Source organism: Clinocottus analis, unplaced genomic scaffold (assembly GCF_023055335.1).
Source record: "Clinocottus analis isolate CAN_PGR_092001 unplaced genomic scaffold, fCliAna1.0.p SCAF_18, whole genome shotgun sequence".
NCBI lineage: Eukaryota > Metazoa > Chordata > Actinopteri > Perciformes > Cottidae > Clinocottus > Clinocottus analis.
The window spans coordinates 1,328,974-1,401,062 of record NW_027175909.1 but is presented as its reverse complement, the minus strand read 5'-3'; the positions used below and the strand labels follow the sequence as shown (position 1 = coordinate 1,401,062).

The 72,089-nt window shown below is 40.7% G+C and overlaps 5 protein-coding genes across 8 annotated transcripts in view; 4 read left to right on the top strand and 1 right to left on the bottom strand.

The window, feature by feature from the left end:
- Positions 1-1,045, bottom strand: part of steap2 (STEAP family member 2, metalloreductase) — a 10,215-nt gene extending 9,170 nt beyond the window's left edge. For both annotated transcript variants that reach the window (XM_068581833.1, XM_068581834.1), the window contains exon 1: positions 969-1,045. The gene's annotated coding sequence lies outside the window, so the exon portion shown is untranslated. The remainder of the gene's footprint in view (positions 1-968) is intronic.
- Positions 1,046-3,328: 2,283 nt separating this feature from the next.
- Positions 3,329-12,895, top strand: alg14 (ALG14 UDP-N-acetylglucosaminyltransferase subunit). Its single transcript, XM_068582167.1, has 4 exons — positions 3,329-3,497; positions 4,698-4,846; positions 6,694-6,816; positions 12,639-12,895. The coding sequence occupies exons 1-4, from the start codon at positions 3,353-3,355 to the stop codon at positions 12,867-12,869; spliced, it is 648 nt and encodes a 215-aa protein (XP_068438268.1). The 5' UTR covers positions 3,329-3,352; the 3' UTR covers positions 12,870-12,895.
- A 4,651-nt stretch (positions 12,896-17,546) lies between these two features.
- Positions 17,547-29,314, top strand: cnn3a (calponin 3, acidic a). Its single transcript, XM_068581731.1, has 7 exons — positions 17,547-17,755; positions 26,316-26,437; positions 26,518-26,584; positions 26,781-26,918; positions 27,025-27,141; positions 27,509-27,655; positions 28,287-29,314. Exons 1-7 carry the CDS (start codon positions 17,699-17,701, stop codon positions 28,626-28,628), a joined length of 990 nt encoding a protein of 329 aa, XP_068437832.1. The 5' UTR covers positions 17,547-17,698; the 3' UTR covers positions 28,629-29,314.
- Positions 29,315-56,755: 27,441 nt separating this feature from the next.
- f3a (coagulation factor IIIa) lies at positions 56,756-63,863 on the top strand. The gene is made up of 6 exons (XM_068581969.1): positions 56,756-56,916; positions 58,146-58,257; positions 58,776-58,969; positions 59,484-59,665; positions 59,755-59,923; positions 63,217-63,863. Exons 1-6 carry the CDS (start codon positions 56,850-56,852, stop codon positions 63,360-63,362), a joined length of 870 nt encoding a protein of 289 aa, XP_068438070.1. The 5' UTR covers positions 56,756-56,849; the 3' UTR covers positions 63,363-63,863.
- A 3,071-nt stretch (positions 63,864-66,934) lies between these two features.
- Positions 66,935-72,089, top strand: part of zcchc2 (zinc finger, CCHC domain containing 2) — a 16,829-nt gene continuing 11,674 nt past the window's right edge. For all 3 annotated transcript variants that reach the window (XR_011077771.1, XM_068581639.1, XM_068581638.1), the window contains exons 1-4: positions 66,935-67,957; positions 70,630-70,750; positions 71,290-71,360; positions 71,693-71,764. Coding sequence is in view for 2 of the 3 variants with exons in the window: in XM_068581639.1 (XP_068437740.1) it covers positions 67,154-67,957; positions 70,630-70,750; positions 71,290-71,360; positions 71,693-71,764 (1,068 nt within the window). In the remaining variant the exon portion in view is untranslated. The remainder of the gene's footprint in view (positions 67,958-70,629; positions 70,751-71,289; positions 71,361-71,692; positions 71,765-72,089) is intronic.

Genomic DNA, 72,089 nt, shown 5'->3' with positions numbered 1-72,089 from the left:
TCAATTAAGTTGAACCAACTCAAATTATTTTATTTAATCTGGCACAAGTCAATTTGGTTTAACTAACCAAAATAAATTAAGTTGATCCGACTCAAGACAATTATATTGGACCAACACAATTGCTCATTGCTTAAACAAATCCTTTCCAGGATTTTATTAAGTCAATTATAAATAATAAATATTCATTTTTAAAAAATGGTAAGGACCAGAGTGCTCAGAGTGGAATGAAGGTGCTCCATGGTCGGGGACTCTGAGGGAAGCTCCAAGGCCCTCTCTAGCATTGGACCAGACAGATGTGTGATTGTGAAGCAGCAGCTGGATCTCAGCAATAGCTTTGGCTCTGTTACTTCACAATGATCTTCTTTCTTTCTTGAAATAATTCATTTTGATCAAAAATAATTTAGCAGAGGGGGTTCTACAAAAGGGAGGTAAACAAGGTGTGGCCAGTTTTGTTAACTGATAAACAATAATAACATATGTTGACAATGAGAATTGGAAACAGCAACTCACAAAAAACATCTCACCACAAAGTCCACTCAGTAGACGTTCTGGGGCTTGAATATGTGAGTACTTTCAGAGGGTTGATGAGTGAGTGGCTTTAATCATGGTTAATAAATCAGTTACCACTGCTCATAGATCGGCTATATGACAGCAATAAGCACATGTTGGGTTGCCAGGTCGTGACGCTGAAAGCAGGCTAAAGCAGCTCGGTAGAAGCCGATCACTACAGTTGTGTCTTCCTCTGACCTTCTGGCTGCAGAGACGGCGTCTTGTGAAGGACACGGTCGTGCGTGCGTGCGAGCGTGCGTGCGTGCAGCCTGAGTGCACCTGTGGCGGTGCAGCACGGCCGCTGCTGCTGTCCCAACAGACAGCTAACGGATGACAACACGCACACACACACGCACATATACACACACGTCCACAGTGACAGCATGTACGGCGCGTGAGTGTGATGGTATGTTACAGACCTGGTACTGCTCCTGGACCAGCTGCTAGCTGCCTCCTCATCCATTCCTCACGCTCTTCTACCTCCTGTCTGTACACATGCTGCGTTCAGGTCCCGTGGGGGAGATCGGAGATAGCAGCTTCCGTTTTAAAAAATATCGCGTGTATAGTTTTTACAGAACCAGGAAACTTGTTTTGATTTAGGAGAACGAATATTACAAAAGCGAAACAACATACAGGGCTGCAGTGTATTGGAGCTGTAACATATAAGATACAATAGCGTAATATACATGTTACTAACCTACATTTGACTCATATCATAAGATGAAGATGAAGGAACCAAAACCCCCCGAAATGATACGTATAAAAAAGGAAAATGTAAATCATACAATGAGCTAAGTATAGGCTAAGAAATACAAAATAAGCATTTCTGCATGTTGACAATGGTTGTTATGTCATGATGCTGTTACAAAGTATTACAAATCTTTGTGAGGCATGAACAAAAAGATGAAGATCTTGAATCACATATTTCTAGCAATTCATGGAATCTATATCAAAAAGTGTGTTACCAGCAAATATGTAAACAGTTTGGACAATTCACACCGCTAACAAATAAAAGCAGAACAAGGTTAAGTCATTGTGTGCTATTTTTTAATTATTGTAATAATTCTCCACACTGCAACTGTATGACAGGTACAGCTGCTTTTAGTAAGATCTCACATGAGGAAACGTTGACCAAAGTCAGCAGCAGTGTTCATCCTTTGGGTCAGAGAGAGAGAGAGAGAGAGAGAGAGAGAGAGAGAGAGATGATGCACTTCATTTTTTTGAAACATTTCATTTCAGAGTAATTTTCCACATATAGTATGTCATATCTAAAATAAACAGAGTTGAAGATAAACATTGTCTGTTTGCTTCTGTTTACAATGAGAGACATGGTGGTTGATCAGAAACAATGGCCAAACCAATATTAATTTATGTTAAAGAATGCAACATAAAATTACAATAAAAAGGCAGTTGTTCTCACACCGGCCCTGGTGATGCACTCATTGACATGAGGTAATTTCTAACAAATCCCACATGAACCTGAACTCCCTTTGGTAATCCTCATCTGGTTTTGTGCGATGTAGAGAAGATCCGGGACCGGCTGAAGCTGCAGGTGATTGTGGGTACCATGACTCGGACTCAGCTTTATAACCCTCTTTACATTCTCCTCAGTGCCATGACCTGTTTTCTCTAATTCAGTACAGCAGACAGCAAACAGCATTCAGTGTTTGAATCCTTCTGAATGTATAGCATATAGGATACACAACAAAAACAGAAAACGTGTTTGACTTGCGTGGCCCTAAATAAGCTCAACATGACCATAAACATAGAATATGTATTTTTACCATACAAGTTTATTTTCTATCAAAATTGAGCTGTATTGTCGAGCAACAATTGCTGAACAAATGGGAGAATATATAGGGTATTATCTTATACACAGCCTGTGAACAATAGACCTTGAACAAGCCTCAAATGGTAAAGCCTGAGAACCTCTGGTATACATCTGAAAGAAGAGAAGAAGAAAAAGGGGCTTGTCATGATGGTTAATCCCAGTGGAGGGACTCCGATCCCTGAAGACTCCTGAAGTCCTGGACCAGTCAGTAGCCAGTGCACTGTTCTGTGCCATATGGGGTGGTAGCATGCATGTTTATAGTTAGGGCTGACTCAGGTTTGCATTGGTCCACAGAAATGATTCGTTTTATGGTATTATACAAATAAATTCTGTCATATTCATCAAATGTCTTGTAACTCTGTAATGTAGTTCATTTCCGACAAATTGCAATGTTGTGGCAATGCATAGTGTAAGATACAATGAGCAATACTATTATCATATTTATCATAGCAATACTATTATTATATTGTATCATATTTATTACAGCAATACATTGAGTATATTCTTGTGCAGTACTGTTATATCTTTTATATTTTGTGCCTTATTTTTTTTTTTTTTTTTTTGTGTAATTCTGTGTTACGAGGACCGAGCAAAATAAGCTTTTCATTGGATAGAACAATGCATAGGCCAGTAAAAACATGTTGAATCTTAAATTCTGTATATATGACATCTATTGTACTTTTGTCCATCCTGATAGAGGAATCTTCCTCTGTTGCTCCCACAAGGTTTCTTCTATTTTTCTCCTTGTAAAAGGGTTTTTCAGGGAAGGTTTTTTTCTGTACCTATTTCTGTCTTTGTGTCCGTGATGCAGCAACTATCAAATATTTTCGCTGGTGATCAAGCAGCGAAAGAAACAAACAAGATCGTCTACATTACAACAACTCTGTTTACCCCTTGAGGAAGTTCTGCCTGAAATCGCGCACTCGGGGTTTTACATAACCCCTTTGGTCCTCCAGAGCCACCGTAGCTGTCATGGCGTTCCTGGTAGGAGCTGTGTTGGCTCTTTTACTTTTATGTTTGTCATTCATTATCCGATTATATTATGTTGTGAAGACTGGCTCGAGCTATAAACCTGGAACCGGAGGTCCGGTCGCTGTTCTGGTCGTCGCAGGATCAGGTACCGATACGTTAATGACGGAAGCTTACCTGAAGCTTTTCCAAACAAAAGCTTCTCCAGCTTTTTATATTTTTACAGACAGTAATCTCAATCAATCCTAAAATTGAACAATAAGTGAGTTTAACAGCCGAGTATTTTACTGCAGTCAAGCCAGCCCGCACATTGTTTTTTTGGTACGCGCACATACTAGTCAATACAGTCGAGCGTGTACCTGGTTGAGCGTCCACTAGTCATTACGGTAAGAGCGTCCACTAGTCATTACGATAAGAGCTTGTACTAGTCAATACGGTAGAGCGTGTTCTACTTATTACGGTAAAAGCGTGGACTCTACATTACGGTAGAGTGTGTACTAGTTATTACGGTAAACTAGAACGTGTACTAGTCATTACGGAGGAGCGTGTACTAGTTATTACGTAAAAGCGTGGACTAGACATTATAGTAGAATGTGTACTAGTTATTACGGTAAACTAGAACGTGTACTAGTCATTACGGTAGAGTGTGTACTAGTTATTACGGTAGAGTGTGTACTAGTTATTAGGGTAAGAGTGTGTACTAGTCATTACGGTAGAATGTGTACTAGTTATTATGGTAAACCAGAGCGTGTACTCGTCATTACGGTAAGACCGTGTATTAGTCATTACGGTAAGATAGTCATTACAGAAATAACGTGTACTAGTTATTACAACAAGATTGTGTACTAGTTATTACGGTAAGAGCGTGTACTAGTCATTACATGAACATGATAATTAGTTAATACGTCTATATATGATAGATAAATGATGAACTTGAAAAACATAAATAACTGAAATCAACTGTATGAAACAGAATTTGTGTTGTATCAGTTTTCATCAGTTACCACAAGCATAGAAGATAGGTTCAAGTAAAAGTTGATTTTCACGTCTGACTCTGTAGACATAAACTTAGGGTTACTAACCAATTCCAAAGTTGAGCCTTTTTGGCATCCATTGTTAAGATTGTGCTGTAACTTAGTACAGTAGCTATCAGCAGAAGACACATGATGAGGGACTGGTTGTTAGACTCACTAAAGTCAAAGTACTAAGTGATACACATCTCCCCCTACATTTGCTCCAATATCTTCCATCTAGTCTCAGTGTAGAAAGCTCTTTGGATGGAGCTGCTGCTCATCCTTTTCCTGGGCAAGTGACAGTTAACTGACAGTGAGTCTGGTGTGTTTTGCAGGTGGTCACACCACAGAGATCCTGCGGCTGATGGAGTGCCTGTCTGCAGCCTACTCACCTCGACACTATGTTATCGCTGACACTGACGGGATGAGTGAGGAGAAAATCTGCACCTTCGAAAACTCTAAACACTCAGACTCCGAGTCACAGGTACACAGCTCTCCACATATGTACGTATAGCTTTGGATTAAGAGGGATCATGGTGATGCTGAATTGTCCGCACCATGCATGTTCAGCTTTGACATGTCCTTCCATCAAACAAGTGTTACTAGGCAGAAATGTACCCAAAAATCGCAGCCGGCCCTTTTTTTGAGAAGAATAAAGTGTTAGTTACAGTGAAACATTCATTAGAATAGTTTTCAGACGTGTCATTTTTGACATTAACGTTTAGGTCTAACATGATGCCGGACCCACCCCTCATGTTTTGAGTTGTTCGGTGATCGCCATACACCATTTGATCTCAGCACAGACTCACAGACAGGTGAGGTACAGAATCACAGGCCAGCTCTCATTATTGGGGGTATTTAAGTATCTCAAATGATTTGTTTCAGTAAAAGTACTTGTAGTGGCCATTTGTACATTAAATAAAATAAAGATAAATCAAAGGGCCACTGACGCACCATAGATTTGTGGTTTGAAAAAGAAAGCATTATCATACAGGATTCCATTTTTCTCATTATTTATTTTTCTCATGATTTATTTTGGGAAACAAAACAAGCAAACAAACAAAAGAACAAAGACCTCCTCATGCTGCCTTTCCTGCTCTGTTAAAAACCCATAGGCCTACCCAGGTGCATGCTGGTCCTGTACCTGCCTACTCCTACATATAACTCCAGGTGTCCACAGCATCAGCAATTAATAAACAACTGAACAACCAAAAGACTAATTATATCTAAACAACAACAAAGAATTAAACTAAACTAAAAGCAAACATCTAGAATAATTAAACAATACTACTTGTGAATTTAAATAACTAAACACTAACATCAAATAAATAGCTTCTACAGTACTAATACGACAATGTAAAACTGCTGTATTACAAGTGATAAAGTCTTCTATTCAAAAGTTCACTTCAATTAAATGTACAAAATTAAAATCAGAATTTTCAGTGGGAGGAGTTAGGCTCAGACCTGTGGGGGAAGTTCCACTTTGACATTATTGCCTCAATGCATAAGTACCATTTGACTGTTGCAGTAGATGCTCTTTCGATAGTGTTAGAAATAATAACAGATTTTAGTCCTATATGTATATTTATGGTTATAGATAGCTAAGTAATCAAAATAAAGTGAACTTTTGCAGAATTTTTTCGAATTCATATGTGAACATGTTTGAATATTGTTGTTATAGAACAGTTAATGTCCCAGCGCAGTTAAAACCTGACCTCAGGTCCACAACTATCACTGTATGTGCTGCAGTGCCAACATTCACCAGCAGGTGGCATGACTTTTCATCTGCGCTTCTCTGCTACTTATGACATCATCACAACACACCAAACTAATTCCTACTTTCCATCTCTTTGAATATCAGTGAGCAATTACTGTGATGAGAAGGAATATGAAGTACTGTACATTTAAAATAGATTTTACTGGATTAGCAGCTCTAAATTTGTTGTGTGCAATTTATTTTGTGCTGTTGATAATGACTCCGTTACTTAGATAAACCTTTGGCCCAGGAGTCACTTTCTAATGCTGCTGAAATTCAGACTGTGGATTATACCGAAAGACACTTTCACTTCTTATGTTTCAAATGTTTATCGTGAAACTTCTTCCATATGCATCATATTGAGCTGGTGCTGGTAAAATCTCCACTAAATGTAGATAGGAATATATTTCTTGCAATTTGGGTGAAGTGAACCTTTTATTGTTATAGTTTAGTTAAAAGTGTAGACCGTTTAAGACCTGTTCATGAGATATCTGAGTTTAAATCTAGTTTAAATCCAATGCAGCACAGCGGTGACATCTCTGAGCTCCTCTGAGCGATGTGCCCTTGTTCCCCAGTTCACCATCTGTCGGATCCCACGGAGCCGGGAGGTGCATCAGTCCTGGAATTCCTCTGTCCTCAGCACTCTGGACGCGCTGCGGTATTCTCTTCCGCTGGTCTTCAGACTCAGACCTGACATGGTGAGTGGACCCAGAGACCAGTCAGTAGCAATGCCTGTATATACACACACACACACACACACACACACACACACACACACACACACACACACACACACACACACACAGTACTTATACTTATAGATGTTAATACATGATGAATGAATACGTATATACTTTATTAATCCCCAAGGGTAAATTTGTTGTCGGAGTAGCAGCTTACAGACACAAAATAAAGTATTAAAAACAACATGAATGAAAGATAAATAGAAAAAATAAGTAGCTTGGATGAAAGATATGTACAGTGTGTAGAGAGTATTCATTTAGGAAATTGCATTTTAACTTAAACAATAGAGAAGTGCAAAAATGCAAAGTTTGTATGTGTAGTCACTACACATACATACTTTGCATTTGCACTTCATATACACTACATAGTAGTGTATATGAAGTCATATTGGTTGCATTATGGGTAATGCAAGACTCATTGTTTTAAGCTTGATGCAAGCTACTGACAGTCAGAATATCTCAGCCTCTATTGCACAGATTGTGACCATTATTTTGATTTGATGTCTCTTGTGAATCGTAGAAGTACACTTCTGAACTGCTTTAGTGAGAGGAGGATGTGGGCAAAACTCTAGATTCATACAGTTTAAACTTGACAATTCATTCAATCTTTGTTGTTAATTAATAACCTAATAAATAAAACAATTTGTATAGGGACAATACAACAATGGACTTTAGGTTAAGTAGATATCTGACCCACTTACCAGCATGGAAAAATTTGAATTACATATATCTGCAGTACATATTCAGTCTAGCTTTAAATTGTTAAAACAGCTTGCCAATATCTACTGAAGACCCTGCTGCAGTCAAACGAGAGGTTTTCTCAAGGGACTCTAGCGCTCAGTAACACTCCCACTTTTGTCCACAGGACACAAAATGAAAGTGTGTTATAGTAGCTTTAAATTAAGAAGTTTTAGTGAACCTTCCTGGAAGGAAAACAGGCAAACCATTCATAAAATCCATTTTACGGCTCATGGAAATGACCTCCGATCAATGCAGCTAAAACTGACCCACTTCCTGTCACCTTCCATCGTTCCAGAGATGAACTGATACACTCCATAGTAAAAGGTCAGACTGTATCACGGTATTTGTTTAAATGGAGCCTCGGAGACAATGAGTGTAAGTGAAACTTACATCAGCTGTTAGATACAATGAAGGCAGAAAATAACACATTTACAGGGACGTGTTTGTGTTGGGCAGCTGTGCATACTAGCCATCGATCAACAACTGGATCTCTGAAGAAGAGATGACACGCTGAACCAAGAGCACACATCAGAAGGATGTCGCTCCTCGTCCTATCTCCTTTGTCCAACATCCTATTTAATGATTGTTTGTGAGGTTTGAGTGTTTGGAGAGTCACTAAGCCGCCTCTCGTGGAAGTCACTCCCGACAGTTCACGTCATTCCCTCCAGGCTTATTTGACCGCTAGTAAATATTTGACTTAACGCCAGTACTTTTGTGGCAACTGAATGTGTAAGCTAACGCTTGGCCCTGTGAGGTTAGTGATCTATCCCCAAATAGAAGGAGAGGCACAATAATGTGTCTGCCTCTCCTCCTACGAGCTCCCTGTCCCCTGGACCTCCAGCTCTGTAGGGCCAGCTGTAATGCCATGTTCTCTAAAGAAACAGCTGAGATTCTGACGTGGGTCTGGTGTGGTAATGATCTAACAAACACAAAAGGTAGGAATAGCTAAGAATGCTAAGAATGTCATCATTTATCTTAAGATCATTCTTTCACCCTGGTTCCAATTACGTTCTGCTTCTTTTGTGCAATGCAAAAATGTATTGCTTTTCCACGAATACTCTAGTTATACCTATATCTTATGTCCCATTGTCGATAGACAAACTAGAGGGTCTATACCTTCTGGTTTCTGTGATCCTCGATGGTTAGATGGCCACGGTGACTTGTTTTCATTTGAGACTTCTTCTTCTTCTTCTTCTTCTTCTTCTTCTTCTTCTTCTTCCTTTTCTTCTTGTTCTACGTCTGAAGCGCAGCCTATACCGCCGAGTTCTAACCAAACTGAGCAGCAGAGTTTATTCGCTCCAGAACAAGTTGATCAAGATGTGCCTAAATCTTTGTATTTATTTATTTTGTAACATTTAAAAAGTTATCTTAAAATTCACTTCTCAATTGAATGGAAGTACGACATGTCACATCCGAGCACAGTTTGTGTAGAACCTAAACATTCTGGGAAACGGAAAATGACAGCAAGAACTCTGTGGTGGACTACATGCTTACTGTACTTTAGTCAATGATGAACATCTGTCAGTTTATCACATTTGATGAAGTGCAGATAAAGCAGTTTCTCTCTGGTCTATGTGAACTGTATGTCGAGCAGATGAGAATCGTGCGAGCAGATTCCAGACCTGTGAGCGTTTGTCCTGCAGAACCTTTTGGTTATTGGCGGCAGGTTTGAAACAAAGCCGGGGACTTTCAGACAGTCATGCCAGGAATGTTCCAGCCAGGCTTATAATTGCAGCACAGCTGAGGGCCAGTAAACCTTGAGCCGCCCTCACGATCATGGTACGGACTCTGATTCAACCAGGCAGAAGGGTCTGTAGATGAAAGCAATCATGAACCATAAACTGTAAACGTAAAGCAAGAAAGAGATGCATTTTTAGATGAAATATGATGTCTGACACATGACATGAGTAAATAAAAACGTAGGTAAAACTATTTTTAGGGTGTAGAACACCTTGTTTTTTTGCAGAAGGCTTACACTAACAAGATTATGTAAGTGTATGTAATTCCTGTCACTAGACATCCATGGAGATGGAAATTTTTGTTTTTTGCAATTGCAAATACAGAATTTTTGAATTGAGGGCCCTCTTTATCAAAATATTAAATACAAAAAACACTTAATTCAAAACTATATCAACTCTTCTGAAATGGCAGTTTTGCTTTCCAAACTTAAATACAAATGTCAAATCAATAGCTCTTTTCACACTGATGTCCAGCAGGCTGACCCAGACTTCCTTCTCACCCGCAACATTTTCCATCTCATTCTGGGGAATCCTGAGGCGTTCCCAGGCCACCTGAGAGATTGTAATCCCTCCTGCGAGTCCTGGGTCTTCCCCGGGGCATCCTACCAGTCGGGCATGCCCAGAAAACCTCCAGTGGGAGGCGTCCAGGAGGCATCCTGAAAAGATGCCTGAACCACCTCAGCTGACTCCTTTGACATAATGGAGTAGCAGCTCAACTACAAGACCCCTTATAATGTCTGAGCTCCTTACCCTATCTCTAAGGCTGAGCCCGGCCCCCCTACGAAGGAATCTCATCTCCCTACCCTGTCTCTAAGGCTGAACCCTACAGAGGAAACTCCTCTCCATACCCTATCTCTAAGGCTGAGCCCTACAGAGGAAACTCATCTCCATACCCTATCTCTAAGGCTGAGCCCTACAGAGGAAACTCATCTCCATACCCTGTCTCTAAGGCTGAGCCAAGACGGTCCAGTGCAGCGTCTGTTTTACTGCTGCAGCCGCACCGATCCGCCTGTCGATCTCCTGCGCCATTGTATCCTCACTCGTGAACAAGACCCCGAGATACTTGAACTCCTTCACTTGCACTCTTACCCGACCTGGAGGGAGAAATCCACCGGTTTCCGGCAAAGCATCATGACCTCAGATTTGGAGGTGCTAACTCTCATCCCAGCAGCTTCAAACTGGGCCAACAATTTCCAGCGCTTCAGCATCTCAGGGCAGATCTCAATCACCCCGGTGCCTTGCCACCAACGAGCTTTTTGACTACCTTTGTGGCCTCCGACAGAGATATGAGTGAGATCCCCCCCCCCCCCCCCCCACACCTAGAAAGTGAAAGTGTGTTTTAGAATTTCAAACTTAGTGAAAAACAGAATAACGTGCTAATGGTTCAGCATACTGGATGGAAAGATGAGTTAGTGATTTTAATAGCTGTGCCACAAGTACAAGTTTTTGTGTCTTTGCATTGCAAAGTCTGGAACTCCTCTAGCAGAGTACTATTCACTGCAGCCAGAGGGAGTTAAGTTCAGGAATCTGCTAATGTTTATGGCAGACTCTGCCTGCCTGCATGTGTTTTGTTTTATTTACTGCACAGCAAAAAAAAAAGGAAACTGACCACTTCATTTTTCCAGTGAAATGTGAAATTGTCATGATTGCATCTGCTGTCACATAAGCCATCCTTTTGTGGGTGTAAAGTGTGTCTATTGATGCTCTGCTGTGTGAAGGACAGCTCTCTGCACTTTCCGGAGCAGTGTGCAGAGGCTGTTAGTGCTGCCGTGGCCATTCTACGGAGTTGCATGATGACTTCTCCAGACTCCAGAGCAGCTCTGTCTGGTTTCCTGTATACCCAAACTCCCTCAACTCCCTACGCTTCCTTCAGCCCCGAGGCCGCTTACTCAGCCAGCCCCTCCCCCGCTGTCTCTGAGTCTTACTGAGCTGCCTTCACTGCTGCCACTGAATCACACACATTCTCTTTCCTCGAAATCCTGAGACTCTTTACTACAGTTCTTCAATCTGGGTGTTGAGGGATAGTACATTCCCCCTCCTGCCCTTGTCAATTACAAAGCTACATTTTTGTCTTAATTTATTGTCATTTTGTCTGTATTATTGGAGCACTAATGGCATTTGTCAGAATACACTTATCAACATCGAAGAAGGAAGCGTGTGGATTGGATTTACTCGTGCGGAGCGGACATTAAAATGATAACTGTTTACGGCCGACCATCCAGCCAGACCCACTGGACCAGACGTCACTGAGGCAAGAGTGGGAGGGGGGCGGGGGGGAGCGAGGCAGAAGCTAAGCTAACTGCTATTCCACCGCTTTATGTCTATCTTTACAAAGTCCATTGTGGATCAAGCTATACTTTATGAGTGGCCTGCAGGATAGGTAGAGAGAAGGGATACTCTGTTTGGTGCTCAAACACAGTTAACGTTGATGGGCAATGTTTCCCTGATGATGTTTCTGCTGTTTACATCCTTTATGATTCAAATTCAAAAAACAAACTTCATGAAGGCACTACTGTTTTACTGTTGTTTGGCACTTTTTTTTACTTGTGTAACAGATAGGCTGGAGCTGCATTTGGTCGTGCATCCTTGTGTTGCATAATGACAATAAAGGACCCTTGGACCCTTGAATCATGTCGTTCATCGCAGCCACACATCTACCTGCAGGATATTATAATGAACAATGTGGAGCCAGCCATGCTTACGCACGGATGAAAGAATAATGAATCAAAACCAAATTTGATGAACACATGAATACAGGACGTTTTATTACCTTACAGCAGTCTGATTGCTGCACAAAATGTAACAAACAAATCTGCCACGTGTCATTTGGGATTGACAGCGTGCAACTCAATGAGAGCAGTGGCGTGCGCTGCATATATGCATATACACTTATCTCCTGCGCACAAATGATCCAAAATGAACTCTAAAATAATTGAGGCCAAGAACTATATCTCGTTCTCACAAATACGTAAATTGCTGCCTCTAAACAGATATTTCTGTCTATGGACTATTCTTTGGAGAGGACAGATGGCAGTATACAGAATGTGGCTTTTCTACAGTGGCTCAGACAGCCAACACACAACTGACCAGATAAATGGAGAATGGACGTAGGCATTTACAAAGCACCTTCCTCTTCTGACCACTCCTCATATATCTAGATCGGTCTGCAATCTTTCACTGTACTGGACACACAGGGACTAAACTGATGATGATTTCCAATTAGTATTGTTCCTTTAACCAGTTCGTCACTTCCTGGAAATGTGCTCATCCCTCTCTTTTCTGTGTGTGTTGTTTCAGGTGCTCTGTAACGGCCCAGGGACCTGTGTTCCCCTCTGTGTGGCAGGACTCCTGCTTGGAATTCTGGGAATGAAGAAAGTCTTAATAGTTTATGTTGAAAGCATTTGCCGAGTGGAAACGCTGTCCCTTACGGGGAAGATCCTGTACCCCATATCAGACTATTTCTTTGTGCAGTGGTCCACTCTGAGAGACAAATACCCCAAATCCATTTTCCTTGGAAGAATAGTGTGAAAACATTAATTACATGCAAAAACAAATGTAGGATGAAATATTTTGTAATGATCATGAATAAATGCTGTTTTATTTTTGGGTTGTGCTAATACGTTGTTATCATTCAACACTGCAGGAACTTGAGTTTCACTGTGCGCTGACACGTCTTTCTGCGGCTGGTTGAACAAGAGTAAGAGGAAAAGTGTACATGTTTGTGACAGATGCAGATGAACCATAGAGCTGTCACCTAATATAACCGCTTGCCGTTCTGTCTTGTATGCCCTACACATCTATTTGCTAAGGAAGGAGTTTCACATTAACCAAGCCAACGTTCTTGGAGCACACAAACCAAAACGTGTGGCTACGCTATGGCTTCCAGAATCTTTACTGTTTGTCTTTTTGACTCTTACAGTCAAGAGCTGCACCCAGTTAAGGCTAAAGCTGGGGGTGTGGCCACTACCCTCTTGCTGGTCGGGATCATCGAGGTTATGTCACGGTAGGACATGCATTGATTGGGCTACACCCACTGTACCAATAGAGTAAAGGACAAACTAGGATAGATTTAGGACGAACCCTTGTTATTGTAGCTCTTGTTCCACATGTGGAGCCCTCGACTAAGGGGGTCCTGTTGCGACCACACGAGCTGAAGAGGGTTTAGGATAGTAGCAGTGGGGTTTACTGCCATAGATACTGGGGGTCTGCGGGTATTCGAGGATGCCCACATGGATTTCCCAGCTACGCTTATGCACATTTTCAGTGGGCCAACGAATGCTTGTGAATGGAGGAAAACATTAGCGATAGAGTCCAGTGGGACTCCACCTGTGCTTATAGTTGCGATGTAATGCGTAACCTTTGTTTTGGACGTACAATTTTTCTGCTCATCGGCGACCATATGCATCAACGTATTTATGAACAAAAGTTTCATCTTCAGTGGACCCCTGTGTTCTGTGCCCATCAGCCTTAGTTCAGCCTGCTTTCTGAAACAGGGCACAGGTGCTAGAGATGGCTTAATGAGGCGAAGTTTATGACAACAGTGCCACATGTTTGAGCACCCAGGACCTAACACAAGCAGAGGTTTTCAGTGACTGCATGAATGGAACCATGCATCTCTTCTTCCAGTGATGGGAGAAGACATTGTCAGTGTATTACCTCCACTTACTACAATGGCGTCCAGCAGGCTCCTAGTTCGAGAAACAGAAGAGTACTGGATGGAGAAGCAAAGCAACGGACTGCTGAGGTCGCCACGCTACATCAGATCCAAAGGTCACAGGAATGCAAACTAAATAAGAGATACAAGCGGCGGTAGACCAGTGACTCCGTGTTCTGGTGTGAGGTCAAAAGTCAAAGCTAGCTTTGAGGGGAGAGTTATAAGGGCTTCAGTCCTCAGTGGAAAAGGCTTTCTGACGGCCTGTTTCCAGCTGGCTGCTCTCTGCATGCGCTCACAGCAGTACATTGTTTGGCTCCTGTGTCATAAGCCATCTATTGTAAGTAATACACTGATGGATGAATACCTCATACCAACTCACTTCATACAATCTGAACTATCCCTTTCAGATATTGTCACACTTAGCAGAGCTGAAGTTAACTCAGCTAGAGCTAGCGCTCACATTATCAGCCCACGTCACTGCTTTTTGGGAGGCTTAGTGGGCAAGAACAGAAGAGTCGACCATCTGTATTTCAATATTTAATTACATCTCAGAGGCAAATAATCAGAAAAAAATTAAGTTTTGTCTAACATACTTACCTGACAGCTTTAGTGATAATTTACTTTACGGTTTCCCAATACCAATCAATAAATTATGCCATTATTTTGTATCTCAATAAGGCTTTATTGGTCCCCAGGGGGAAACCTCAAGCTACTCTACTTGAGGTTGCGATACAAGTAAGTAATTTATAAAATTACATTAAAATTACATCAATAATTATAATACAATACCATATTCTGAAATGAATATATGGGGCCAAAATGGTGCCAGTGTAGCCTTTTGGTCCATCTTGCCTGTTGTTAGATAATGTAATGTAAAGAATAAATGCATAATTTTTGTAATAAAATCATGGATAATAATGTACAGTATTCTCATTCTTGCTCTCCTTTTGAGGGCGTTTTTCCTGAATTGACGTGAGGTCGTGGGACAGGGATGTCGTATGTGTACACATTGTAAAGCCCTCTTAGGATAATTTGCCATTTGTGATTTGAGGCTATACAAAATAAACTCAATTAACTGATCAGTACACATGTAACATTGCCAGTGTTTAGCGAAGGGCTGGAAGGGGACTTTGGCATTGTAACCATGGTTGAAGATGCAAGACACATGACACACTGGCCCCAAAATAGCTTTATCTTTTACATTCGCAAGAATTAAAGCTGGAAAGTGGCTGAAAGTACATTTCCTGAGTTTAACAAAGCAGCTCCAGTCCATCAGATGTCTACACATGATGCATTCAGATAGGGCTGGACAAAAATAGCATATCCATATGGTAATATAAAGCTAGTTATGGTAATATGGCATACGTTTATTCTCCAGGCATTCAAGGCCACATTATAAATATTGGTATTTGATTTTTCCAATATTGCATTTCAAAATGGAAAGAAATCTTGGGACTCAACTTCGTCATTTCTTTTTTTTGTCCTCTCATAAAAAAACTCATTAAGGTAGTAACTTTATATTTCCCTGAGTAACACGCATCCAACACGATTTACATTCTGACTGACAGTAACCTTCAATTTGTGGGAGGGAGGAGACAGACCAGCAACAGGTCAGGTTCACAGTCTGTTAGCAAAACCCAGTTCTCCCCACCTCAGGGTGAACTCTCTAACTTTAGTTTCACTAAACTGCTTTCTGAAACAGAGTGTATGTGTTCTGTTCCCCATGTGTGATGTCATACTGCACTTCTGTCTTCTTCTCCAGTTGAGAAAATATTTCTCCAAATATACACTGAAATAACAACTGCCAACAGAAAATAAACAAATGAACACTTTGTATTTGATTTTAATATCCAGTTTTTCCTCAAAGAAACAGTGTACAATATTGAGAGATTTGAAGAGTGCAACAAACTAAAAACCACTAAATGTTGCTTTTAGAGCGGCGATAAAAACATCAAAGTCACTCTATAAAGTCAGTAATGTCTCACTGTAAACATATCTAAAATGTCTATATGTCAAAATAGTCAAGTATATAACGAATGAATGACACAGATGTCCTTCAGCGTCCGTCATTCCTCCTGTCAGGTACTGCTGATAACTATTCCATTGTTTGACTGAGCAGGTCCATGAAAGGGGTATTGTTTCATCCGTTGGTGATTTGGTGTCCGTAGCATTGTCACAGCTCCGTTTTTCTTTTTTTGGTCTGTGGTTCCTGTTCCTGGATGGAGTACCGAACAGAAAGAGTTCTGAAACACTACAGGATGGCTGAGAGGACTGCTCTGCACTTGTCTGTATTTGTCATGCTTTTAGGTTGTAGAAAGTCCTCTTCACAAATATATCTTATTTTTTTATGAAAGGGTTTGTAAAAATACTTGTGTTTAGTACATGCAGAACAAAACGCTGTACAACAGTTACACCATACTGACAAGTGAAAGGGAAGAAAGAGAAAAAGATCCTCTGAGCAACAAAAGAACAGAAGGAATCTCCAGTCATTGGTCAAAGGAACTGGAAGCTTAGCATCAAAAAGTGAAGACTTAAAAATGGATAAGTTCCGGTTTCTGTGTCAAGTGCAAAAAACGTGTCTGTAAAAAGATGTATTCATATTAACATCTATTCTTAAAACATCACAATAGAAATAGAATGTGAGTATCAGGTTAGCAGTATTGGAATTGGATCAATGAATATCAGATGGACAAAATATGGACAAACAAATCACAGTGTAAAACTATTCAATCCACCACTGAGTCGACTGCAGAGGGCCCAACGTATTCAGAGCTCAAATGCAACGTTGTGTTTCAAGAATGAGCTTGGGTCATTTCTGCAAATTTAAAAATGAAGGGTATTTTGGGGGAAATATAGTTGCAACACTCAACACAGTGCATCTAGTTATTGTGCATGGATGTATGTTACAATTCTCATGCCACTGATGTCCATATCTCATGAAGTCAACAGTATTCTCCCCTGACATGTAACACTGTGGGGACTGAGTTTTATTCAGCTAATTCTTATTTTTCTTTTGGGGCCAAAACTATTACACATGTAAATAATAAATATAATGTCTGAAGTATACTCTTGTCTCTAAAATAGTCATTATTAAAGGAAAGAAAAACATCAACATATGAGGTGTGCCCAAACTGACTTCTTTATATATAGATATAGATATATAGAGATAGAGATAGATATATAGAGATAGAGATATAGATATAGATAGATAGATAGAGATAGATAGATAGATAGATCTAGATCTGTAGATATAGATATAGATATAGACGCAATCACTGTTTTAACTCTTGGTGGAATAGTATGCTGCCGTAGCAGCTCTATTTATAACTGAAAGCCCATTGATGTCTTGACCGTCTCTGTTTCACTGAAACAGACTAACCTAAAGTATTCCTGAAACAGTTTCAGTAATACTTTAGTTTCTGCTCATTCGTGTTGATTCATCCTTGAAAGCACCAGAAGGGGGAGGAGCCCGATACACACCGGCTGCTGTGATTGGTAGTTGTGGCCAGGTCAATCATTTGTCAACGTGTTTCGCGTTGAGCCTCCGCTGCAGACTGTCCCGTCTCTGTTGCTCATCCAGTGAAGCCCAGCGGACTACTTTCCTCCTGCGCTGCTCTTCATAGGAATTTCCCTTCCGCGGCCTGCGCTACATTGGAGCTGATACCGAGGATATAAATCTGGGGGTTCGAGCAAAATCAAGAAAATGACCCATTTTAACAAGGGGCCATCCTACGGACTATCTGCTGAAGTGAGAAACAAAGTAAGTGTTCAAGTCCTGGTGTTCCCTCCGTGTCTCCAGACCCGCTCCGAGGGGAGCACCTCTCAGACCCGCTCCGAGGGGAGCACCTCTCAGACCCGCTCCGAGGGGAGCACCTCTCAGACCCGCTCTGCGGGAACAAAGGATCCGGACGGTCTCCCAAACAGTCCGTTAGCTCGCTGCTTCTCTCAGAGAAAAGCAACATGCCGACCACTAGGCGACTTTAATGTCCACTTGGCAGGAGAGGCTGCCCAAACCTTCCCCAATCTCTTTTCATGCTGTGTCACAAATCCAGAATGAGAGCGCTGAATAAGTTTAGCCCAGCTTCTTAACTTTGACGGATGTTTGACGGTAAAGCTAGGCCGAACCGCCCCCCTAGACTAACCCCCCCCTTCCCAGGCCGGACCTACCCCAAAACAACACCTAGTCCAACCTCTCCTTGGCCGCCCCCCACTCAATGATGGGAAAGAAGTTTCCACCCGTCCCTCTTTGTTTGTGGATCCCCTTTCAAATGTAGTCATGGAATTACAGCTCATGAGTGACCTGATTTCAGTGATCAGATGAACCGTGTGCATTGTCAAGAATCTTTGACATGATCAAAACACAAATAGTTTTGATGGTTTGTGTAGGCGGGATGGGCCCAGTAGGATGGGCCCAGTAGGATGGGCCCAGCAGGATGGGCCCGGCAGGATGGGCCCAGCTGGGGCTGTGCTCATACATATACATACATGTACAGCATCTGTTCACTCACTCTGTTTCATGTTAGGATAGAAAATACGCAGCAGTGTATCAGGAGGCTGCATTGCTAAACAAGTATCATTTGATTTGTTAACTAAAGAGCATTGTGCATTGACATTAGTGCATGTTCATCACATACATTTGGCTTCATTATACCGATCCAGCTCTGTCTAACGAAGTGTATATGAAGAGAACTAAAGAAAAGAACCGTGGTGCTGTTATGGCATGTTTTCCATCATTAACCTCAAATCACTCACTTCAAATCACTGATCATCGCTTCTGAGGCGTACGGTCATTTCTGTTATTTCAGATGTTTTTACTTTCACCTTAGCACCTAAAACAGAGCAAGTGTTTCCACTATGATATTTTTTCCTGTAGCAGTCCTGAAGTGTGTGAATATGATCTTACACTGCCGGAAGAAGTTGTAAATGCCAAATTATATTTAATAAAATGCTTCAATTGTAATCAAAATATATTCACATCAAATCCAATCATGTCAAATCAATGCTGAACAAAAAAGAGGTCAGTGTCAATAAATAAGAATAGGGCCCGCAGTGTTTGCCAGCTTGCAACCAATCCTTGGCCTTTGGTTGCCAATGGCCAGAGATACCAGGAATTGAGGGTAGACATATGAACTGATAACGCTTCAGGTTCAAGTTCTGTTCAGTAGAGTACACAGTAAAGTACACTCATTAACGGATCCTAGAACATATCTCATATCAGAGGTACGGATCAGATCGGCACAAAACAAAAAAGGGAACAAATCAAACTTTAAGAGATCCACAACCATGTGTTTTACTGCTGGTACTTTATGCAGATCATTAATGATACGATTCTATGATTCAAATGTTGTTTGTTTTATCTGTGTGAGAAAGCATATGTGCAGGATGTTGAGCTCCGCTCTGTTGGACTGGTCTGAGTGATTGACTGCTTTTTGTTGATCATAACGAAGTAGAGATAAGTGGCCAACTATTTCATCACATGGCGGTTCAGCGCCGTTCAATATATGAATCCCAACTTTAAAAAATACCAATGTATGAATCTGAATCGTCAAAAATGAACAGAAATTTTGACAGCAAATTGATGTAATGTTATAGCAAACGCATCACTCTTCTGTGGGAGTTGGCACAGTGTGGAATTCAATATTTTGGTATGATTAGTGGTGTTTAAGATATCAGATCCTTTTGATGATCTATTTCTCTGATGATGTAGTCGGCTGAATACCAGACTTTCCACAAAGGCAAAGTTAGTACCCCCTTAATGAAAAGAAGTGTTTTCCCGTCGTCTCTCCATCTTTGCTGAAGTATGTTGTAATAGGACGCAAGATGTGTGTGTATCTGGTCCACCTTTGAGGTCAGGCCTCCTTCACTTTAATCATCGGCTGCCTGCCCCTAATTTGCTTGGCTCTCCTCACGGTCCTGGAGAACTGTTTTGCATTGGGTAGTAATCGAATCATGAGGCCAATAAAGATTCACACCTATACCCTTAAGGAAAAGGTCACTAATAGTCAACAGATGTCAGCAGTTTTTTTCCTCTTCAACCTTTCACAGAAATTCTTCTGAATGTATCACACAGTGTTGCATTCTCGCTCTTCGCCTGAATATTTACTGATGCGGTGATGGGGCCCTGTTTCATGTAACTTCTGGTTGCAAATATTATATCAAAGAAATCAAGTAAAGATTATTATACTCTGTACATTATTTAAATAATAATTTTCCTCTAAGGCAATGACTGAAATGTTCATAAAACATTTCATCTGATGACCTGGACCTGCACTTTAAGTGATAACTCTGTCGACCCCCCTAAAGAGCGATTTTCTTGCAGGAGCCTCCTATTGAGGTGGAGCCAGTGAGCCCTAAAGGGTTCTAAAGGGCATTCTGTGTTGTAGAACATATTCCATCAAGATAATAATTTACAAGTATAGACGGCCTTAACAAACAACCTATTTCCAAGACATATCCCACACAGTTTTTTTCTAATTATTAAATTGTGCTTTTTCAAATACATTTGAAAATGGTACGCCCCGTCCTTTGCTAAAATGGGAGAATGGTTCTTCCCTGGGAGAGCTAGCGAGTTGGACTGTTTTTCCAACTCAAGCGCTGACTCTCTGTAGGCACTCTGGTTTCTTTCAGGAGCATTCTACACAAGCCTTAGAGAGCAACCTCTTTAATGGAACATATTTTAATTCTGGTTCAGATTGGAACTCGGTGGATGTTTTAAGAGAAAACAACTGTCTCTCCAGCCTCTGTAAATCTTGTTCAGATCGGAGATGTCTCAGAGATGGATGCACTGCAATACTACTGGCACACTAACTGGCACATTTAAACTCAACATGGGCATCATACGGCAAAGATTGACTAATTTCTTATCGGCCTCTTGACACTTATTTTGGCCTTCCTTGGACCATTGGGAGGGCATCACTGTGCATCCGGGACTAAAACCTGCACATCTGCTGTCGATGTGGGCATTGTGCAATAATAATTTGTATTTCTTAATATTTTGTCCATGGTGGTAGTAATGTTATGGGTATCTCTCTGAAGATAAGCCACCCTCCTCTCCGGCATTTCTTACACAAGTGATGCAAATAAACACAAATGGTCTGTTCAAAGGTGCAACAAATATAGTCTGGCCAGAATTTCAGTTTGTATCCTGAAAAAAATACCTCAGGAGAATGGGGAAAAAAAGGACCAGTTGGGACATTATCGCAAATAAGTGTTGTGCTGTAAAGATATCTACATAGGGGTTGCCGGGGTTCGGCCAAGTGGAGGTCATACTAGGTGTGCGTGGGGGGAGGTTTGGCCAGGGGGGGCCTAGTTCTGCCGAGGTGTGGGGTTCGGCTGGGGAGCCTAAGGGGGAGTCAGACTAGGTGGGGGCGTTCTATCTAGGGGTCGGTTCGGCCTAGCTTTACCGTCAAATATAGATATCTTGCTTACCAGCAAGGTCCAGCTGGTCATTTCTTGTCATAACTGTTGTTCCTATAATGCCAGTCTGCAAAACAAAGAAGTAGAGCTGCTACGAGGGCTTGTCAATAATGCCTCTTTGTCCGTGTGTGTGTTGTGTTAGTTTTGTTTTCTGGATTAAATCCAAAGTAGCAGAAACAAGAAAACAAACCTTGTGGATGGGTGGATTCAATCACCTGACAGAGGTCTGGATTTCAAGATAAAAACCCTCTGTTCCATCTGTAAAGTAGAATGACTCACACAGGCCCACATTCATTGCAGTACCTCTCTGAGAGAGTGCAAGTGAATAAAACGAGGTCAGGCAGAGGCCCTTATGGGTTCCATTGCATGTGGTGTGATCAGTAGTCCATGCTCTTCCCTGCTGCATACATCACATTCCTGAAATCCTTTGGTGAAACCCCCTTGATGAGGACCCGTCCATTGGCCTTCTGCCCACTGCTTTCTATCTTCAGTCTGCTCAGTGGGCATCACAGTGTTCTCCTAGCCTGGGTAGCAGACAAACGTTTCAGTTAAGTTGGGGCTCTTTCTAGTAGTTATGAACCGGATATGTTATGGCATGACAAATAGAACTTGTATTTGAAGAGAAAGAAAATAAGCTCTTTTTGGTGAATTCGTAGGCTTTGAAATGTGAGATAATCCTAGTTTTAGCTAAGGACAAAGATCCCACACCACATCTGTCACCTCGCTGAGGAGCTGGAAGGCCGAAACATGATGTGAGGAACCGTAGAAGTCAGAATGGTAGCAGCATCATTTAACAACCCAGGTCAATTGGGGGGGGGGTTGTACGACTAATCGATCTGGTTCCAATTACGTTTTTCTCTCTTTTTCTGAATAAAGGAATTTGAGTTCAGTGTGCTTGGAACACAAGACATTTGAAGATCTTACCTTGTGTTTTGGGAATTTGCAATGGCATAGCATTTTATATAATAAACAATGTATTGAGTATTGGCGGCCCTCCAGCTAGCATTCTCCTCTCCTGAGACAGGCTTTGCCCCTGGGTTGATGAAATAGCTCTGCTAACCACAGTATGTGGTATGTTGCGTGTTTCTGAAACTCAGGAGATGGTTATATATTTACTGAATAGCAATCTCTTTGGTTCAGTCACTCTGCATCATGCTGTTGAGTCACTGTTTGGATGATTTGGTTATCACCGTTTTACTAGAGGAGGATCTCTCTCCCCGTATGAACAGAAGCAATAGATGTCATGTGTCCAGAATGAATAATGGAACAGATATACAGCACATTCAACGAATATTACAGAAATGATTCATATGATGAGAAATAGGCATGGGCCCCAATCTACATAACCACAGTCTATGTCAGCAGAAGAAGATAGAGAAGAGGGGTATCAGCAGGGTCGCCATGGCAGGAGGCAGAGGCCAGGGGGCAGAGGGTAGGAAACAGGGGGGCTGAAGTCAGGGCCAAGGAGGCAGGAGAAGAACCTGCTCCTGACACAGCCACTCTAAGTAAAGTTAGTAATGTGCATTGAAAGACATGAATTATAGTACTATGAGCTCTCCAGTGGGGTAATATAGTAATATAATCTCTTTAGTGTGGTAATATGGCACTATGAGCTCTCCAGTGGGGTAATATGGCACTATGAGCTCTCTAGTGGGGTAATATGGTACTATGAGCTCTCAAGTGGGGTAATATGGTACTATGAGCTCTCAAGTGGGGTAATATGGTACTATGAGCTCTCTAGTGGGGTAATATGGTACTATGAGATCTCTAGTGAGGTAATATGGTACTATGAGCTCTCTAGTGGGGTAATATGGTACTATAAGCTCTCTTGTGGTGATATTTGTTTTACGTGGGAGTTAAGTCCTGATCAAAGATAATGCAGAGAGTATTTATTTATGGATACCAGAGCAATGCCATCAAGAGAAACTATATCATTAGATAATTGATTTCTGAGGTGTTCCTGGGCCAGATAAAAAAAACTTGTCTAAGTTTAACATCAGCAAGTGGCAGGTCATCCAGGTTTTTATGTCTTTAAGACATGCTTGAAGTTAAGGGACCTGGTTGATTTCGTCTGGCTTAATGGACAGGTATAACTGAGTATCATCAGCATAACAATGAAAGTTTATGTAGTGGTTTCTGATAATATTGCCTAAATTAAGCATAAATAAGGTGAATAAAATTGGTCCAAGCACAGAACCTATCACTCTGGTTTGACATTGTGTCGCTTAACCTATTTTTTTAAACGTGAGCTGTTTTGTCCAGTCATCAATAAATGCTTTTGGGGACAGAGATGGAATGGTGTATTTATTCATTATGGGTTTATCTGGCATTCACTTCCAGCTGGCTCAAATCATAACCTAGCAGATCAGTTTAATGCCTTCATCAAAATAATTAAATCCCTTTTTCCAGTGCCTGATTTTTTTTCTGAGCGTTATTGTCAAGCTTCCTTAAAAGTAACTGCTGGGAGAAATGAAGAAAGGGAATCCCCCCCTCTCTAATCCTTCCAGCTCTTTGGCCTTTCAGTAGAGTTCCTCTCTGTTGTCAAACTCTGCAGACATAAAGCACCTCACATGAATTCCTAAATGACAGTTTTCATTCAGTTATTTTTGAGTCGAGAAGATCTAACGTGTAACTCCAACCTAAAGGTGTACAGAGTCATGACCTCTATCTGATCAAGCAACAAGGGAAGCGTCTCTGTGTCTCTGGCTGGTTGGAGAAGTGGTTGTGCAGGGTTTATACCGGATGTTACGTTAAATCCTGTGAAATTGTAAAATTTATTGACAAAATAATTTAGTGCCTTCAAATGATCAAATTGATTTAATATTGACATATAATTAATTATGAAATATATTTCCACATCCTCTCACTGTATTTTTCATCTATCTCTCTCCTCTTAGCTAAGTTTGATGAACCCCACTTCCATGGGAGGCATTGCACAATCAGAAGGCTCATAGTGTGTAACACCTTATGAGGATGAATATTGACCAATGTTACCTATGTCCAATGTTACGACTGTGTTTAAGTGCAGGAAATGAACACATAAAGCCAAGATCTGCAGGTTCTGAACTTCATTTGGGGAAAGGCTGTGGGATAATAACAACAATACAGCAAGACAGAACAGTCTGCACTAGCTATCTTGTTTTGAGCCAATTTCAGCTGATTATGTTGTTATTTAAAAGATAGGATCACATGTTTCAAGTTGTTTAGTTTTTAACAAGAATTAGGTGGCTATTGTTATTGCTTCATTACATAGATTGAATGACTCACTAGTTGTTGACTGATCTGTTAATGTAGTTCACAGTGTAATGTTTCCTGTTGGAAGTTTTGAAAAAGGTACTTGAAATTGGGTCATTTCTAATCTTGCATTAGGAAACATATGTTGAGTTCAATATACCACGCGAGCAGGAGACTTTGAAAAGAGTTGTCACTGTGATCTCGTGGAGGCGAGCTGTCTGACAAAGTCCAACCTCAGGAAACATGGACAGCAGATGGTTTCCGTCTGTAAAGTGAAGCGGACTCCGTGGCGAGCTGAGCATGAGCAGAGACCCTGTGGGACGTTTCTGCTCTGTCAGCTGTTTACACTGTTTAGAGATGGGACGAGGATTTCTGTACACATGTAACCTTTCCCTCAGCAACACTCTTACAATCACCCTCGCTGTTGTCTGACTTGTATAATGTTGACCAAGGGAATACAGGCCAGAGATTTGATTAAGGGTCAGTCTTTCTGAACCATGTAAAATTTAAATGGACCAATACTTTCATAGCCTTTCGACTACTTAGAGCGCTTTAACACTACATCACTCACCCATTCACACACTGATGGAAGGTGCCACATCAGTAACTTTAACCATTCATACATATTCACACTCCGTAGGCACAGCTACGAGAGCAATTTTAGGGGTTAAGTGTCTGGCTCAAAGACACATCGACATGATCTAGCGGCGCCGGGGATCGAACCACCAATCCTCCGATTGAAAGATGATCCTGCTCAACACTGAGCCACAGTGTCCTCCAATCATCCCAGTGCTGGATGGCCGCACTGGAAGGCCTCTCGGACCCCTCCCTCAGAGCTCTTTGTAGTCTTGATGAATGAATCATACAACATCAAACATTGCAATGCACATTTTCAGACAGTTTGTCTCCAAGGGCTGTGCTTGGTAACCATGTTTTTTATTTAATTTAATTTAAATAGGGAGTTTCAGAGAAAAGTTAAAAACAGTTTGATAACTAAATTAGTCAGTAGTAGAGCAGTAATGTATTATGCCGTTGCTTCTTGCATCTGTGAATCTTCTGGTCAAGAGAGTATAAAGCTAAGCAGCTTTAAGCTTTTGCTGTTTATTGTTTTTGTTGCATTTATATAGATGTAAAACACATATAAATGATACTTATTAGTTATGACCTTGGACGTTTATCTTATAAATTATAGTTTAACCAGGTCTGAAAGAGCCCAAATGCTGGTCTGTGTGTCAGTTTGTAAAACACCTGGGTGGATCAATAGTTCAGTGGTGAGCAGGGTCGTCCTTTTAGTCAGAGCATCGGTGGTTCTATCCTCGGCTCTGCTCGCCCATGTCGATGTGTCCTTGGGCATGACACTTAACAACTTAAGTTGCTCCTGTAGGCACAGTCCCTGTCCCTCACAGGGACCCTTACTACTAAACACACTGTTTAATTTGTTTCCTGATTAAAATACTAATGTTCAGGGGAAAAAAGAAAACTGATTTATATACTATATATGTATGTATGTTAGCTTGCTGTTGCTCCTTTTATACTGTTCTGATAACATTACTGATAAAAAAAATTTTTTTAAGTTTCTACTTAATTATTGAATTTGGCGCACAATGCGATTAATCAGTTCAATTTTTTCAACTTTGCCAAGCCCATAGTGATTAAACACTATTTTTCAGATTGCTCAGAAATATGACTCACAAAAGGAAGAGGAGCTCATCTTCTGGATAGAGGAGGTGACAGGAATGTCTATTGGAGAGAACTTCCAGAAAGGCTTAAAGGATGGAGTCATCCTCTGCGAGTAAGTTGCCTGTCTGTCTTTGTATCCTCCATAGTTGCTAATCACATTTTGTTCTGAGAGATTTGTTTCTTTCCACTCAGACTGATTAACAAGCTGCAAACTGGTTCTGTCAGGAAAATCAACCTTTCCCAGCTAAACTGGCACAAGGTAAGACCTGTGAATTGGAAACGACAGAAGCCCCCTCCGTTCAGACCCGTCCCAGCATGTCAGGCTCTCATTCAAGCTTTCACTGCTTCTCCCTAACCGCTTTATTTGTGCTGTGTTGTTGCTTCCTCCTGGTTTTGTTGGACTCCCTGTCCCAGCCCCCTTCACTCTTTTTTCTTTTTTCCGTTACTCTCTGCAGCTGGAAAACCTTGGGAATTTCATCAAAGCCATCCTGGCCTATGGCCTGAAGCCCAATGACATCTTTGAGGCCAATGACCTGTTTGAAAATGGGAACATGACTCAAGTCCAGACCACACTGCTTGCGCTGGCCAGCATGGTGAGTGAACGAGTACAGAGGGTCATTGTCTATTAGAGGAAGACACTTTCTACTGCTGTAGGAAAACCAATGGAATGTCCTTTGACCAGCATGTCTTCTCTGTCAGGCAAAGACTAAAGGTATGGACACAAAGGTCGACATCGGGGTGAAATATGCAGACAAACAAACGCGACATTTTGACGATGAGAAGATCAAGGCCGGTCAGTGTGTCATTGGACTGCAGGTAACTATGGCTGGTGATTAAGTGCTTCTTAAACACATGAACCTATATCTTTAGGCTGACGTCACTGAGAGCTGATGTTTTTGTTTGTAGCTTTAAATATACACACTTTAGTTCCAGAGAAATAAACAGATTCAGTATTTTCCCGAGAGTCCTATTTCTCTGCAGTGAAACAATCATTGGGCTCTTTAAAGCAGGCCGAGCAGCCAATGTCGTTAATGTTGTCAATGCAACAACAGAAACGGGAATAATGAAGCAGTTCCTTCAAAACAGATTGGACTAAGAGTGCCACAAGTTTACCAAGTTTAACCAGTTCGACTGATGTGCGATTGGATTTGTTGAGATGTTATTGCTGGTCTTTTGCCCTCAGATGGGGACAAACAAGTGTGCGAGTCAAGCTGGAATGACTGCTTATGGAACCAGAAGACATCTGTACGACCCAAAGACTCAGACTGACAAACCCTTCGACCAGACCACCATCAGCCTGCAGATGGGAACCAACAAAGGAGCCAGCCAGGTTAGGCGTTACATCTCTATAATGCTGCACTGATCGATCTATTTCTATTCAAACAATCTTTAAAATAGACCAAAACTATTTCACACTTAATATGATAACACATATTTTCTATCCATATAAAAGTCTGATGTGGCTTGGGGACACAGTTCCATGTTTACGCTGCTGAGTTGCCATTGTAAGGATAGAGCCATGCACTTTATCCTGGAACTGCAGTGATTATGCTGGGTCTTTTCCTCCTGCCTGAACCTTGACACATGGCAGTACTGCCAGGTCTTTGTCTTGTATAAACCTGATGAAGCAGCTACAACTGGAGGATTGTATCTGTTCATGCACATTGTTTGGCTTTATGACTCCAGGAAGTTAAATGTTTTTTAGTAGGAGTCACAAAAAACATTTCTTATATTGCAATGATGTTTAAAATGTTAAAATGACCCTTTTAAGTTATAACATTTAGTCTTTTCATATGCAAATGATTGACTACATTCTAACATGTAGAATGTGTTTACAAACAAATCTCGGATTCAACGTTACCCAAACTTTAAAAGTATTTATCTACAAGAATGTGTCCGAAACGAAGCATTCAGTACGAGTATATGTGTACTGCCTTCAACGTGTGCCGACCTTTCTGCAGGCGGGCATGTCAGCCCCCGGGACCCGCAGAGACATCTATGACCAGAAGGTGGCGCAGCAGCCGCTGGACAACTCCACCATCTCCCTCCAGATGGGCACCAACAAGGTTGCGTCTCAGAGGGGTATGAGTGTGTATGGGCTGGGTCGACAGGTCTACGACCCCAAGTACTGCGCCCCCCCGACAGAGCCGGTCATCCACGCCAACGGCAGCCAGGGCACCGGCCCCAACGGCTCCGACATCAGCGACAGTGACTATCAGGCGGAGTTCCAGGAGGACGAGTACCCCGGACCTTACCCTGACGACTACAACTCCCATTACAATGATCAGGGCATTGACTATTAGTGGAGAGCTCCAGCTCCAATCAGTATTAACTAGTGTATTTTATCAACTTCACAACAGAGCAAGTGTTTTGCTGTCCTCACTAGTCTTTTTCTTCTCTGGAAGAACACAATGAAATGTTGCCCTGACTGAGTGCTTTCCTTCTTTACCTCCACTCTCTGATCTGACCAGCAAAAGGTTCTAAGAAGCTGTAGTGGCATAGACTAATGAGATAAAGTGATGGAAATGTTTTGAGCTTCAGAGTTTTTGTTTTATTACCCACTCAATTAAAGATGTCTTAATATTGGAACACTGACTAGTGATAACTTGGTGGAGCGACGGCGTAGCATCCGGTGAAGCTGCAGTTTGTATTCCAGGACTGAAACGTGGCTGATGATCCATGTGAAAGGAATTCAACAATAAGCTGCTCCTCTCTGTGCTGCATCTGTATTCAGCCTTTGTTATCATCCTGCAACACTTTGTGATACTGGTGTTTTTACTACATTTAATTCCTAGATAGTGTGTTTTCTTTTCTTTTAATGATGGCTGCACAGACAGTGCAGGTGACCAAACCCAAGCTGACGGACTTCCTTTTTCCTTTTAGATGAACTATATTTTCATATTATTCCCTTGTATTCCTAAACTGTATTTATTGCAATGTTTCTCATTGTAAAACAGTCCCCAGTTGTACGGTAAAGAAAATGTTATAAATAAAGCCTTAAATTCTGGAAGTCTGTCTACACCCTGTTACATTTAGTTAAAGATATATATTTTTATGAAGGTATATATATATATATATATGTATGTGTATATATATATATGTACATATATATGTATATATGTGTATATATATATGTGTGTGTATATATATATACATATGTATATATATATGTATATATATGTATGTGTATGTGTGTATATATATATATGTATGTGTATATATATATATGTGTACATATATATGTATATATGTGTATATATATATGTGTGTGTATATATATATATATACATATGTATATATATATGTATATATATGTATGTGTATGTGTGTATATATATATATATGTATATGTATGTATATATATATATATATGTGTGTATATATATATATGTATATACATATATATACATACATACATACATACATACATACATACATACATACATACATACAAACAAACAAATGCGCTTTTTGTTTTACAAAGTGCTTTTTTGTCATCATTTACCCATTCACATACTGAATAGGTGCCACCTACCCATCAGGACTAACCAACATTCATACACTTGCGGGAGCAATTTGGTGTTCAGTGTCTTGTCCAAAGAGGCATCAACATGGGCCAGCAGAGTGTAGCATAGTGTTGGGTTTGAGTACATCTTGGATAAAAAATTTTTTATTTGTATACAGTATATGCTTTGCTAAGATATAAGTCAATTCCTACTGTTAGATGACCTTTCCCTATCAATAGTCACAATATATTACTGACCTGTTACAGTGATTCAGCATTTACTCACAGAGTGTGCCAACTGACAGCTATTTCCACTTAAAGAATGAATTGTAAACAGGATGAAGAAGGGGCACTTCATCTTCCTCATAGCCAGCGAGCCCCCTGGCTACATCCATGCAAGCGAATAAAAGAAAACTGTCCATGTAAATGGACCCAAATGAGATGGTTCAGCTGGACCGGTGGTTTTAAGTTGAATCCTAAATCAGCATAGTTCTTCAATCATGGTGAGAAATGTTATGTTCACTTATCCAAGCAAATGCTACCACACATTTCAGCTATGTCGATTAAAATGTAGATAGATATGCCACTTGCTATTTATTGTTAGGTCATAACAAAACAAGAGGGAGAACCAATCAAAAATAATGTTTCAAAAATACAAGATCCAACATTTTCTAGAATGCAATTATATTTCACCTGCAAATGACCACATATTATATAACAACTCCACCAATTACTTCAGCAGAATGACTTATGAATATTTAGGCTAAATCGTTTTATTTAGCAGAGACAGAAGAAGCTTTCCGTCATAATCCTAATGTTGCTGCTATTAAGTATGTTTTCTGTCTCATGACATAATGACAATTTAGGCAAGCCTTCAAAAAATACCTCTTCAAACTCGCCTTCACCTGCTAAACCCCTGCTCCCTATCCTTTACCTACTAATCCCTGCTCCCTATCCTTTACCTACTAATCCCTGCTCCCTATCCTTTACCTACTAACTTGTGCTCCCTACCCACCACCTACTAACCCCTGGTCCCTACCCTTCACCTACTAACGCCTGCTCCCTACCCTTAACCTACTAATCCATGCTCCCTATCCTTTACCTGCTAACCCCTGCTCTCTACAGTTTACCTTCTAAACCATGCTTCCTACCCTTCAGCTGCTAACCCATGCTTCCTGCCCTTCACCTGCTAACCCCTGCTCCCTACCCTTCACCTGCTAACCTCTGCTCTCTACCCTTCACCTGCTAACCCCTGCTCCCTACCCTTCACCTGCTAACCTCTGCTCTCTACCCTTCACCTGCTAACCTCTGCTCTCTACCCTTCACCTGCTAACTCCTGCTCCCTACTCTTCACCTGCTAACCCCTGCTCCCTACCCTTCACCTGCTAACCCCTGCTCTCTACCATCACCTGCTAACCCCTGCTCCCTACTCTTCACCTGCTAACCCCTGCTTCCTACTCTTCACCTGCTAACCCCTGCTCCCTACCCTTCACCTGCTAACCCCTGCTCCCTACCCTTCACCTGCTAACCCCTGCTCCCTACTCTTCACCTGCTAACCCCTGCTCCCTATCCTTTACCTGCTAACCCCTGTTCCCTCCCCTTTACATCAGGGGTGGGCAATTATTTTTCCCAGGGTGCCACATGAGGTACAGAAAATATTGTGGAGGGCCGGACCAATAGCCTGAACTAATTTATATGCTCTCCGCGACGGAGTTTGACAGGATTTCCCAGCATGCAGTTCCGTGGTATAATTTTATAAATTTGAACCCATGACTTAAAGTCCTATCCCTGACAGCTAAACAGCTCCACTCAGCTGGTCTAAGGCTATAGCTGTGAAAAGTAGATGTTATTGTATGTTATAATGTATGACAATGCGCTACTGATTCAACAGTATGAATGCCATGTACACCCATAGTGCCAGGTCTAATATTAATAATAATTCCACCAAAATAAAATAAAAAATAATTTAAAAAAAAACAATTATAATACTTGGTGGGCCAGATTAAAAGGTCCAATGGGCTGTACTTTGCCCACCCCTGCTTTACATGCAAACCCCTGGTCCCTACCCTTTACTTGGAAATCTATTCCCCTTACCCTTCACCTGCTAATCCCTTGGGATTGTTTGTTTTGTTTGCTCCATTGTCTTTCTATGTTGTTTATGTTTTGTTCTGTTTGTCTCTGTCCTGTTTAAAGCGTCTTTGAGCATCTTGAAAAGTGTTATTTAAAATGAAGTATTATGATTATAGTTTGAAGAGCCATGAAGATGTGTTGCCATGTGTGTTAGCAGTAGCCCCCTCCATCCTTCTGGTTGCACTCAGTCATCTCTCTGTGTGATGAGTGGATCACACACTCTGTGTTCGGAGGAGTGAGCAGCCAATGGGCTTCATGAGAATGTAATGGCATTCATTCAAAAGCCCCCCACCACCAACCCGTCCACTGCTCAGGAATAATCACTGCTTTGTGCAAGCCTGCGGAATCTAGAACCCAAATCTCAATTATAGAGAGAGAATCTTAAAAAGCATGGTAACTGTGGCAACCACAGAGGGCCCTTAAAGGGAAGGCATAGAAACACATGCGGTCTGCAGGCCTGGCCTACGCATGCTGCCAGAAACATGTCAGAGCTTTTATGCCAAAAAATGAGTAATAAATGATCCGGTTTCCTTTTCAGCGGCCTAGTGGGCCGCTACTGCTGCTGCGTCAGTTTATAATTTCATAGCTCCTTGTGAAAGGGATGAGGTGGAGGTGGAGGTTTGTGATTTATGTGACAGTGTTCAAACATTTCAGAATGAGACATCTGATCGTTTTTCTCAAGACACACTCATCAATGCTCACATTTCATTTTCTCCATTATTACCATTCTGTTTGGACTTGTCGTTTTTCGGTTTGCAAGTGTGTCCAGGTTTACATTTGGGATCAAATGAATGTAGAACCTAGCTGCCTTTCTGCAGGTATAAAGAGCACTGCAGTCTGTGGAAGCGTTTTAAGCCTGGACGTCTTAAGCATTGGACAGGAAGTGAGTGCGGTTTTCTGGCTGGGATATTGTGAGGGCAGGGGTTGTATTATTTCTGGCCGCTTACAGGCGCTCATCATCCTGAGATGCCCATCATCGCTCTGTATCAAGCTCAGTGGAGGAAGACATAAAATGGTCAAGTAGCCATACTGCAGACTATTACTGTGCTGTGCTGCTTCTGTTGAGAAAAGATAAGGAACATATCTTTCAGTAACCTGCCATTGTAGCATATTCACAGCTCTATCTCTATTAAACCATTTAACACTGCTGGAGCCCGGTCACCTGAAGCTTCCCATAGCCCGAACTTTTAGGAACCTTAATATTACTGTATTAACTCATTTTAATAGTGTGTTTTTTAAACATTAAATAATGCATCAATAGTATCTTAGTCAACATAATAAGGATAAGGATGTTTATTGTCATAATAAAAAGATACGATGTGATGGAGGAAACCGCTCTGTTACTCAGCCTGTTATGACAGTCCTGTGTCTGGCATACACAGGATTCAGGTCAGGAAGGATCATTCCCACAATCCTCTGTGGCGTTCTCACCACACGGGCCACGCCCCTCCTGTTCTTTGCTGTGCAGAGAGACACCTGAGAGAGAGAGAGAGAGAGAGAGAGAGAGAGAGAGAGAGAGAGAGAGAGAGAGAGAGAGAGAGACCTGAGAGAGAGAGAGACATCTGAGAAAGAGACACCCGAGAGAGTGACACACATGGGAGAGACAGAAAGACACCTGAAAGACACTTGAGAGAAAAAGACAGAGACACATGAGAGAGACAGGGAGACAGGGAGACAGACGTCCCCTGAGAGAGAGAGACACACAGAGAGACACCTGAGAGAGACAGACCGACAGACGTCCTCTGAGAGAGAGAGACACCTGAGAGAGACACCTGAGAGAGACAGACCGACAGACGTCCCCTGAGAGAGAGAGACACCTGAGAGAGACAGACCGACAGACGTCCTCTGAGAGAGACAGAGGGAATGTAGTACATTGTGTCCATCGATACAGAATGAAGATTTCATGATGATGATGATGATGATGATGATGATGAGAGGTGTCGTGTCCAGACCCAAAGTGTATGTATGTTTATGTTGTTTGTTCTGTGTGTGGAACACTTCACAGATGCATTTTTTTTCTCAATATACTTTATTATGCACTGTATGATGTACGGGTATTAGCGAACGAGTATTTTTATTTTGTTTGTGTATGTGTTGATCTGTTAGTAAGGAAGTTAATAACAGGAAGGTAGAGCAAACAGACAACTTAAAGTAGGAAATAAGTGAAAACATAAATAAATAATCAATCCACCCACAAACCCACACACACATGGCTTTTACGTTTGTTCACACAGTTTTTTGTGATACAGTATTGTAAGAATATAATTAAGTAGTTAATTTGGTTACAGTTAATCCGACAGATCTTTATTTGTAAAAGTGGGCAACAGTGACAGGTAATGAAAATAGGAAATGAAAGGCTGCCCCTTCTTCGTGGAACGGTCATTACAGCCTTTAAGTGTATATTACATGTTTTCGAGACTAAAGAAAAACATTACATCCTTTCAGCAAGACTGAAATGGTGGATTTGGAGACTTCCAAGCAAGTATTCTGCGACTTGCCAGAAGAGTGGTAAAGGCAATGATATCATTTTCTTTGATATAGGATGGGTTTGGTAGGGATTCCAAAGATTGCCAGAAGAGGGCGCAGTTGTACCTCGATCCCTAAAACTGTTCGCCCTCCTCAGTACACCCACCCACCAACTCTGTCAGGTCCATATTCAACTCACTTTCCCGTCTGGTTTTGATTGTAGAAAAGGTATTTATTGTAAACTTTAGAGATCAGCCCCTTCTGAGTTGGATGCGTGTCCTTTCACAAAGCGTTGTGCATGCTCGCTCAGGGTATGACTGGAAGTGTTTCTTTACAAAGTGGCGGGTTTGAAAGGATCTGCCTCTCCACTCAGCCGCTGCTACTCAGGCAGACAGCTGGGTGACTTTCATTGTTTTTGGTAAGACTGTATAAAGCGTTAAATAAGAAAACATCATTCAATCACAAGACAACGCAGGTCCACAGACCTGGTGGAGGTCTCTAACTTTATTAATCCAGAAGGACATTGTTGTTGCGTGACATTGATAAATAAGAATACGAATATTGTGTAATATTGACATCAGTGCAAAAAGATACATTTTGTAAAATATGTAACGTGTTGTTCACAAAACACCCAGTGGACAGAACAGAAGTGGATCTTGGATAGGGAATGAAAAAGACTAAAATAGAAATGCTGCAAGTCGTAATGAGCAACATCCTGTTTGAATGCTCGACACATCCTCTCAGGCCTCAACCCAATCGCACTGATTGTACAACACATACATCCTTCACTAAACGTGGCTGCGGCAGTCAAAGATTTGTATTAGCAAATCCTTCAATAAGTACTGTAATGCAAAGAAAAGAACAGTGAAATGGAAGTGTACAATGATATGTATCCTTAATATAATTGAAAGCCATCAAAAACCCGCCACTCTTATAGTTTGAGTCCCTGAGCAATGTCATGATCATGTAACATTGGAGTTATACGTATGTATAAACTCCGATGTTACGTGATCATGACATTACTCAGTCCCTGCAGATTTTGAGTCCCTGAGCAATGTCATGATCACATAACATTGGAGTTTATACGTATGTCATAAAATTACTTTACAGGTTTTTACAATTGTGAAGGATGATTTCTTGTGCTGAAGCAATTCAAAACACGACACACAATTTACACAACCACTCACAAGTAGAAGAACACCTCTTTTACGAAATCACACTTCATTCAAAACTATTACATAAAAAACTAAAAAACAATGTTTGCACTGTGTTCATTTGATCTGACTCTGTTTGAACTAATCCTCTGATGCTTTCACTGTGAACCTGAGTTGTTGCTTAACCAGACTGTTAGTGCCAATTTCCATATTATAATTTTAACAGTAATTTAGACTCAGATGTTTATACTATATTATTTAGATTCATATTATAGTGATTGCATAATTGTATTTTATTTTGCTTTTAAGTTAGAATATGTTTGCACATGCATTAATTAGAATATTCATAGATAAATTGTGACGTCTGAGCTCACGTATTGTACACTGTCGAACCTTTTTTATTTTGAGACAAGAATTCAGTAAAGAACGGAGCGAAACACTGTTTTTCTACCGTTGTTGAAATGCATACACGCGTAGACTCGTTGTTTTATCCGTCCAAGAGTGGTTAAACAAATTAATTAATTAAGAAACAGTAACTAATAGTCATCGGGTATTTTAGCCACTAAACAGACCTCCTGTAACACCGACTGACGGGGAAGCATTCAGCTATTTTATTTTACTTTATTAAGTAATACATGAAATACATTTTAAAGTGATATTTAAAAACATACCAAAATACTTTTTGAATAATATGACATGTGATATTAAATGTAAAAGAATATATATATATATATATATATATATATATATATATATATATATATATATATATATATATATATATATATATATATATATATATTTACCCCTACACACCTTCAATCCATGTCATCAATGAAGCCTCAAGCAACTTTTCACTTCTGCAGGTATTTGTCAAATTGACAAGTTGTAGATTAAAATAGTCCAAAAAGAATCATGAACAGATAGTTGTTTAGGAAAATAATATTTAATTTTTTTATTAATTTAAAAAAAATATATATTATTTTTTTATTTATTATTTTGTATTAATCAATAAACCAAACCACAACAAGACACCATAAAACAAGGTACTGTCCATAAACAAAATCGGGAATACAAAAAGGATATGGATGGATAGATATATACATATATAGAGAGATAAAGATGGAGAGATATAGAGATATAAATATATCGATAGTGATAGAAACACTAAAAGAGATAGAGACATATGGACAGCGATAGAGGCATTGAATATATATATATATATATATATATATATATATATATATAGAGAGAGAGAGAGAGAGAGAGAGAGAGAGAGAGAGAGAGAGAGAGAGAGAGAGATGTAGAGATGTAACTATTTAGATATTGATAGAGATATATAGATAAAGACAGAGAGATGAAGATAGAGCAATATTTATAGAGATATATAGAGATATAAATAAAGTTATGTAAAGGTATATAATTAGGTTGAGTGATTTGTTATGCATGGGTTTAAAGTTGACCATATTTTAGACTATTTCAAAGTGTTTCTACCTGAAGCGTTACAGATTTCTTCAGTTAACAGTTTCTTTATATTGTAAATCTATCTGTTACGTTACCTGTGTAGCATAGCTACTGATGGAAATAAACACAGTCAGTTTTCTGGACGAAGTATCTTGTGTCTACCACTTCCTGAGCCCCTGCTGTCAGACCTCACCATGCTGCCAAAAGTTAGTCACATATGAAGTATGTCATCACGACCGAGGACGTATAAAGAGCGAGAAGTCAACATTGATTGATTTATTTGTTTTAGGAGGAAGAGCATCTCTGTCTCATCCTCACCTGTCCAACTGTGACTACAAAGTCTATTTTCTTCTGGTTGCCATGGTTTTAGGGTCTTCCTGTTTGGATGCAGTCACTGAACCTGTACCTGGTCCTCAACAGGCTCAGTGTGTCTCTGACTGAAGAGACATATTCTACACATCATACCTTTTAAATCCAGACAACATTCTAATCTACTCTGGCTTTTAGTTTCTTCTTTCTAATGTTCTAATTAGTTTTCTTTACCATGTGTTCTATTAAATAAAATAACTTAAATTAATGTTGTGTAGCCCAAAATCTAAGATTACAAATTGGTGGGTTTTACAACACAAACAACTCTCCTCTGTCCTAGGACCTCACATGAGAACAGGAAAAACTCCAAAATAAACCTTTAACAGGGAGAAAAAGAGAAGAATGAGTGAGGACTTAATGAGTCTGACTCATTACCATTGGAGAGCGCTGTTGTTGTGAGACTAGTCCAAGTGTGTCTGAGAGGAGACAGTCTGCGCTAAAATATACAGAATTTAAGATAATGTTGATCTATATTTCCTAAAATGTTAAAGTGTTCTCCTGAAAGCTGATGATACAGATGAGTATATCAAATAGTTTTCAGAAATAGAGTGAATAGTACAATATCGTACCACAGTATTCACCTCCTACAAGCTGAGTTCAGTGTTTCCCGTCTGACAGCAGAGTGAATTGTATTTTCCCATCGAGTATAAATGCAGCATGAGAAGCACATGTACTATTCATTTCTGAAGGGAGGCACTATCTATTCTGAATGTGCCTCCCATCAATGACATCTGCTTATTCACATGACCATGGAAGGAGGTGTCAGCGCAGTGGAGGAGGAAGGTGGAGCCTTCCCACACTGAGGATCACAGTCCCCAGCCTGGACCAGAGGCTTCGAACACTTCAGCTCATACTCTTGACTCAGCAGAGAGTAAAGTCCTGCAGTTCACAAAGCCATGACACATTGAACAGGCCCTAACTGCTCACAGTGCTCACATTATTTATGAGGAGTATCAAGGGAGCTAAGGCCCATGTCAGAGTCATACTAACAGAGTAACAAAAGTTTTCCATTACTCTTCCTTGTAACCTCAGGGCCAGTCGGCCTGTTTGAAGGCTTGTTTGCTTGTTTGCAGTTGCGAGACCATGATGGAGACCTGGAATGTTGAGTGGTATTAGTGTTCTTTGTTGCTGATAGATGGATGTGAAAGATATCCCACTATTTTCAAATGGAGATGGACGTGATAAACACCGTCAGCAGGGAGTCTGTTAGTATGTGTGTGTGTGATTCTTTCACATATCTCGAGAACTGTTCATCTGATCTACACCACGTCCAAGGGACTAAAGGTTGTGCGGTGGCAAAGTTGGAGCAATTTGGGCTTCAGGGCTCCCAGTGAACTCCAACTGGGATGTCAATGCTGGTTTCTAGTCAAATACGGCAGGCTATTGGAAACTGACAATCGTGTATTTTCTATTTCATTGTAGTTGTATTTAAAGAACATTGTTATACTTATATTGTTGCTAAATAAAATACAATAAATAATAGTTGCCTGTGTCACATGGTCTTCTTTGTCCTGTAAGGGGAAACTGTTAATGTTTAATTCTGACTACGTATTTAATTGCTTCATATTTTACTGTGAGCAATTTGAACTTGCAAAGACTTTCAGCACCACGACATAGTGACTGCAGTTTGGGGGTCCGAGAGCCGTGTGCATGTCTGGTCAGAGAGAGGTGTGAGTGTGTTGTGTGGTTTTGTTGCAGGGCCTAGTTGTGTGACTGACTAACATACACAATATCCGCCTTTGGGCCATAATGTAAATGCCAAGCCTGGCCTGCATACTATTATAATAATATTAATTCTGTGTAGGACCAGAGAACTCTTTAATTCCCTTGAGTAATGAGTGATGAGCTGTTTTCAACAACACTGCCAGCAGCACTTTTGGGCCTGACGATTAGGTGTGCTCTGAGTTGCCAGACTGCACTTAGTCAGTCTAAATAAAAAGGCATGACACCACTTCATGACCGATCAAAAGCTTCTGAAACGAGGTTAGTTGGTATCTGTGTTTGGTCACTGTGCTAAATTGTAGTCTAAAGGTGTGTGAATTTCAACATATTACATGTTCATCTGCAGTTTTCTGTGTGGTCCCCATAATATTTGTTCTGAAGTAGCATAACACATGTAACTACATGAACTATGTTTCATTAAAATAAATGAGGGCTGCTTTAATTTTACAATTTTAACAATATAAATATGTTATTTTCAACACAATGTCCTCTGGATTATTCATCTTAAATGTCATTGTCCTATTTCAATCACTGAGGACCATTAGTTTGTTAATATATAATAAATGCAACACTATTTTTCAACCAGCGGTTATGGCTTTAATGCCAGCTAATGATGTATATATTATTATTTATATATATATATATATATATATATATATATATATATATATATATATATATATATATATATATATATATATATATATATATATATATGTTTTCCCATATTATATTATAACACATTTCCCAGACATCAATACATTTCTGAAAACTCACAGATGAGAGAGACTTCATTCTCTTCTCGGGAAAGAAATAACTATCATCTTTAAATGGATGATAATAGTTTGCTTCTGTATTATTTTTTCGATATTGCTCTAAATCCTGTTTATTATGCGTTACAACATTCTGTGTTGGTCTCTTTATTCAGGGCGGTCCGGTGGGATACAGTGCCACATTGATGCCTAAAGATATAGCAAACAGAGAAGATTCATTTTGATCAACTTTGTGGAATATTTAGGGAATTGATCACAGGAGAGTGGTGACTGGTGACCTAACACTTTTACTGAGCCAGTTGGAAGGTTTCATCAATATCACGTGGAAACAGTCCCAATGCTCCCTCTTCTGGCAACTCCATTCCCATCAAGCATTGCACATTGTGGGGAGAGAAACTGCAGGGCTTCGCTCTCAAAACCTCCATGTCTTATGCAGATGGCCTCAAGAGAAAGTCACAAAGAAATATCTAACCATCTTACAAAGAATGTGATGAAAATTGTGCAGTTTTGCATCAGTCTGGCTTATCTCAAACACCCCCCCAAAGACTTCTGGGAAATCAGTTTACAGCAGAGATTATAACAACTTTGCTGGTTCCCAGCTGTACGGTCACTGCTGCAAACTGGGTGATCCAGGTCTTTAGTTTTTGTGTTGCTTAGTGCCAGTCACAAAGTTTCTAAAGAATGCATCTGTGTTGTCACCAGGCCAGACTGACAACAAGGATTGTGGATCTGCTTAATGTTCCCCTCAACCCAATGAAAAAACTATCTGCTTCAGAACTGCAAGGACTGGACAGGAATAACATTAATAGACAAGAGAACGGCAGAATCATGCAGGATCATTACCTTCATCATTCAATTATTACCATGTTAAACCATGTGTCTGGTCGGTGTAATGGTGAACATAAGATGGATATCTTTTAAAAACAAGACCATGAGCTGAGTCTGAAATGCTTCTCTTTTATCAATTTAGTGTTGGTGTGTTTGCCATAAACTATATTTGTTATACATACATTTGCCATGAGCATTGTATAAGTCAAAATGTGTGTACCGCATTAGAGACTCAACTCTAGACTATGAAAAGTATATTTAGCACCAAGGAAAGTGTTTACCATCTGAATTGCACAGACAGAGAAAAAAAAAGAAATTGCTTGACTAATAGTTTGAATCTATGTGAAAGTGGATCAAGAACAAGTCAGACGTGGTTGACAAAAGTTACTTCTGAGACTGACCTTAAACTTTAACTTTTGACTGTCAAATAACAAAATAAAAAATGCTCTGAACTTAAATGTGGTAATGTATTATCGTCAAAGTAGGAAGCAGAGTAAACATTAAAATGTGCTAAAGCATTGATATCATCCAGTATACCGTTAAAGTTGTGTTACAAGCCGCTATTCGGTGGGTGTCCCCGCTGTAGTAAGCGAGCGCTGCTTGCTAGCTCCCCGCTGCTACTGCCTGCGCTGCTACTGCCTGCGCTCCCGCTGCGCGAGTCGGGGGTCGAGCCAGGGCTGGTCCCGCTACCTTGGGTGGATGTCGGGGAACTAGCGGGAGCTAGTGGGGAACTAGCAGCAGCGCTAGCTGGCTACAGTGGGGAGCTAGTGGAGACACCCACTGAAGGTAGTAGCGGCTTGTAACCCGGCTTTTACGGTATACCAACAACAAATTATGTCTCGTAATTTGTTGGTATCCAACAAAATACTTTTGTATGTTATGCATGTCATCACAAACAAAAACGTATAAAGACACACACAGTGCGAGAAGTCAGTGAAACTTCCTAAACTTAACTCAGTAGTTTTGTTGCCTAAACCCATCCTGTGAAGGTGGAGGTTTATTTTGTGCAGCATGGGATGAAACTTTTTTTAACATATTGTCACTTGTCTCAGGCGGATAAAGATAAGTACTGCATGCTGCGCAAATAGCAATTGCTTTTGTGTTGCAAGGGACAGGTTTCCTTTTTCTACCACACCAACTTAGCGGAAGCTTACAGGTTTTGCTTTTGTTTCTCTGGATCTAAGTCAGTGTACGGCAGAAATAGGGAAACAGCCAGTACAGGAAAATGTAAAGCTATAGATAAATATAAGCTAACAATCGTCATTGATTCAGCCATAAGACGAAACAAACAAACACAACTATAAACACCAGTCTTCCATTGTTGTCAGCTAACCTCTGTCTACGGCCAAACAGCACAACAACATTTTTTTTACTGTTTTCTTTTCTTTTTTCATTTCCAGAGTATACGCATTTGGATTTGAATATGGTTGTCGTTTGGATGCAAAAGCTCCAAGTTATATATGACACATCCAACATGTTTGTACACAGTAGAAAGGCATGACATTCTCAGGATTTGAAATGTGTTAGTTTTGGAAAATTTGGCCTTTTAAGTCTGGGACCTGACTCAAGCACTGGTTCATGACCCTGACTGAATATTTAAGCGAAGCACTTAGATGTCTGGATTGATATAAAAAGCATGAGAACTGTGATGATCTAAACGCCTAGTCCGATTCTGCATCTGCTTCCTCTCAAATAGTTACAGAACTATTCAAATGACCCCCAAACACCCCAGATTAGGGCTGGACTTTCACAGGACCCAGCTTCTATTGTTTCACAGCTCATGAAGTAATCGACATCTGGAACAACAAACCCGAGAATGATTACATGAAAGGCTATGTGGAGCTCTGTCAGGGAAGGAGGCGGAGAGCTGTGCCGCTCATAGACTCCTGCTGCCTTGCTGCTGAGACAATTTGAAATGTTTTAAGAAAGCTTAGTCGCTCGGAGGAGAGGAGGCGCTGAATGTTAATACAGGTCAAGAATGAACACGTTCTGTTGTGCAACACACTTGTTGAAAGAACCTCTGTTTGGACGGCTGGATGAAACGTTACCACAAGCAGGAGGGGGAATTCTAACATTTTAGTTTAGTATTTCAATAAAATCTGATCATTCTTCTTTCTTTTAGGTAAACCCTTGATTGTTTTTCGGACGCATTGACTTTTGACTCTCAATTGCAAGCCTGCTTGCAATGTGTGTGGTCTTGTATACTTATTGACTACCTTTTCACATACTTTTAAGAAAGCAGGCCATTGCAGGTCATTAAATGTACCGAAGTATCCCGATGCTAAATCCATACAAACATGCAACCTGTCAGTAAACTGATTACTGCCCAACCCCAACCTTAATTTTAAGAACATTGGCTTGTTTGTATTATTTCTATTGACCATCTTCGTTAGAATAAGTTTGTTTAAGTTTTTGCAATGCCTTCATTCATAGACTGGTTATACAGCAAATATACAGAAGGCTATACCCATCACAATACTTATTTGTGTGTTGTACTTTCTATTAATATGTATTAATGCATTGAAATTAAATGGTATGAAACAGTTTGAAATGTCCCAATGAGTCTGATTGCTGTAGTAACTTTTTCAGGGGATTAATTGAACATGAGAGTGACATGCACGATTAAAATGACATTGAAAGGAACTCTATAGTCGTTACAGGAATGTAACTATAACTAACTTTCATGATTACTAACTAGATTTCTTGGTTGGTTGGTTACTTTATTAGTACCTGCATGTAGACTTATTTTGCAATAGAAAGTGAGGCATCCGTCTTAACATACATTACAACAAACACAGACAACCAGACAAACATGATTAAAGTTCTCAAAGCTACACAGTGCACTGTTGTAATTATAATTTGTTTACCTGCGTGATGGTTGCTGGAACAAAGCTGTTTTTACAGCGCTTTTTCTGCACCGTGGTACTAAATACCTCCGTCTCGAGGGGAGAAGCTGAAACTCCCTGTGCAAAGGATGGGAGGCATCCTTTAAAATTAAGTTGGCTATCTGTTCTAAATATAGAGATATATTATAGATAAGAAGTCCGGAGTATAGTTAAATATTCATGTACATAACACATTCCTGCAGATCTCTGGAATTAATGGAGTGGAAAGTGCTTTAATTGTTTCAGGGACTTAAGCCCTCAATGAGCAGTGAATCAGTGAACCTCTCAGCGGGACTGGAACCTTTGCAGTCCTAATAGAGCTAGAGAAAACAAACACATAACTTTATTTAAACTTGAAACAGCATTTCTGTTATCCCAGAGGATTCGGTTGAAGCAGACCCAAAGGGGGAGTTTTCAATTTGAACACTGGAAGTACTTTGTAGAAACTGTGCTTCATCTCCAGTTTTTCTTTTTCTTTGCACCAGAGAGGATTTTTGTTTTCAGTAAGGGAACAAATGGGACAAAAATGATAACCTCTCGAGATAGAGTACAATCTGAGCTGGAAAGTAACGTTTGCTGTTAGTTAACAGCACTTTCACCCATTACTGGAACGTCTGGGCTCCATTTATTCTGTTCATGTACATGAAGTAACTCATGTTGATCTACTGCATGAAATCTGTGTATTTACCTGCTGAAAAAAAGAGATGTATCTACTGAAAAATCTTGTCCAAACCTTATCGACACTACCACACAACATACGAAATGTAGCTAAATATAAAATCTGACCTTAAATGATTTCATTATGTTCTGGACCAAAGTTCCAGCTGCAGCTGTTTCTTCTAAAAGCAGCTCAGAAGCTTAATGGAAGATGGAACAAGTCAAAGCTAAAACAAATAATGTTCTGCCAGAGAGCCCTCTTCTGTTTTCTCCCTCAAGCCACCCTATAGGACTACGGCTGCAGTCCATTGGTCCTTTTTGGTGAGGAACCTTCCTCACTGAGTGAATTGACCTGACTGAAGTACCTGCGTGGCCGCCATGATAAGTGCTGGTTGAATTCTCTAAACACAAAGGAAAGGAGCTTCATGCTTCCTAACTTAGCTCCATTGGCTCCTAGGAGCATAACTTGGAAATACTTTCAATAATCAGTTAAACTGAAAGAGTTAAACTGGACGAGCTCTTCAGTCAGTCATGTTTCTGATTATTATCTTTGGAATCAACTATTTTGTCATTATAATAAAATACATAAAGTCAATAGGTTGAGTTGTGTGATGTTTCATAAACTGTTGTCTGCATATTCTTATGATCAGATGTAACCTTGTTAATAAATAGGGAGGAGGGGGGGGGGGGGGGGTTGTTTAAAAGTCCTTGGCTGCGGTCGAATAGTCAAATAATCACCTCCTAACGTCTAACCCTAAGCACTTTTCCTTGACCTCTGTGGAAACGTCACAGGGTCAAGAAAAGATGGGAAGGAGACTTCATGAGGAGTTAGGAAAAGACCACCGCGGTGTTTAGAGAATCCGACTGCCCTTTCACTAAGCACCAAGTTCTGACCCGACAGCAGGCGATGTCAGTGACGTCAGTCTGTCTGCAGCGGTGAAACTACAACGTTGTAGTCCATCTCGGACTACAATAAAGCATCTTAAATACTTCATCTGCCTTCTTACAGCGTAGCGTCATGCAGACAATTTTAACAACCCAATTTATATATTACTTTATTAACGAGGTTGGAATAGAAATTAACGAAGGAATATGAAAGTGAAACAAATGGATTTTACACCAAGTACAAAGCTACTAAACTGATTTTTCAGTTTCAAACCTGCTGAATTAAATACGTTGTCCCACTAACGATGTGTGTCATATGTGTGTCTCATATCCATTTATGTTGTTATGGTTTATCTGCAGATTATAATCTGATCATAAAAATACAGTTTATGAAACACCACACAACTTGATAGTGCTTTATTGTAATGTAACAAAATAGTGGATTAAAAAGATGATAATCATAAACATGAGTCAGGCTGAAGAGCTCGACCAGTTTAACGCTTACATTAATGCTTCTGTAACTAAAGTAAAATAAAAGAATGAGGACTGAAGCTGTTTCATCACTTTACAATCGTGTTCAGCAACAGCAACGTAATGTTCATAGTTTTCCAGCCGGTTTAACATATTATTGAAAGTATTTACAAGTAACGCTACTTATTATTTACATGATCTGCGTTTGTCGTCAGGATCGTTTGTTCTCGTGAACAGCCGAATGAAACATCACTTTAAATGTTGCCGCGGCAAAGGATTGTGGGTCGGCATTATCTCCTTTCCTTTCGTTAAGGAAGGTCCAGAGGGTCCTAAGCTTAAGGAGCTAAGTTAGGAGGCATGAAGCTCCTTTCCTTTATGTTTAGAGAATTCGACCGGCACTTATCATGTCGGCCACTTAGGTACTTCCGGGTCATTTCCCTCAGTTAGGAAGGTTCCTACCAAAAAGGACTATTGGACCTCAGCCCTTGTCTCTCTCGTCCTCTGTGTCCCTGCACGTCCTGCCCCTGTGATTATCTGCCCCGCCCCTCATTGTTTCCTCCTGTGTCTAATCACCTGCACATTCCCCGTGTATTCAAACCCTGCTTGTCTCCTGCTCCAGTGTCGGTTTGTCTGTTTGGATCCCTGTTGATGTCCCTGTTTTTTTTAATCTGCCTTGTTTTTTGGACTGAAGTTGCTTTGCACCATTTTCAGCAAATATACATCATCTGCCCTCTGGAGAGCAGCGGCTCAGGAGTTGGTCGAGCAGTAATTGAAAGAACGGTATTTCGATCCCCCGGCTACTCCAGTCTGCCTGTCGTAGGCCTGCTGGGTCTGCTGCCGCCGCGACCCGACACCGGATAAGCGGCTGAAAATGGATCGATGGATAGATGGATGGATGGATGGATGGATGGAAGAACACTTTCGATGTGACTGTGAGCTACAAGATGGCAATTTCCCATAGAACATTTGTTAATTGGCTTTGTGGCTCGAAGTGAATTACAAATGTCTTCATGTAACAATCGACCTCAGGTTGATCTTTGCATCCATTGACAGTATGTGGGCTAATGATTGGTCCAGTGTTGAGATCCTTATGGGCAAACCGTACACCATACACTAATCTAATATAATTATAAATTACTCTTTTAAGCCACACTGATCTCTGCTCTCATATAAAACAGATTAGTTGGAATCACAGGAGAATGTAGGCAAGGCTATGTGTAATCTTTCCGGTCGTCTTACGTATATCATTACGAACCCTACCACAAGTTTCCAATGAATGTGGCTGTCTGGACCTGGTCCTGCCTCCTGCCTCCTGCCTCCTGCTTCCTGCCTCCTGCCATGGCGGTCCTGCTAATGCACATCCTCTCTACCTTCTTCTTCTGGCATGGATTGTGGTTATTTGGATTGTGGTCCATGCCTACTACTTATTATATAAATAATTTCTGTCCTATTCAATAAATGTGCTGTGAATCTGTTACGTTATTTATTCTGGTCACATGACATCTATTGCTTCTGTGCATCTGGGGGGAGGGATCCTCCTCTGTTGCTCTCCCTGAGGTTGCTTCCTCTTTTTCCCCATGAAAGGATATATTCTATTTTTGGGGGGGGGGAGTTTTTTCCCGATCCAATGTGAGGGATGTGGGATGTTATGTGTACAGATTGTAAAGCCATCTGAGGCATATTTATAATGTAATTTTGAGCTATACAAAACAAACTGAATGGAATTGAACTGAATTGAATTGAATCATCACAGATTTAGGAGTAAAAAACGTGTCTGTTCAGTTTAGGGGAAATGCTACAACAGCAGTATTTACAGGAAGTCAAGCAGATTACAGTCTACTACGAGATGACACTGTCTGGGCTTGTACAGAAACCACAAATTCACTTCCAAGAAACTTTTCACATCTGGAGCTCCAGTCTAAAGTTTGATTACTTTTACAGATGCATGGGATTTTACCATGCTGGTAGTCTAAAAGCCACCAGCTAGGTGCTGAGTAAAGAGCCAGTTTAAGTAAGAATAACATATATTTGTAGGCCTATAAGTAACTGATCAATACAGACAAAGCTTTGAAAAACTGAAAATGGAGGCAACTTTTCGAGAAGCTTCACAAATTCGGAAATATAATTTCTCTGACTAAAGACTAAAGAGTTTCTCTCCCTGAGTGTGATCTATCAAACACTGGGTATCAATAGCAGAAGTTTGTTTCCTATAATCTGCACCTTGAACAGTAAACTCATATGTTTATGCGTCACTTTCGACACACCAACCACTTTCTTAGTCACATCCGTTGGGTTATGAGTTTATAGTGCGGCCAAGAAGAAATGGTTTTACAGCAACTCACAAAGTTCCCAATATGAATGGTCAATAAAGATAACAGATTCAAAGAGATACATGAGACGCCTCTGTAAACGCGTATATCTCTGTGTGTATCAGTGCCCTCATGGCTCAGCCCGCCATCACAGTGCAGGTGTGTTTGCATTTACTTCTAGACAAGTATTTGTGCATTGATAAGATCACATTGATACAGTAGTGGGAGTCCAGAACAATACTTTTCTCTCTAAAAGGACAGAAAAGTATGGTTTGCCTTTCACCTACACAGCAAGATGCTGTGATATATAGCCAGGCCAAGTTCTCAATAAAAAATAATGGTTGAGAATTTGTGCAGGTTACTTTTTGTATTGGTGAGGACAAATGTGCCAGATCATCAGTGATTCATGTTCTGTGGATTGCAGCCAGTTCTCATCATTGTATGCTGCTGCTGGGATACTCCCCGTCCCGATGACTGTCCTCAAATTAGACAAAGCATTTGGCAAAGGTAAGACTATTGCTTTGGACTTCTTAACCACAGATACTGAACACATTGCATGTATATTACATCCATTTGAAAGATATCTGTATACTCAACTTTGGCTGCAGCATGTCCTCCTCCAATGATTGGTAGCTCCTCCCATCAGGGTGAATGACATGTAGTGTTAAACTGCTTTAAGACGTAAGACTCGAAATGGGCTACCCAAGTACATGTCCATTTACCATTTAAAACAAACGATAATGGTCCTCTTGTGGTCCTATCTATTGTCAAGAAAACAATAGAACTTAACTGGAAAAGTAGAGAAACAATCAACATCGCACAATGGTTAAATCTTCAAACACGGCACATATCAATGAAACAACAATCAGCTTTGTAACAATTCATACACTATATGTGTGGGAGTTGTATTGGGAGGGGTCTGTGAATCTGTGATCTGTTGTTTACAATGTACAGTTTCATAATGTAACTGTTTTTCCAGATAAATCTTTCTGACCAACATTATAAATGACCTAAATTCTTATTAACTGAAAACTGAACTGAATTTATTTTTCCATTTCCCTTAATATGTTGTTGAGCAGTGAATCAGTGGTGCTTCACTGGCTGAGGGATACTTTGTGATTATTTTAATGTTAACTTTAAATGTGAACTCTTTTGTTTAATCCTCTTCCTGTTTACATGTGAAACAAGTTTATTGTGTATCCGTAGTATGCCCTTTTCCCATCATCTCCAGGTTTGACTGTCCACTTTGTCCTCACTTCTTTGGAAAAGGCTCATTCAGAAGTCCTGTACGTGCTTCTCTTCTATTATTTCTCAGGAACCAACGTCTGCACATGTCAAGGCAGTCATGCCAAACCTCTGTCTCCTATCTGATCCCACTTCTGCTTTCATCCCTGGTTTTTGGAAACAAGGTGCAGACAGTCCTGTTTCAACAGGTGAATTTGCTACCTTTGCTCTCAGAACAACTTGCATACCAACTCACCAAACAACCCCGCTCCACATTCCTGGGCAAGCTGGGGCACTGTGCACCAACCATGTCTGTGAAAATGGAAATTCACTGTTGCAGTATTTCACACAATGCTATTTGCTTTAACAGAGCCACGACAACGTATCACTGTTGTACAGAGAAGACTATTCAGTTAACCTGAGCTATGGTTATCTGAAGTATGTTCCCAACACATTTCAGTAGTCCTGACCGAAAGAACAAAAGATGTACCAGCCTTTGACCTCAAACATAAAACATAAAACCCTCAAGAAATGACCCTTCCAGAAATGTGTTTGTAGGATTTAATGAGCACAATTGGCAAGATAAAGAAAGGTACTGGATGGTTTTCCAAGAATGTTTTCACTTCAGCGTGATATTACAGGAAGAGCTGTCTCCAAAAAACTCATTACTGCCACTGAATTAATGGAACTCTAACTATTAATATTTGTGTCAGTGGTGAGAAGTTTCAGATCTTTTATTAGAAAACGTGTCAATACCTCCGTATATAAATACTAATGCCAAAAGGCATTAAGTATTGAAATGTATTAACTTATTGACGAATTGAATATATTTAACTCCATATCAAAATCAACAATATTTTATAATTATGAAGTAGAGTACAACAAAACACTCATGTAAAGTATTAGAATCTTGCAGCCCCTGCAGCCCAAGCCAAATGGCAGACACTATCAGGGGCTGTTTACTGTCTAAAGTGGGAATTTCCTGTAAGGTGAAAAACAGGAAACGAATGTTTGACAGACACATGAGTTCAATAACATCCTAGAGATTTGACTTCTTCATTTTTGGTGACTGCTGGGCAGATGTAGGTCAGTAGTCCATGTCACAATGAGTCTTTGGGCAAGACACTTAACTCCAAATTGCTGTGCAATGATTGGTAATGCATGTTAGTTAGTTCTTCAGTGTATGAATGGATGAATGATGACATGTAGTGTTAAAGCTCCTTAAGGGGTTTTAGGACTAGAAAAGTACTACAACTACAGTCCATTTACCATTGATCACACACTGGCTATTTAAAGACAGCAGGTTTGTGCAAGATATCCCGTGTTGATGATTCTCTTTGACCAATCACTCGCCTGTAGTGATTCAGCCATCAGCTGAGCCATCTAATATTGGCTCAGCTCGCATTGAACTGAGGTGATTTCAAAAATGTTTTGTCCATGCTCTTATTGGTCAACCAAATAAGTTGGATCAAGCAATGCTGTAAAATGCTGCTGCAAATCACTCACTCTGACATCATCATCTTTTGAGTTTATTTTGTACAGCCCAAAATCACAAATACAAGATTCGCCTCGGAGGGCTTTACAATCTGTACATGTAACATCCCTGTCCCAGGACCTCACATCGGATCAGGAAAAACTCCCCAAATTAAGATAGTAAAAACCCTTTTACAGGGATTAAAGGGAAGAAACCTTCAGGAGAGCAAACTGTGACCAGAATGAGCAATTTTACAGAGTTACAGCACATTACATGAATATGACAGCAACTATTCATATAAAGAGTGGTAAACGCATGGACCACGATCCAAATAGCCACAGTCCATGCCTTGGCTACTCTGAGAGAACACTCAATGTATCATTTTGGCCACAACTTTTGGCTGTGAAGGTTACAAGATTGTAACCATAGTTCTTTAAGAACATGTGAAGCCCTCCACTCTTAACTCATGGGTAATACTGAAACTTGGCATGAGCTTAGCCAGCCAATTAGGATGTGTTTACTTAATATGTGCAGACACTGCAGAATACAAGGCAGCAGGCACCACTGTCTGCCATCTTACAACTGCTTCAGTAAGCAACAGGGCCCCACGCTCTGCTTGTGAGAACTAGGGTTACAATTGTGTGACCTCCGGATTAACCAAGACACCGCTTTACATGTCTTCAACACTACCGTGCTGCATTGGGGTCTACGTGTCGGTCCTTTATCGGAGGCCACATGCCATCGACCCAATTGCTTTCCCTAGGTCTTGATGGTCCCCCTCTATCCCATCAAGTACTCTCCTTGAACGCTGTGAGATATAGGACCAACACAGTCCCCACATTTAGGAGTAGACTTAAGACTTTCCTCTTTAATAGCACTTAAAAATGAATTATCTTGCTCCTCTCTCCTCTTTTCTCTCTCTTTTTGAAGGAATTAATGTCCCATTAATGAACATTGCTAACTCAACTTCTTCCCTGCAGACTTTGTGCTTTTTTCCCTCACAGGTTCACATGGATCGGGGTTATCTCGACCCTCGTTCTGCCCGAAACCTCCTGCTATTATCATTATTATTATCAGTTGCATTGCTATTAGTATTGCCAATACTATTACTGCTTTTATAATTATTGTTATTCTACTATGTCCGCTGTTGCTGCTAGTTTTGGTAGTTTAACTTTTTGATCACGCTTACCACTAATTTTTGTCCCATTCATTGAATGTGTTGTAACTCTGTTATGTTGTTCATTCTGTACACATGACATTTTTACATATTGCTTCTTTTTCTCTAAACCTGGGCAAACCCAACACAATGGATGAGGCAACGCAACTGTCTAAAGAGCTGACACACAAAGTATGGATGGAAAATATTCAAAACTGGCTAATAAATAGGGCTGAACTGCCTCAAAAGTGAATAAATTGGGAGGCTTGGGCAGGAGTTCCTCTTGTTTGTAACGCTTAAACTAAACTAAACTTCTATTGTTCTGCTCTTCCTTCAGTCATTCGGTAACTGTCTCTCTGTGCACAACAGTAGTTGCAGTAGGTCGCAGAGCTGCTCGCTACTGCACCACCAGACATCCCTGTCGAAGTTCAGACAATCTTTTCTCATAAAATACGCAATTTTTAACTCCTTCGTAACAGGCCAAGACTTTGTTTTATTGTGATTTTTGTTGCAGATTCTGATTCTTTGGGTCCTAATCTTTCCAAAAAGGTGTCTTATTGACGCTCCAGGAGGCATTTTGGGGAATCTTCTCATATCATGCTGGATGTTCATAGTTACGATCAAAATATCTTTTTTAAAGTGTTTTTTTGTTGTTGCAGATATAGATTTTTTTCACAAGACTTTGCTGAACAAATACATACAATAAACACAGGTATTGGAATTAATTTGGGGTTCTACGATGACTCAACACATTGAAAAGAATGGCTGGAGACAAAATTGGTTCCACAGTTTTAAATGGGTTAATGAAGCAAGGTGTTTTATTGGTAAGCATTCTGCCAACCTGTAAGTTTCATATATATCTATATCTATCTATCTATCTATCTATCTATCTATCTATCTATCTATCTATCTATCTATCTCTCTCTCTCTCTCTCTCTCTCTCTCTCTCTCTCTCTCTCTCTCTCTCTCTCTCTCTCTATATATATATATATATATATATATATATATATATATATATATATATATATATATATATTTTTATATATATATATATATATATATATATATATATATATATATATATAATAGACATTGACAGGTTGATTATGATTTTTAGAAATGAAATGTTGTTACGATTATTTTTAAAAAAATGTATGTTAATATTGTATCTTAAAATAACTTGTCCAAAGCATTTAAGAGTTATGCAACATAACTGTAGACTTACTATGTACTTTTACTTTAGAGGAAAATATTTACCAGACAAACAAATGTTACTGGTTTTCCCAACGTATAGGATAATAAAAATGTAATTATGAGAATATCATGAATTATTTCTACTAACTTATCCAGCATTGTAAATTGAAACATCCATCATAAAAAGACCTGAAGTAAGTTGAAGTACATCGTACTGATAATGCCCCTTGTTCTCAACATTTGAATACAGGAATTTTACTGAGTAGTTTCTACTATTAATAGTTAATAGTTTTACTTCACTATTCGCATTATATACTAACATATTGCATACTAACAGTATATGTACCGTATATATGTGCCGTAATGTAGTATGCAGTTTGTTATTTAGTACGTTATTCCGTCATGTAGTATTTGTAACCTTAATATGCAGTAACGTGGTAGTACTACTGACTGATTACTTTATTCCATGCATAATTCAGAATGATACAGAATGAAGTTATCTAAGTTACTGAGTAACACTAAAACACACCTTTCTCTGCTGCCATAAGGTGGGGCTTTACTAACTGTATAAGTGGCATGTGTCCAAGCAATCTTCAATCCCAGGAATGCAAACCCAGTATGAAGCTCTTATCAGTCAGACAGGTGGCTGATAAGCAGCCAGATAAGAAACTCTCTGTTGCTCTGCTCACACACAGTCTCCTTCCACTATCCAGCTAAAGCAGGCTTCACAGCTGACTGAGTTCAAGACAAATCATCCAATTCTGTTTTTTGAAGATATTTTGGGAGGATAAAAAATGTACCTTTCAGTCATGCACATTTAAAAGTTGATGTCATAGCCTCTCAAACATGAAGACAAAACAGCATTCTGGCAGGAAAAATGTACAAATAATACAAAACAAATAAAAACATGGAGGGAAGACTTTGTATTCTCCACACTGCGACACACTGTCTGGTACTGCTCTTCAAAATTCCTCTCACATAAAGCACAAAAGCCTTTGCAGTTGAAACTGGCCAGTGACAAGGTCAACAATATTGTTGTTTTCTCACTCGTACCAACAAGGCCCCAATTCATTCTTCAATATGGTATATATATTGTACATTTTGAATAAACAAATTATTTCCATTATTTCACAATTTCACAGTAGACAGTATTTTTTAATTTGATGTAATTATATCACACTTTCTCCTATTAAATCGGAGAACCCGCCTATCAGACACTTTTCTCATTAATTAAGAACCGACACAAAATGGTTTCTACAAAGAACTCCAACTCTGACAGGTGAAGACTTTAATAACAGCAATTAATATGTTGTTTAAGAAAGACACTTTAATCTAATGCTAAGTATTTTTTCATTGATTTTGCAACAATAGATGGAATGAAGACAACTGTGTGAGAGAATGTCCTCCTTTCTTAAGTGCTACCTCACAATGAGGTCATTCATTTATCCATTTTAAACTCATCCAACATGTTGCTTTAAGGTGCTAGATTCAGAGCATTAGTATAGCATCAAACTATGTAAATATATCGTGAAGTAATGTCTACCTCAGCAGAGAATGAAGTCTCTCTCGCTCTGTGTGTTTCGTGTAATCACAGCTTCTCTGTGCTGTGTTTACATAGTGCCTTGTAGCGCATGTGAGGCCCAGTGGCTAGTTAAGGGTCGCTGCACTGCACTTGGCTCGTGATAAATGGACATCCACCTTTCTTGTCTTCTAGCCACGCAAAAGACTTTTACTTGACATGTCATTCACCCATTCATACCCATTTATGATGGCAGAAGCAACCATGCAAGGTCACCAATCAGGAGCAAGGCCATTTGCCAAAGACAGGGAAAGCCAGGGATCCAAACCATCTTGTTTCAACTCTAAAAGTCAAGCCGGTCCTGCCTCCTGCCTCCTGGCTCCTGGCTCCAGGAGGACCCTATTGAAACTGTTGTGTTTACTCGGTGACACTGTATAATAACTTCACACTATTTAACATTACTAAAACATGAGTAAACACTTCATTTAACATTCATAAAGGGTTGTTCTAACATGAACACTAATAAGTAACTCATTACACAATTCATAAACACAGTTGTAAATATTCTATTCTTAAAATAAAAGCTTGACTATTATGCATTTCTTCAATGGGTTATCATAATTTATAAATTATGGATTCCCCATTTGTAAATTAAGTAATATATACTGCAAACCAAGTATTAAGGATTTATAGATGATGCAGTACATGTGCTTTAGAAACGTGTTTTAATACTGCGTCTCACAATTTCGTGAGAAACTAAAAGTATTAGTTTTTATTTATGGTGGAGCTTTATGTTTACAGTGAAACTCTTCGATAAACACTTCATTCCACAACTCTTTTTTTGTTGTGTCTGGAAATTTAGCATCTCCCTAAACAACTGAGTCTAAAAATAGACCCAAGTTCCCCACATGTCTGACGAGTGGATGTCCTGACTCATGCACTGAGCTGCAATGTCTGTTAGATCCATAATAAGGCAATCACAGTCATCACATCATACGCCCGTATGGACGATAGCCTCATTCTGGTTCTCTCTGAGGAGTCACAGAGTACATATGGTGTAGTGGTCAGCATACCACAGGCCCATGCTGAGAAGAGTGGATGGGTAGATAGAGTCACAGACAATCCATCGCTTAGCCCATTTTTAGATTTAGGATGTCAAGATGTTGACGACACATCCTATGATTAGTCTGATTTCCTCACAATATGATTCCATTGACAGATGATAAGTTATCATACTAATTTCTCGCCCTGCCTAAGGTAAATAGTGGCTGGGAAATGATTTTAGGACCATGAGGCTCAGGTGAGCTCTTGGCTCATACACCTGTGCCTCACCTTCACAGCGTCAGGAAACCTTTATCTCAAGCTATTGTGTAGACATAATAAATGCATGAATCGTAATATGACTAACTTATTTTGAAAAGGTGTTCAGACAAGAGTGTCAGTTACTGCAGTGGGACAGATGCATCAAAGGGATTGCAGAGGGAGAACAAGAAAAACACCCGGAGGATCCAGCCCAGTGTCGTGGCAGAGGTTGAAATAGTCACAAAATGCATGTATTGGTCTCATGTACATGACACTATGAATATATGCGTGTTTCGGGTGTCTTAGGCCAAAAAATAAATACATTAGAATCATGTGTATTGTCATCATAATGCAACAGAAAAAAGCAAAAACAAATGTGGGTACCTGTACATTAAAACAATGCATTGCATTTTGTGATTATTTCACAAAATGTTGAGAGTTTATACGTGTTCTGATTACGACAAACTGATTTTACATTGGCTTGAGACTCGTGGGTCATTCGACATAATACATTGATTTGTACGATTATTGGTAAAATATTCGCTGAAGCAATTGGTCCAAACTAGAAACTAAATGGTCAGTTACTTTGAATTTAAACGTCACGGTTTCTTTGTGCGGCGGACATTGTTGTAATTCAGGAGAAACCCTCTATTCACCCGCTGAATGACCTCAGCGGGACATGCATGCACGCGCACTCTAGTAGCACGTATCATAGCTCGTTCCCAGCCTGGTGACGTCACAGCCGGACGCTCCTTATTTGGGGAAGCCTCGCGCTCTTAGAGCGCGAACCAGAGCATCTGAGTCAGTCCGACTAAAGCGAGAGGGAAGGAATCCACAGACAGCGAAGCGGTGATAGGACGAGAGAGACAGCGAGAGAGAGAGAGAGAGAGAGAGAGAGAGAGAGAGAGAGAGAAAGAGAAAGAGAGGAAGAGAGAAAGAGAGAAAGAGAGAGAGAGAGAGAGAGAGAGAGAGAGAGAGAGAGAGAGAGAGAGAGAGAGCTCACTCTACTTCCATTACTGAGAGGACTTTACCCCGACATGGTGACGACAGGACTCCCAGCAGCTCTTCTTCTTGTCTTCTTTCTCTCCTCACACTGTGCCTCAGGTGAGTCTGTGCAACCCTATAAGGAGTGTTTCCTTTTGTTTTTTTCTCTGATTACTTTCAGCATCAATAGCGTCTTTAATATTAAAGTAAAAGTTACTAGATGGTAAACATATAAATGTAGCAAACACATTAAAACAGCAGCCTATAGTAGAAGGACATATTATACCATAATTAGATGTTATATATGAACGTGGATGTATAGCAGGTATATACAGGTTATTCTGTAGAAGCATTAAGTCACAACCTTTTGTGTTTAGATATGTTTTTTCTTTGCTACTGTAATGAAATATGTATTTCTACTGTGCATAGGGTTTGATCACAAATGGGCATTCTTGTCAGCTTCTTTCTTTAAGACGTAATGATCCACGCTCTACAAATATAATTATTTAAGAATATATTAATATTATAATAATTCATATTACTTAACATATGTGTATGTAATATTGTCTCACTGTGTAATCCTAAACATGTTTTAAATGAAGAGGTTCCTGTTCACGTTTACAACAAGAAAGGTTGAGTCTATATTTGCGCATTATGAGACTGTCCTGACAGTCTGTTATCCATTCTGGTTTTCAATTGCCCTACTTTTTAAACGTAGCGTTACTAATTGGTCTCATGAGGGCTTAGACCTGATCACAAAACGTGAGCAGAATGTGCCCTGAATGTGCTTTGTGCCCACTTTGTCAAAAGGAGGCTCTGCCCGTTAGAGGTCTGTTGTGTGGGTTTACCAGCAGCCTTTACATCCTCTGTGTATGGGAACATGTGGAATTCTGCTTCGCCTCAGACTGGTGTCATCAGGAACTTTTCTTCCATGAGTTATTTGGATGGCACACTGAGTCAGGGGAAGAGGTGGACTCCTAGTGCATGACTGCTCAATGTGATACATTGTGGTGAAATTATTACGTAGATTTTCCGAGACCATATAACTATATGACACAGGATATTTTAGTGTCACCACTGATGGGAGCAACACGCTTCAATCAGAACTGTATGTATGACCATGACGATTTTCTCACCTTGTGAGCCTAATAAAGTGATGGGTCTGAACAGTTAGGTTTTATTTATTAATATCTTCTGTGATCATGTCTAATAGTTTTTTAAAGTATAGTTAAGTGTTTACTGAGGGTCTATATGGCTCACAGACAATCTATCTGCAACAACCCCTCCTTATTTGACCTCCAATACCTCATATTGTGAATAGTATTTTAAATGACCTCTTTCCTTTTCAGGCTCCTATCCCCGAGCACAGAATGTCACTTGGCAATCCACCAATTTTAAAACAATTTTGACCTGGGAGCCCAAACCGTCGGCGGATTACTCCTACACAGTGGAGTTCTCTGCGTAAGTACCTGCATGTGAATCCTCGCCTGTTAGCCCTTTAAGAAATACCACTTCGTTCCTTGCTCACTCTGGCAGTTCTTTACTCCTTCCTCTAAGACACATTCAGGTTGCAGTGTGTCAACTGAAGCGCTCTGCCCTCTGGGTAACCTTGAAGGATCAATGGCAGCAGGCCTGATCAGAATGCATTCCTGATCCAGAATAAGATTGCACTGGAATCTTAAAAGAGACAGACTACTAAAAGGCACACAGACCTTTTTGATTTAAAAACCCAAAAATGTACAAGGCAAGAACATTTACAAATGCCAACATCTGTATCAATGCTCCCCTGTATGTTGAAATATATCTATCAAATCTATTTTTAAGACTTATCCTGCTGTGATTTATTATTTTATATCTTAAAATGTTCAGTGATATAATGTCCTGTAATACATTCTCTTGTGTCTGGGCATATTGTAATGTTCATTAGTATTCTGTGTGCATCCAATAGTCATGTCCATGTGTTTGTGGAACGATTGCAGGGTTGGTGGTGACACACAGAGGAGCCATCACTGTATCCGGTCCTCAGAGACCGTATGTGATCTGTCCAGCTCTCTCACGGACCTGCATGCCTGCTACACAGCTGATGTCCTGTCTGAACCCCCTCTGGGGGCCACCTCTGATCTCATAGAGTTCCCCTACACCAGCTCGCCACGATTCTGCCCCTATAAAGACAGTAAGTAGGTCCTCCCGCTATGATGACATGCTGTTAATGTGTAGCCCTCAGAAAATCATAAAGTAGTTCAGACAGGAGAGCAGGGAATAGCTGATTTAGCTGGAACACACACACACACACCTCGAACTGTAGTGAACATCCATCCTAGTATGCAGACCAATGTTCTTTGACCTGCTGTATGTAAGGTGGATTTATAGTCCCGCAATCAGTGATGTATGTAGCCACGGAGATACCACACAGAGACTCCAAGAGCTGTGATTGGTCAGCTTCTTTTTTTCCTTAAGCTTTTTGGCCCTGAATTTCAATTCAATTCAGTTGATTTTGTACAACCCAAAATCACAAATACAAGATTTGCCTCAGAGGGCTTTACAATCTGTACACATACCATTCTAGTCCCAGGACCTCACAGCAGATCAGGAAAAACTCCCCCGAATAAAGATATTTCACTAAACATTTAGTAAATTAGGTATTTTATATTCAGAGATACAGAAGATAAACAGCCTATGATCCTCAGCTGATATAGGAAGACCGGCCTTCAAGCTGCAGGTGAGTGAAGACGAAAAGAAGACCACCCTGTATGTGACTGATCCACTCACTGCCCAGTTCAAAGATGGCCACCAGCTGAACATCAGGGATATCTTCTCCGATCAGCTGCAGTATAAAGTCACCTATCGGAGAAATAAGAGCACTGGCAAAGTGAGTAACAGAAGACATTCAAATGTCAGCCTCAAACACTCACAAATAAGACAATACAAACAACATCTTTTCTTCTGTGTTGTCTGCAGAAAACGTTGCACTCAAAGACCAATGAGATAGAGTTGACTGGTCTGGACCGAGGGGAAAGCTACTGCTTCAGCGTCCAGGCCTACATTCCTAGCCGCAGCACCAACAAGCAGCTGGGGGAGCTGAGCAAGACCCAGTGCTCCACAGGCCGCAACCCGTCCATCTTTGAAGGTCAGTTATCTGATTCTTATAGAGTGTGCAAACGGAAAACATAAGAACAGGGAAGTCATTCAGTTATGTCCTCCCAGTGCACAATATGTCCAGGAAACATTAAGATGTGACCTAACAGTTAAAAAACCTTTTGTCATTTCATCTTGACTCCCAATTTCAAGATCTGAGATTGGGAGCATTTTAATTGGCTTTCAACATGTCGCCGGCTCACAGATAACGATGCTAACAGCACTAAAGGGTCATTTATACTCGGGTTTCACGCAAGACACGCAAGGGCCCCCCAAATGTCTGACTATCCGTCAAAGCTACGTGAGCCGTTCGCGGCCCGCAAGACTGTGATTGGTCTGCTAACCACATCCTTCCTGAATCTTGCATTTCCGATTCATAGCATCATACCGCTATTTTTAAAAGCCATAGCAGAAACACAAACAATGGATCCCGTTGAAGAACGTTTGGCTGAAGAGGTCCACAAATATGAGCATTTATATGACCCGTCTTTGACAGAGTATAAGGACACGCAGATAGCGGGGAATTCCTGGAGGGAGATATCGGTGAACGTCGGTGCGCAGGTCAACTCTACGGTCGTTGCGCCACCTACTGTTCTGCCGTTTGGAAAAGGCGGGAACCATGAACCAAAACGAGTCTGTTGATCCAACTGCGTGGCCAGCCGCAGTTGTAGTTGCAGGAGCATATATCGCCCTTAAAGGCTGAATTATACTTCTGCAACTCCAACTCCGGCTGGCCACGCAGTCGGATTGACGGAGTCGTTTTGATTTTTAGTTCCCCTGCGTTTTTCATACGCCAGAACAGCAGGTGGCGCAACGACCGTTTAGAGTCGACCTGCACACCAACGTTCACCGATATCTCCCTCCAGGAATTCACCTCCATCTGCGTGTCCTTATACTCCGTCAGACGGGTTTTATAAATGCTCATATTTGTGGACCTCTTCAGCCAAACGTTCTTCAACAAGATCCATTGTTCGGGTTTCTGCTATGGCTTTTATAAACAGTGGTATTCTGCAATGTAACCGGAAATGAGAGACTCAGAAAGGATGCGGTTAGCGGACCAATCACAGCCTTCCGGGCTGCGTACGGCTCGCGTAGCTTTGACGGATAGTCAGAAATTAGGGGTGACGCACGCAAAATGGCCGATTTGACCACGCATGGTCGGCCATGCGTGTCTGCGTAAATCAGCCTTTAGAGTGGAAACTAGCATCTAAGTTCTGACAGAGCAAACCATGTTTACCTAAAGGAGAGCCACAGGGTGCTGCTAGGCTTTTGCAAGGGAGCTGTGGGGTTCAAGACATAATTAACACTGTGACTACTGTATGAGGTGCTTACATGGGGCACGCTCACACGCACTAACAGGAACTAAAAGGTACGCGGACGGCTACGTCGACAAAGCAGAGTGAGAGGAAGAGAGAATCTCAGAGCTACCAACTCTCACGGTTTGACCGTGTGACACATACTTTTTCATGTTTTCACACGCTCACACGGCGAAAAAAAAATTCTGAGGCACGTTGGTTCCTTTTCAAACTCCCCAACGATAGATGGCGCTAAGGAGCGCATCTGTAAACTTATTTGCTGCATAGACATCCTATTTAACCTAAACAGACACAGTCGCGGAGGAAACTCAGGAGGACCAGAGAGACTTAAAGTATCATGGCTGTCAAGTCTCACGCATTGAAAGTGACTGTCACTCATGTTGGTCTTAAGTCACGCCCTCCTGCCAGACAGCCGTTCGGCGGCGCGTATTTGTCGTCGTCGTCGCACCCCTCCAACCCATCGACAAAATCTCACACCAAGGCTTTTTGAAAGATTGGCAGCTCTGGAATCTTTTAATACTAATATGCTGCTATTTTAAGTTCAGAATGCAGCTCCTTTATATGAAGCATTAAACTGTGTTTCAGTAGTGAGCAGAGTCCCCTGGTTCGATCCCCGGCTCCGCTAGTCCATGTCGATGTGTCCTTGAGCAAGACACTTAACCCCTGAATTGCTCCCGTAGCTGCACCTACGGTGTAAGAATGGATGTTAACCCTGATGTGGCACCTTGCATGGTGGCTCCTCCTATCAGTGTGTGAATGGGTGAATGATGCTATGTAGTGTTAAAGCGCTTTGAGTGGTCGGAAGACTAGAAAAGCACTGTACAAGTATTGAATTTAAATCCACGTTGCAAACAAAGCTGCAGTTGATAGCACACTAGTGTTATGGGGATTGTCTGTGTGGGTGAGGCAGGGTGCAAGGCACAGTGCACACACCCTGCACAAATAAAATAGGTGGCCGGTTGCTTTTGTGTGTCTCTTGATGCTGTTCTTCATTCTGTGTGTATGTAAAAGTAGAGATTATTTTTTAGAAATTCAACAGCACCATCTTGAGGCAGCAATAGGTGATTCTATCTTTGTAGGTGGAATATTCCTGAAAGTGCTGCTGGAGGTCCTCACATCTCTCAGAGAATGATGAGATGATGGGATGAAGTGTGTGTGTGTGTGTGTGTGTGTGTGTGTGTGTGTGTGTATGTGCGTGCGTCTGATAGATAGAGAGAGAGAAAGAGAGTGAGACAAACTCCTTTAGGCATCACCAATAGGTTTAGAGCAACACATCTCAGCAGCTAAACAGATTGTTTTATATATCACTAGACTTTGATATGGTTATGTTGTGAATGGTCATTGCTGTGAAACCCTCGGCCTTTCCGAGGAATATTACAAACTAACGGCATTTTCTAAATATATCACTATTTTCCCAGAGAAGAAACGTGTTCCATTTCTTTTTAATGAACTCTCAACTTTTCACAAATTTGATTGGGACAGGAAGAAGTGTTTTTTTAATTTTGGTGTAGTTTTTCTCACGCACAATAAGTGTGCAGACCCAAACCAACAATGCATATATTTATTTTAAGTATTGAGTGTGTCTCATGTCTATGTACTATACAGCTTAAACTATTTAGAACATCTCAATGATCCACCTGTTGCCACTCTTCAGCCCCATTAACACCGTTTCAAAGATGTTTTTAAAGATGTACATCTTCAGTAAGAACCGATGGGTTTGGGGAGGGGTCTGCAGACATGGGAGGGAACTATATATTTATTCCCACTGTGGTCAAACTCGAGGATGAGCAACATCTTCTAAATGGAACTTAGAAGTTGAACTTCTAAGTTCAAGACTTTAATGTTGATGGATGTAGTGACTGTTGCAGTCTGTTTGGGCTTGATTTATGTAGTTGTGTGCATTTCATTCTCCACAGTACTTTAATGTAAAGCAAAGTTCATGAATGTATTGTCTTATTTTGTCTTTCAGTGTATTCAGTGGGTGTGATTGCTGGTGCCATCTTGCTCATCCTGCTGCTGATCGCCCTCATCATCACTGTCACAGTGGTCTGCTGCAGGCGCAGGAAGAAAGCCCTGGAAAGCAGAAAAGAAGCAGTGCCGCTCCGGGATGTTTAGCGTGTGTTCCAACACACATAAACACACACACACACACACTCTCTGGTTACATGCGGTACAGCCTAATCGATCCAGTCCAACATTCCACTATCAAACACTGGAATCAATCCTTCCTCTAGTTTCTGTGAAACTGCCTTTGAATATGTTCGACATATTTAACCCTTTAATCATTCCATGCTGTAGAAAAAGACACTGATTAAACACTACTGTAAGCTACACACTAGTCATATTGCTGAGATTGTAATATTCCATTTCTTTCTTTTATATTTGGTGAGTGGTAGCTGTGATGAATGTAATAGTACATAAAGATTACCAGCTGATTTTATTTATTTCATTCAATATTGCATTTGATTTTTAGGAGACGAGTGAAATCAAGACCTATATATTTTTTTCTGTATCTAATGCTTAATTTATTGTCTTTAATTGTAATTAACATATGTGTATATGATGCCATTTTTATCTTTTTTATACTTCAGGTTGTTGCAGATTGTTTTATCATGTGGTGAGATTTTGAAAAGTTAATAAATATCTTACACAACATGACTAAGTGAACTCTCTTCCACTGTCGATACTGTGAAATGTTCAATTGTTTAGTTAAAACTGGCTGTTAAGAAATCAATTACGCTTCTCATACTATTGCTGTTTCGAATCATTGTAACCTCTAAAAACAGAACCCTAAGCAGGATGATGATATTCCAGATTCCAGATCAATACGACCAAATGTCTCTTTAAAATGACTTGATAATTTAGAATGTTCATGATGTAGTTCTCATTTGTGTAACGGGAACTGGGCATAAAACAATTCCTGTAAACAATACTTTCTGAAGGCAAAGTACATTGAACGCATTTAGAGCTATAATATATAAGACACGAAAGAGAAAAGGGAACGGCTCCAGTTCAAGAGAACAAGGTACTGTTACATATTCATTGCTGACTCTTGTTTGGAGTGTAAGTGTGCAGGCTCTTCATACATGTCAATGTCCATTGCTTATGTAGGAGCTTATTGCAAAGGAATGAAGGCACAAAGGTTGTTCACTGACTTTAGGGACAGAAAGAGGCAGTCTGATTAAAAATGGCAATAATCAATTGCAGTGAATTATAGTTTTTTGGGAAACAACAATTTTTCTATTTTTTAAGCACACCAGAAAAAGTATTTCCAATTTAAAGACACATTATTGTCTCACTCATCTGCTATAAAAAGAGAAAGCATAAGCAGAATGAGGATTGATCGTCAAGCTTAGAGTGAAACATGGAGAGAACTACGGTGGCCTTCAGGCAGGGCAGCGACAACAACATCAATGTGACCCAGAGGTTTGGGCCAACGACTCAGGGACTGGGGAGGCAGGAACCTTACCCGTGAGGCTACGGGAACCACCATAAGCCAGGTGAGTCTCATAAAATGGTTTGAGTCTTGGGTTTATGTAGGGATTGTAGTGTTCCCTATGGATGCTACAGGGCCCACCCAAAGCCAGGCGAGATCCAGCAAAACTGGGTCCATGATGGTCGGATTGTTCTGTCACAGGTGTCTTCAGAAAGAGGACCCAAACACCGACCACGGTGTAAAGTAAGCTTACTAACTAAAAAACAAGGCAAGGTTTCCAAAAGAACAGATCAACGCAGAGGTACGCAGCTGGACAAACAGGACGAGCAGACACTGGGGCAGGGTTTGAATACACAGGGAAGGTGCCAGTGATTAGACACAGGAGGAAACAATCAGAGACAGGGCAGATAATCACGGGGAAACAGAGGACACAATAAACAAGAAAACTAAATAACAACTAAATAAAAACAGGAAACAACCCAATTACAGTCTCTAAAGCCTGTGTTTTATTTCATCCTTACTCACCGACAGAGGCAGTGTTTCACACTGGATATATTCCGTCTCGCATATACGCAGGCCGAATATTTATAACAACAAAGTCATCTGTGACCTCTGATGACCCCCAGCCGGGTTTTATTACTTGTATTTAAAATACATGTTTGAAGAACTTCGATTATTTTGTAATTTGTATTTAATAGGGCCAAAAAAGAATCTAACATAATCTGTAACAAAACACTTTAGAGTGCAGTCATTTTTTATTTAAAAATACTCAAAATACTTTCTCCATGAATCAAAAAACAGTTCACTAATCAAGCTGCTTATTGTTTGATTTAACACCACCCTCCCTTCTTCAGCTTTGGTTGAGACTGTTTTCGTTTGGAGGAATAATATTCCATCCACACAGTAGTCGGTTCAAACCAGAAATATTTTAAAAGTTAGTTGTTCTTAAAGGCAACTAAACTGGCTACTCTGTGGTTTTGTGTAATAATAACCAAAATGGAAGGATTATTATGTCATAAAGATGTCACTGTGAACCTGCACTTAAAACTGTAAGATAGAAATATGTTGCTAACCATAGCACTGGCCAATGAAAGAGAGAAAGTAGTAGGCTCCATGCCAGTGGCCAAGTTACAGTAAGAAAGAAGTAAGGAGGCTACTCACTTATTAAGTTATCTGTTCACTTTAGTATTGATTTACCTTTTTTTATTAATTTTTCTTTGTATAACTTCATGTACAGTAATTTATTTAGGCTCTTTACCTGTGTACAACTCGTTTTAATTCTATATTTTGCTTTTATAGTATGAATAGGCCTAATGTGTGACGCTATTCATATGGGATGAATATTTTCTTGTTGATACAAAGCAAAGTTTATGGGCTCCGATTAAGCCCGAGCCATTTTTCTTAAATTCCGAATGGTTTCCCATACCCAAACTACATACAAATACAGAATATCTCCTCAACCACAAGGGCTATTTTAATAGTCTCAAAACTTATAATATACAGGAAACACTTGTGAGACTAGTTTAGAGGTTCATATAGCAGTATATGTATTTATCTCTTTATTGGTTGATAGAACACAGAAAGATTTATATATATATATATATATATATATATATATATATATATATATATATATATATATATATATATATATATATATATATCAATTTAATTATAAAGCAAATCCAACTTAATTTTGCTTATGAATGTGGCTATGTAAATAAAGATTAAGTATTATTATCAGAATAGAGTTAAGATAAACTATAAAACGTTGTTTGTAAAAAAGATGCTCCAAATAGTTAGTGAGGGTAATAAGGGTAATACACTTCCTTCCGTCTGGACTAGGAGTCACGCTGAATGCTTGGAACAGAAAGATGGATAGAAAAGACGGTGGACTAGTCATATTAACACAAGGCCTTTCTCAATACCAAGTACGCAATGTAGTCGGGAGTTTGACCGGGAGGAAGCCGACTAGTACGTCGTTCTGCAACAGGAAAAGTAGCTTACTTAAGGACGTCACCCCCTCTGCTGGTTTTGCTAACGAGGTTTCTCCGGTTGTTCACTGTAACAAAAAGTTTTACAATCAAACCAAATGTGAAAACTCTGCCTTTTTGGGACCAGAACACATCTTGAGTAAGGCCAAGGAGCCTTCTGCTTCCGCGAGTCCGCCAACAGTCGCGCGATGGCAGCACCGTGCTTTCCTTGCATGGCCACTCTGCCGGAAATGAAGAGTAGAACAAGAACGGAACGCAGGAAAAGGGCTAAAGCCCCCATGCTAACCCGATGCTAACGCAGTAAACATCCATGCAGCGCTCTCGCAGCGCCAGGTGACGAGCGTTAGCGAGTAGTACCAGCACTACACCCCGACTGACAGCCCGCCTCTCTTTCAGCACTACGGGACGCTGTCCGCGGTCGGGAATGCCCTGCGGGGCGGTATTTACAGTGTGAAGGCTCTCTCGCAGCGCTGATAATGCTGAAAATGAAGCTACCGATGAAAATGGGCGAGGAAGGAGGCGACGAAACGGCCGAAGACAACTCATTGGATCTGTCGGAGCCCCAACATATTCCCAGGGCGGTACCTCCTGCTTCAATGTCCGACGGACTGGATGAGTCGCCCCGAGCCAGTGTGTATCCATCCCAGCTGGATAAGGAGACTGTGTTTGAGTGGTTTGGCCTCCATCTAAACCCCGCTAAGCGAATCGAGTTCATGTGCGGGCTGCTACATATGTGCCAACCGCTGGAGCTCCGCTTTTTGGGATCCTACTTAGAAGACCTCGCAAGGAAAGATTACCACGTCTTAAGAGACTTTGAATTTCGGGCAAATAGTCCGAGCGACTTGGGGCTTTTAACGGACGTTGTCGACCCAGTGGTGAGGTCCAAACTCCTGGTCTGCCTCTCTCTACTCGGTTCTGACAGCAGGGAATGTGCTGGAATACTTTTTCGGATACTGAGCCATGTAGATCCGGCCTTGTTCTACAAAAACTACGACTACTCCCTCCCTGCGTTCGGGGAGCCTCGCCACCACCCGTTCCGCCCACCGTGTCGGGATGGGAACGTGTACGGGAGGTCGCAGCAGACCTGCGGCTTCTCCGCCAACGAAACGAACACGGGACCCCTAGAGCAGCTGGCGCTGCTCTTCGCCATGGCCTCACTACACCCGGCTTTCCACTTCCACCAGCGGGAGATGGTCCGCGGACAGCTTGACAAAATAGAGCTCGCTATAAAGGAGGAGGAGAGGCGCCTCAGCCGACTCCGAATAAACGCCCAGATAACGGTAACGAGCAGCGCACCGCCGGGAGTTCCGCTACATGCTAAGCTAAGCTCGATGAAAAGCAGCTCTACTTGAACCTGTGTTCGTGTCTGTAACGTTAGCATAGCCGCGTCACGGTTTAAGTCAATCACGTATTCGCAGTGAATTGTCTAATAATAATAATAATAATAAGTCTTTGTTCAGTGAGTGGCCGATTGTGCTAAGTACGTATGCCATGTTTACTCGTCTTGTCCTCCGTCATAAGCTCTGAGGGACCGTCAGCGCTAGCCGTTACCGCTCGCTCCAGGAAACGCTAAACGCGCGGTGAGGCGGTGTTGTCTGTTATCTAACAGCCCGCAGCTCCGGACTACATGTCCCAGCTGGCCATGCTGCAGCAGGAGTGTAATGAAGCCACTTGTGGCTCCTTATTAAACACGTTAGACACGTCACTGGTGTCTGAGGCATGTGAGCAAACCGGACCGCAGCAGCGGGTGCTGATTGTTTTGTAGAGAAGGCTTGTTGTGGTTGACTGTTGTTGTCATGCAGCTGTGACTTTTCTGTTTCTGTCGGCAGTAATGAAGTTGACGTCCAAGGTCATCTGCCATGCAAATGGTGACTTAATTTACTGGACGAAGCTCTTTCCTACACTTTTCTTACCTGTTTGTCATTTGATCACATGTTTTGAAGCCTGAGAATTGTAACATGTGTATCTACTAAAAACCATAGATGTAGATGCGAGCTGGCTTGTTAGCATAGGAAATCTGAACAGAGTTTCCTTTCTTAAGCTTTTATCTCTAACTCTTTGTTCGTCCAGTGCGTGTTCTGTCTTCTACAGGGTTCTGCCTTTTGCGTTTAATAACCAGATAACTGTATTATTTTTTCAACAGGCCCCTGGAATCTGGGCTTAGAGCAATGCTTGACAGTTTATGAAGACATAATCAAAATGTTGCCCAAGAGGATGGATGGAGGGTGGAGATGAAACAGAATTCCAATCATAACTCTGTCACAAAATTGAAAAAAACTACATGGTGTTACTCATGATTGAAGCACTTTGTATCTTTGTCGCCATGAGATAATGTCTGCGTACTTCTGCCAGTCGTCACCCGTTGTCCATAGAGATCTTAGAGTTATCCTGTTTTTTTTCAACCTAGTTCCCAACTAACTTCTGCTTCTGTTCTTCAGGTCAGGGTTATTCATCTGTGGAAAGGAATGAAACCCTAGTCTGTTGAAACCTAGTGTGAAATCATGCACACGACCACTGTACTGTATGTCTTTGAGGCAAAGGATGGATTATAGATCTTCTGACCAGATCTTCTGTGGTGGGAGTATTGCGATGATTGAAAGTAGCTAAGTGTTTACTGAAATGGTCGATGTTGGTGCTGGACTTAACCCCATCTCTTGTACCCATCTCCTCGTAACGTTGACCTTTTTAAACGACGAGCCAGTTGCTACAACTTGGGCGTCTGTGTCTCAGTTGTCGAGCGCGTCGTCTTTCAGTCTGAATCCAATTGGATCCCCGGCTCCTTCAGTCCACGTCGACGTGTCCTTGGGGAAGACACTTAACCCCAAATGGCTCCCATAGCTGTAGCTGTCTCTGTGAAGTTTAGTCGTGATGGGCAGGTGGCACCGTGCATGGCAGCCCCCTGTCATCAGTGTATGAATGAATGAATGAATGAATGAATGAATGAATGAATGACGTCATGTGGTGTTAAAGAGCTTTGAGTGGTTGAGAGACAAGAGCACAGTCCATTTACCATCATTCTGACTCTGCTAAAGATTCAATGGGTCTGACAACACTTGGAGGCCCGGCCGGGGATGCGCTGCGCTTACTGAAATCACACATGGCAGTTTTCAAGGGCTGTACTGTCTCTGCACTGTGGCGCTGACAGGTGTGGAGAGAGAGAGAGAGAGAGAGAGAGAGAGAGAGAGAGAGAGAGAGAGAGAGAGAGAGAGAGAGAGAGAGAGAGAGAGAGAGAGAGAGAGAGAGAGAGAGAGAGAGAGAGAGAGAGAGAGAGAGAGAGAGAGAGAGAGAGAGAGAGAGAGAGAGAGAGAGAGAGAGAGAGAGAGAGAGAGAGAGAGAGAGAGAGAGAGAGAGAGAGAGAGAGAGAGAGAGAGAGAGAGAGAGAGAGATTCTTTGTTTCTCATAACGTCTGTCATGCCCGGATCAGTTAACTGGACGTTGTAGCTCCGTGTTTCCTTTTGTGTTTGTGTGACATGCAACGATCACTGTTTTGTGCTACTCGACATCTAAAGTGGGTTTGTGTCGGTGTTAATATTGTTTAGGAGATTCAACTTACCGGAAATTATTAGATTTACTTTGGGTCGTTTAATCCTAGTCTTTGTGTATGCAAGAACAAAATGTTACAACAGTTTTTGGCAAGCTGCCATATATCTGAATATGTTTGGATAGTATCTCAGTTTTTACACTCCTCATGACCTTTCACAATACGTTCCGTGGAAACTAAAAGAAAAGACCCTCTTGATGTAGATGATCCAAGTTGGCACTGTGCCCAAAATAACCTGTTATGCTTGGGCACAACTACTTCCATGTATAAATTATATGGTTGTTACTGCTGCTATAGGTTCTGCAAAACATAAAGGGATGGGGCATTTCTGCAGCGTGTTTCCAAGCTAAATGTAAAACCTGTGAAACTAAAGCAGTACGTACACTAACGTCTTGTATTTCTGGTCTCCAGGAGCTGACGGGTCAGAAGGGAGATTACCTGCCCTCGCCCGTGCTGGGTTTGGGGGAATGTACAGCAGCCCACCCGCCCTGCCAGAGCCGGCGCTCCAGCCGATGGGCTGCACAAAGAGAAGGTGGTGATTATAATGATGATAACCTGCTTGATTTACTCTAAGCAGTCTCTGTGTACGCACTGTGCAGGGGACAAATACTTGCCAGACTAAACAAGCAGCCACAGTTAGGGAAGTGATGAATGGAGCATGATTTTAATTTTATTTTTAAAAACAGGAATTGCCCTCTTACTTAGAAAGAACAGAGTCACACAATGTTGTTTCAATGTATTCTTTCTATAAGTATGATTTAGGATTATTTCACTTTCATCGGTTTGCTTTTTACTCAACAGGATGTTCACTAAAAACAAGTGTTTTGTTGACTAAATGTAAGGTTAAGTGATTCCAGTGTGTTTCTAGTGGCATTTTAAGAGCTTTAAGCACATGTTGACGATTATCTGGATAGCATTGTTCATATATTGATTATTTTGTCCAGGACAAAGTGACATGACATTTTCATATGTCACAGCAACATATACAGCAGACCCGCATCATATTTTTAGTAAAGTTGATATTTTCGAATAATATTCCTAACGGTTCCGTCCCTCTCATTGTGGTTGCAGCGGTGCACATAGAGGGCATTGTGCTGAGGGGCATCTCTCGCACCAGAGTGGACAAGGAGTATAACTTTGAGGTAGGTTCTGGATCTGGTGTTCACAGTGAGCTATATAGTATTATGTGATGCCAAATACTGTGTTATAGCATGTGTTTTGTGGAAAGTAGTAAAAGTTCTTTGACATTTGAGTAAAGTACAAATTTCTAAGTCTCAAACATGACATGAAAAATGCAACGGGAAATGGAAAGAGCATTCCCTTCATCATATGGATGACAATTCTAACCTTGTGTTTTGTTCGTGTTCTTCATTCCTATGTGTGTGTGTGTGGATGGGTGGGTGGAGGGGTTACACACATCTGTCGTCTCAACACCTGGTCACCAAAACTTGAGAATGTCCTGCATGTGTTTCAGGTGAAGTGGTCCGACTCTTCCTCCAGCAGAGTGAGCAAAACACATCTGGAGCTGGAGAACTTCCTTCTGAAGGTATACTACTACTACTACCTCTTCTTCTCCTTGTTCCCACGCGGTACAATGACAGTTATGGGTCCTTGACAGTCACACTACTCTAACTAGGACTGCAATTCAGGATTCCATATAACTATAAATACATTTTGTTTGTTGATAATTTCCACAACAGAGTTTTACTGTATGAGAAACCTCTGAACTTTCTCCAGCTCATGCTACCTGACTAGCAATGGGACAATGTGGGCTTGGATCATGAAAATGAATGAGAAAATACTATGTCATAGAAACGGGTTGACTTGATTTAATTTTTATTATTTAGTCCAAAAACACTTTGGAGCATCAT

Excerpts from the sequence above, each read along its gene's own strand:
- alg14 (XM_068582167.1), top strand. The coding sequence starts at position 3,353 with ATGGCGTTCCTGGTAGGAGCTGTGTTGGCTCTTTTACTTTTATGTTTG. Across the intron at positions 3,498-4,697 it reads TCTGGTCGTCGCAGGATCAG|GTGGTCACACCACAGAGATC; the intron begins GTACCGATACGT and ends TGTGTTTTGCAG. Across the intron at positions 4,847-6,693 it reads ACTCAGACTCCGAGTCACAG|TTCACCATCTGTCGGATCCC; the intron begins GTACACAGCTCT and ends CTTGTTCCCCAG.
- cnn3a (XM_068581731.1), top strand. The coding sequence starts at position 17,699 with ATGACCCATTTTAACAAGGGGCCATCCTACGGACTATCTGCTGAAGTG. Across the intron at positions 17,756-26,315 it reads CTGCTGAAGTGAGAAACAAA|ATTGCTCAGAAATATGACTC; the intron begins GTAAGTGTTCAA and ends ACTATTTTTCAG. Across the intron at positions 27,142-27,508 it reads AGTGTGTCATTGGACTGCAG|ATGGGGACAAACAAGTGTGC; the intron begins GTAACTATGGCT and ends TTTTGCCCTCAG.
- f3a (XM_068581969.1), top strand. The coding sequence starts at position 56,850 with ATGGTGACGACAGGACTCCCAGCAGCTCTTCTTCTTGTCTTCTTTCTC. Across the intron at positions 58,258-58,775 it reads TACACAGTGGAGTTCTCTGC|GGTTGGTGGTGACACACAGA; the intron begins GTAAGTACCTGC and ends GAACGATTGCAG. Across the intron at positions 58,970-59,483 it reads ATTCTGCCCCTATAAAGACA|CTGATATAGGAAGACCGGCC; the intron begins GTAAGTAGGTCC and ends TATGATCCTCAG.